Genomic DNA, 72089 nt, shown 5'->3' with positions numbered 1-72089 from the left:
AGTCTCCATTTTCTGAAGAAATCAATAAAACCATAGAGGAAACTTTCGCTGGTCTTTAGGGAAGAGGTTGCAGTTTTGACCTCTGAAGGTTGCCTTTCACCCGCAGACAGGATTTGTTTTGCCTTTGCAAAAGTGAAAATTGTTTTAAATGATTCCATTTTTGTAAAGCTTCAATAATTTTATTTTTAATTACTTTATTAAAATTTAAAGTTTTATTTTCTATCTTCTAATACTTACAATTCAATGGCTTTTAACACAGTCACAGATTCAGGGAAACTTCACCACAACTGAATTTAGAATATGGTCACTACCCCGCTGAAATATCCTCACACCTTTTAGCCATCACCTCCAATCTCTCCATCCACTTAGACCTGGGCTACCACTGTTATATTTTCTGTTCTTACAGATTTGTCTATTCTGGGTATTTTGTAAAAATGGAATTATACAATATATGGTCTTCTGTGACTAGTTCTTTCATAAAGCATAATGTTTTTAAGGTTCACCCATGTTTTAACATATATTGGTAAGCACTTCTTTTTATTTAAGTTTATACTTTTAAACCTTGTACCATTTCCCCTCAAGTTTTCCTGTGAATAGACACACATGCATGCGCACACACACACAGACACACATTTCAATTTTTCAATTATAAAAGACAATTTTTAGCTGAGTTATACAGTTATAAAATTAAACAATTAATCTTTAATATTCTTACATGTATTGTTAGGAAATAAGCAGAAAGCAGGGGAATATAAATATTTTACTACAAATAACAAGTGGTGCTGGTGACAGAATGAGACAATTCTATGTAAAAAAAAAAATATATATATATATATATATATGCAAAATGGAATGGAAAGAGGTAGGTACCAATGACTTCAGTTCTGTATGGATCCTTGTAATCCAAATGAGTTGTGTAGAGGTTTTGATTTGAGGAACAGAAAGAGACATGCTCTTCAATACCTGCATGAGCATCTCCCTACATTAAATCATAGGATGTCTTCTTTCTGACATCTCACATCTAGCTCAATGTTTTCAGTATGTTACAGAAAAGCAAACCACTTGCACAAAATAGCTTTGATGTTGTGGCGGATTAGGGAGATTTTTTAATTGCTATTTAAACCACTTTTAAGTAATTACTAACTAATACCTAGTTTTATTTGACTTAATTCAAAAGGCTGTTTGCAAAATAAATGAAGAAGTGATAAGCCACCATGTAAAGCCAAACTTTTTTTTTCCTAGAAACTGGAAACTGGTTTGAGGGTATAGATTAAAACAAAACAAAACACAAAACTTTATATCACCGCAGATATTTTGGACCCAGTAATATTTTTAAATAAATTATAAAAGAACAGGCAAAATTAACATAGTTTGCAAGACAAAAATTTTGCTCTGCAATACATTAAAGCAAAGCATATTCTTCTTTGTTATTTTAAGTTGAATGAATAATAAAAAAATATTAGTTCATATCCCTGGAGTCATGTTGCAAAGCATCTTCTTTCAAGTGTACATTCCATAATTTGAAGTCTGGCCACTTTTTGCTTCCCACAGATATCTGAGGCACAAAGCCTTCCAGGCGTGTCAATATGACATCCTCCTTACAGTTGGAGCTTGGCTTTTACTGCATTCCCCCCTGATATTACTGTAAGCAAACACTGGAGAGCTTGGATGTAGTCCAAGGAAAATCCTTTCCCCTGGTGGACTTTTGCCTTTGGAGACTAGGAAGATCTTTCATGAAGCCAGTGGAAAGCACAGCTCTGGTAAAGGGACCATGCAGGTTTCATATGAAATTATCTACATAAAACCCAGGAAGGCTAGCTACCTGCCAAACACATATAACAGAGGATTCTGAAACTAAAGACTGATTTTTGGTCCAGTCCTTAGATGTGGAAGATGGGAAAAAATTTTAGGTACCAGCGACTTGACAATAGTCAAACATCAACTTACTGAGTTAGGTGCAATTTCCCCCTTTATACAGATGTGAACACTAAGATGTAAAGTACTGGCCCACGGCTACACAGATGATAAGAGGTACAAGTGTATTTGAACTCTGTGATTTCAAAACAAGCCAAATTATCATGTTTTACCGCCTCTCGAGCTACAAAAGGAAAAGGCCCTATGGGTTCAACCTGGTTTCTTCCCAATTCCAATTCAATACTAAGTTTAAATTTAACTAAATATAACTAAATTTAAACTTAATAGTTTCTTAATAGTTTCTTCCTTACACGTACATATGAAGATCTTATAATCCAACTAATCCAAAATTTTACTTTGCCCTGGTTTCAGATGAAGAATCAAACCATTAAGTGGTAAAGACTTTTGACCACCTATTCAAACTTCTTCTTTTGGCATCAAACACATAACCCAGAGTAAGGTTGCCTCAGGCCCAGGAATAAAGCCAGATTAGTCTAAACCAAGTATTCTTCTGATAATTATTGATTGGTGACAGAGGTGGGAGGAGGATAATTTGTATCCTGAATTGACTCAGTTGGACTGCAATGAAATGCTGTGGACAATCATCTTGCAACCATGAGAAGAACCAGTCTTGGAATGAGGCCAGAGCCGACAAAAGCAGAACAGCCTGGATCCTTGATGGCATCATTAAGCCATGGTTGATGCCTTGCCTACAATCTATCTTACCTCTGAAATTCTTGTGGTTCTTTTGTTGTTGTTGTTGTTTTGTTTTTGTTTTTGTTTTGATAGAATAACATGCTCTACTGTTAGGTCAGTTTCAAGTCAATATGCTTTGCTATTTGCAGCCTTAGACATTCTATCTGATCCATGATATGTAGTCAATGATTATATTGGCCAAACTACTTGTTTTCATTTTCGGACTCTTACAAGAATATTTGGAACACACCACACAAAATTTAGCTAAGCAAGGAAACAGCCAAACTATCAAACAAACAAATTCCAAGTTTCTGATTCTCTTGGGGGGAATAAGGAATTAAAGAGCTCAAAGTGAAAGAGAATTGGTGACTCAGAGTCAGTACATAAAAAAAATGGCCCAGTGTGGCCCTCGAGGGAATCATCCACCTGAGGTAATATCTCCCAAGTAAAATATAAAACTGAAATTACTTGATTCCATAATATATTTTAGAATTAGATATTAGCTAAGGGCCCTTACCAAATTCTGGCTTGGGTATTCACAGGCTGTCTACCAGCAGTCCTGTCACATATTTTCTTTGGAAAGTGACAGCATGTTGTTGACAGAAAATTATTTTCTATAGACATTTTTTCTATTTAAATCAAGTTCTGTTGAATTGTGCAAAGCTACGGGCCAATGTGTTTCCACCCATGAATGATAAATCCAACAAAAATAAAGGAGACATGAGGGAAATGTAGCATGGAAATACTATTCCACTTTTTGTATCATGTGGCAGAATACTATTCCATTTTTTGTATATACCACATTTCTTTCTTCATTTATCAGTTGATGAGCAGGTGAGTTTTTTCCACTTTTTGGCTATTGTGAATAATGCTACTATAAACATTCGTGTACAAGTATTTGTACAGACATATTTTTTTATCTCTCATGACCCTATTTATATACTTAAGAGAGATAAAAAAAATGTCTGTACAAATACTTGTACACGAATGTTTAAGAGTTTATTGAGAAACTCTTAAATTGCAAGGTTTTTATTACAAGCAAACACATCAACCACCATCGAGGAGAGGAAAGACAAATGTCTCTGTTCCTCACCTCAGCCTCCAACCCTCTTCTGCATCTAAGTGGGGATCAATAATATCAGACTATAGGCTCTATAACGGTAAGGAACAGATGTGCGTTACTCACTGATATCCCAGAGACCAAAGCGATGGACACTTCTTGATCCTAACAAGTATATGCTAAATGTATAGGGCACTTATACCAAAGAAGTTCATAATGTTATGAAATACACTTACAATTGATGGCCATGCTGTCCATATTTGCAAATCTGCTTGGTTGCTTTGACTGAATTTATTAAGCATTAACTTAATTTTTTTAAATGTTTTATTTATTTATTCATGAGAGTCAGAGAGAAAGAGAGTGGCAGAGGCAGAGGGAGAAGCAGGCTCCCCGCCTAGCAGGGAGCCCGATGCGGGGCTCGATCCCAGGACCCCGGGATCATGACCCGAGCCGAAGGCAGACGCTTAACCATCTGAGCCACCCAGGCGCCCCAAGCATTAACTTAATTTTTATCAGCTTTAAGGATCAATTTGTTTTACTAAACATACTAAGGAATCAAATGGAGTAATATTTTGGAAATATTTATGACTTACTAGAATGACTGGTGTGACTTTAAGCATGACACTTCACCTTCTTGAACCTAACATTCAGCTATATTAAATAGTGGGTGTTGGGGGAAGTAAATAGATAAAACTGAAACAGTATCCAGTACAGGAAAGAGGACAGATGCATATTGGCATATTTTTTGTTTATTACATCTTTAAAAAAATATGAGATATAATTCACATACCATAAAACTCACCCTTTTAAGGTGTACAAACAACAACAAGAAAAAGAGAAATATAGAGACTCATAAATATAGAGACTCATAAATATAGAGAACAAACTGGGGTTGCCAACAGGGAGGGAACTGGGGGCTGGGTGAAATGGGTGAAAGGAATTAAGATATACAAACTTCTAGTTATAAAATAAATAAGTCATAGGGATGAAAACCAAAGCATAGGAAATGTAGTCAATAATATTGTAATACAATTATATTGTATATAATTGTTGAATTACTATGTTGAACACTTGAAACTAATTTAATATTATATGTCGACTATACTTTAAAAAATTTCAAGTAAAGTGTATAATTCAGTGGATTTTAGTATATTCACAAGATTGTGCAAGCAACGTCATTATCTAATTCCAGAACATTCTCTACCCCACAAATTCCATTTGGTTCCCCCCTACTCACTAGCAATCACTCCCCACATTGTCTCCCAGCCTCTGGCAAACACTAGTCTACTTTCTTTCTCCTTGGATTTTCATATTTTCTGGACATTTCATATAAAGGGAATCCACAATATATGGCCTTTTGTGTATGGCTTCTTTATGTAGCATAATATTTTCAAGATTCACCTGTGTTGTGCATGAATCAGTACTTCATTTTGTTTTAAAGATTTTATTTGACAGAAAGAGACACAATGAGAGAGGGAACACAAGCAGGGGGAGTGGGGAGGGAGAAGCAGGCTTCCTGCAGAGCAGGGAGCCCGATGTGGGGCTCGATCCCAGGACCCTGGGATCATGATCTGAGCTGAAGGCAGATGCTTAATGACTGAGCCATCGAGGCGCCCCCAGTACTTCATTTTTATGGCAGAATACTATTCCATTTTTTGTATATACCACACTTCTTTCTTCATTTATCAGTTGATGAACAGGTGAGTTTTTTCCACTTTCTGGCTATTGTGAATAATGCTACTATAAACATTCGTGTACAAGTATTTATACAGACATTTTTTTATCTCTCTTAAGTATAAAAATAGGGTCACGTGGAAACTCTATGTTTATCTTTATTGAGAAACTCTTAAACTCTTTTCCAAATCATCTGCCTCATTTTACATTCCTACTAGCAATGTATGAGGGTCTGATTTCCCCACCACCTCATCAATACTTACATTGTTTGTCTTTCTTATAATAGCCATCCTACTGGGTTAAAAATTGTATCTCATCCATTCATCTGTCGATGGACATCTTGGCTCTTTCCACAGTTTGGCTATTGTGGACATTGCTGCTATAAACATTGGGGTGCACGACTAACCCCTTTGTCTTTGTGTGGTAAATACCCAGGAGTGCAATTGCTGGATTGTATGGTAGCTCTATTTTCAACTGTTTGAGGAACCTCCATACTGTTTTCCAGAGTGGCTGCACCAGCGTGCATTCCCACCAACAGTGTAGGAGGGTTCCCCTTTCTCCACATCCCCGCCAACATCTGTCATTTCCTGACTTGTTAATGTTAGCCATTCTGACTGGTGTGAGGTGGTATCTCATTGAGGTTTTGATTTGGATTTCCCTGATGCCAAGCGATGTTGAGGACTTTTTCACATGTCTGTTGGCCATTTGGATGTCTTCTTTGGAAAAATGTCTGTTCCTGTCTTCTGCCCATTTCTTGATTGGATTATTTGTTCTTTGGGTGTTGAGTTTGATAAGTTCTTTATAGATTTTGGATGGATAAAGAAGATGGGGTATATATACACAATGGAGTATTATGCAGCCATCAAAAGGAATGAGATCTTGCCATTTGCAATGACGTGGATGGAACTGGAGGGTGTTATGCTGAGTGAAATAGGTCAATCAGAGAAAGACATGTATCATATGACCTCACTGATATGAGGAATTCTTCATCTCAGGAAAGAAACTGAGGGTTGCTGGAATGGTGGGGGGTGGGAGGGATGCGGTGGCTGGGTGATAGACATTGGGTAGGGTATGTGCTATGGTGAGCGCAGTGAATTGTGCAAGACTGTTGAATCACAGATCTGTACTTCTGAAACAAATAATGCAATATATGTTAAGGAAAAAAAAAAGATAGCAGGAGGGGAAGAACGAAGGGGGTAAATTGGAGGGAGAGACGAACCATGAGAGACAATGGACTCTGAAAAACAAACTGAGGGTTCTAGAGGGGAGGGGGGTGGGGGATGGATAAGCCTGGTGATGGGTATTAAAGAGGGCATGTTCTGCATAGAGCACTGGGTGTTATGAACAAACAATGAATCATGGAACACTACATCAAAAACTAATGATGTAATGTATGGTGATTAACATAACAATAAAAAATTTAAAGAGAAAAAAATTGTATCTCAGTATGGTTTGCTTTAGATTATTTACATTTTACTAATGTGATTTTGAGAATTTCTTCATGTGATTATTGGTCATTTGCACCTTCCTTGAAGGAATACCTATTCAAAAGCTTTATCCATTTTTTTCTTACTGGGCTATTTGTCTTTTAATTACTAAGTTGTAAGAGTTCTTTATATATTCTAGATACTAGACCTTTATCATATATATTACTTGCAAATATTTTCTTCCACTTTGTGGGGTATCTTTTCAATTTATTGAGTGTTCTTTGAAACTCAAAAGCTTTCATTTCCAAAAATTTTTTTTCACTTCTGAAGTTTAATTAATTTATTTTTCTTGTGTTTATCATGTTTTTGGTGTTATATCTAAAAAACATTGCCTAATCCAAGGTCATAAAGATTTATACCTCTGTTTTCTTTTAAGTGTTCTGTAGTCTTAACTCTTTAATTTAGGTCATTTTGAGTTAAATTTTTGTGAATGTTGTGAGAGAGAGGTCTAACTTCATCCTTTCCCATGTGGATATCCAGTTGTCCTAGCACCATTTGATGAGAAGATGAGTTATCTTAGCAATGTTCTTGAAATCAGTTGGACATACATATGAGCTTATCTTTATATTCGTTATTCTATTCAATTATCTATATGCCCAACCTACAGCAGTACCACAGTTTTGGTTATTGAAGCTTTGTAGTAAATTTTAAAAATGAGGAACAATGAGTCATCCAAATTTGTTTTTCTTTTTCCAAATTGTTTAGACTATTCTGGGCTCCTTGCATTTTCATATGACTTTAGAATCAGTCTCTTAATTTTTAAATAAAGAAGTTGGGATAAAGAAGATATATCTGGGGAGTGTTTCTATCTTAATGAGCTCAGATTTTTCAACCCATAAACATGGGATGTCTTTCTATTTAGTTAGGCCTTCTTTAATTTATTTCAGTGATGTATTTTTTTAGTGTGCAAGTCTTACACTTCCTTTGTTAAATTTGTTGGTGTTTTATTCTTTTCAATTGGATGTAAATGTAACTACTTTCCTAATTTCATTCTTGGATTGCTTATTGCTAGTGTATAAAATATAATTGATTTTAATATATTCACCATGTATCTTACAAACTTGTTTATTGGCTCTAATAGTTTTTAGTTGATTACTAATGATTTTCTATGTAATGTTATTTAAAAGTGTGTTTAATTTCCATACATTTGTGAATTTCCCAAATTCCTTTCTGTTGATTTCAAATTTCACTCTGGTTAAAGAACACAATTTGTGTGATTTCAATTCTTTTAAATTTATTTAGGCTTTTTTTCCTGCTCTACCATATGGTCTACTCTGGGGGATATTTCATATGCACTTGGAAAGCATGTGTATTATTTTGAGGTGTGTGTTCTACAGATTCTTTTTTCTCTATTAATTTTATAGTGTTCTTTAAGCCTTCTATTTCCTTGTTGATCTCCTTTCATCTTTCTCTATCCATTACTAAAAGGGAATTAGTGAAGTCTCTATTATTGTTGAATTGTATATTTATCCTCTAATTCTGTCAGTTTTTGCTTCATGTATTTTGGGTATCTCTTTTAGGTGCATATGTGCTGCTAGTTGTTATACTTTTCTGATGGATGGATTCTTTTATAAACTAAAGTGTCTCTCTTTGCCTCTAGCAACAGTTTTTTGTCCTTTATTTTATCTGATACTAATATAAATTATTACAAATAATATTTGTTATAATTATTGATCATATTTATTAGGTTAATTAGTTTAATATAGTTGATATTAGAGGATTACTATTTACTACAATAATTAATTGATAATTACTAGTTAATAATATGATAGTAACATAAATTAATGTCAGATAGTAATATATTGTTGCCATCACCCCAATAAGTTTTAAAAATGTCTCTGATTCATCAATTCATTGGCAGTTATAAAAACTAGCTTCTATACAGTAACACGGCCGTATTTTCCAAGTCTTTGGATGTTTTATTGCCTTCTCTGTATGCAAGGATTAACACAACCCTACACAAGTCATGATTTCCAAGATTCTTCTTTAAAGGAAACAAGATTGTTTAGTTTGGAAATATAGAAAATAATCTTAGCCCAGGAGAATTTATGTTTGTTTATCGTGTGTTTCATAGTCAGGTGAAGGCAAGAGAAAAAGAGAAGCTTGAAAGCTATATTTTATATATTAAAACCAACCTTTAAAAAAAGTAAAAAAATACAGTACAAAGAATCTGACAAATAATCTAGGGTCACAAATCTGGGCAATATCACTTGGAGAGTAAAGGGAAGCATACCCTGTATTCTGGGGGATATTTAGACACCATGTTGCTGAGTTTTTGTATGTGTGTGGCTATACATCTGCCTGTTTTCCTAATCTGCAGACTTTAAGAATCACTGCTTCTAAGATTTGACAGGCTAGGGGCACCTGGGTGGCTCAGTCGGTTAAATGTCTACCTTCGGCTCAGGTCATGATCCCAGGGTCCTGGATCGAGCCCCGCATGGGAATCCCTGCTCAGCGGGAACCCTGCTTCTCCCTCTCCCACTCCCCCTGCTTGTGTTCCTGCTTTTGCTATCTCTCTGTCAAATAAATAAATAAAATCTTAAAAAAAAAGATTTGACAGGCTAACCCATGGTACTATACTAAATACTTTTCTGCTTTTACTCATTTAATCTTTGCAGCAACCAATAAAAGTTAATGTTATTATGGGTGAGCGAACTGAGGCTCCATATATTTAAGTAACTTGATCAGAGAACACCTTCGATAATAGATGGAACTAATATTTGGATCCAAGTCTAGCTCAGTGTTCTCACAGAGCTTGCAGTGCTCAAGAAGTTCTAAATAGCAACCACAATTCTTCCTTTTGGATACGCTAGATTTCACTGACTTGAAAATTGTAAAGAACCTACTATTTGCATGGTAGTCATATTAGAACAATGAAAAGGCAGTTTACAATGCAGTTAGAGAGGTAGATATTAAACAACTCATTAAGCAAATAATGATGATAAGTATTATGTAGGAAAAATGAGACATAATTGAGAGACCATAACAGAACCCGATTTAGACTGTGGGATTAGTAGATGACTTGTTGAAAGCACCATGAGTGACAGGGAGAGCAGATCAAAAGGAAGTTGAAGAAACAGACAGAAGAAACAGAAAGTAAACAATGTTTACTTTCCTAAGAAATTAGGAAAACTTTAAAGGACCATAAGCAAGATAGTGACATGATAGTAGGCACTTCTAAAATATTACCTTGAATGGGTCCTTTCTGGAATTATTTTGCAATTTTTTGTGGGTCCTATAATTATTTCAAAATAAAAAGGTTTTCTCTTTCTTTTTCCTTTTTTCTTTCTTTTTCTTTCTTTCTTCTTTCTTTTCTTCTTCCTTCTTTCTTTCTTTTTTCTTTCTTTCTTTCTTTCTTTTTCTTCTTTCTTCTTTCTTTCTTTCTTTCTTTCTTTCTTTCTTTCTTTCTTTCTTTCTTTCTTTCTTCCTTCCTTCCTTCCTTCCTTCCTTCCTCTTTCTTTCTTTCTTTCTTTCTTTCTTTCTTTCTTTCTTTCTTTCTTTCTTTCTTTCTTTCTCTTTCTTTCTTTCTTTCTTTCTTTCTTTCTTTCTTTCTCTTCTTTCTTCTCTTTCTTTCTCTTTTCTTTCTTTCTTTCTTTCTTTCTTTCTTTCTTTCTTTCTTTCTTTCCTCTCTCTCTCTCTCTCTCTCTCTCTCTCTCTCCTCTCTCTCTCTCTCTCTCTCTTCTTTCTTTCTTTCTTTCTTTCTTTCTTTCTTTCTTTCTTTCTTTCTTTCTTTCTTTCTTTCTTTCTTTCTTTCTTTCTTTCTTTCTCCCTTTACTTTCTTCCCTTCCCTTCCCTTTCCTTTCCTTTTTTAATGAGATACAAAGGAACAGAAAATATTCCTCTTACTGAACTGAAAAATGATTTGGGGATGGGGATATAAAGTGGAATCAGGGGAAGCAGTTAAGGTGTTATCATTGTAGTCCAGGACAGGGATAATGGTGGCCTAGTGAAGGTGTTAGAGTAGAGGTGGAAAGAAGCAGGTGTAGTTGAGATATCTGCCAAAAGTAGAACCTTTGTGAGGAGGATAAATGAGAAGGATCTATCACAAGGGAATCCCATGCGTCTTGCATGAATATTTGAATAGTACCTTTTCTTGAGACGGAAAAAACTAGAAAAAGAAAGAATAATACTGGAGGACAACTAGAAAGTAGACTCCAGTTGTAGAATGTTTGAAATACTTCTAAGACATCCATATACTGATGTTAAGTAGACAATGGGATTTACGGGTTTCAAACTCAGAAGATGTAAATGTGTACATCTTTAAGGTGTCGGCAGTATTTAAAGCCATGGGGTATGTGAACTCAAGAAAGGTAAAAGATAGAGTGGGAAAAGAGGCATAAAGCCAAGTTCTAAGGAACAATACTGTGCAAAGATCAGATAGATCAGAAAAGGCCATCAAAAGAAGCTGAAAAAGTTTAGCTAGTGAAAGGTTTACATTCTAGGACAAAAGATTCACGAGCCGAGATCAAACACCAGCTATCTCTCAGGGTTAAGTTACCATGTTTTCCATATGAACTGAAACACCGAAAAAGGCTGCAAGCTTTACTAGTGGGTGTGCAAGATCCATCAGAAAGAGTTTTCACAGTGGCAAAGCAGAGCTCTTTGTCAGCTTCTGGCTTTGGCACACATTCCTCCTAAGTCCTGAATCACTGAAGGTCCAACTTCCCCTTAACTGCTAGAATCCTTTCCATTCAAACAGATCCCTGAGATTGGACGCTGGCAATTTCCTGCTTCCTGAGGCATCTTTGGACAGCTGAAACTGTTAGAAAACTCTTCCTTATACTCAACTAAAAATCTGTCATCCTATAGCTTCCATCCACCATCCTAGCTTTACTCCTTGGGGCCAAACAAAACTGGATTCTCTTTGTAACATGACAGTGCTTCAAGTATCTATACAAAACTCTTGTATCCCCCAAGACTTTTCTCCAGGCAAAATGTCACTGGTACCTTGTTGCATTCCTGATAGGACACAATTATGATCAAGTCAAGTATACCATGCTCTAACTTATAAAATGAATACCTGTTATGAGAGAAAGCTAACCCTATTAATATACTGAGTCACAGTGATTCAAACTATCTGTTATAAGGGTCAGACTTGTTTAGTAGTTTGATCAAAATCAGGTAATAACAATTTTTACACTAACGATATTCCACTTGAATTAAAATATGAAACTGGCTGGGTATACTAGTATTTTGCTATGGAAGGGGCAAAAATAGATAAGAATAAACAGATTTGAAAGATGTATTAACATTTCATCCCTAGAATACAAACATGAACACACACATCCTTATTTAAAGCAGAACTAAAAACATAACTTATATATACCTATCATTAAATAACTTCATTTTTTTAAATGAAGATGTCCTTTTCAAACATTGCCTCAAATTTGGTGGGGTGGATTATCTTTGGCTCCTCTTAATATTCCTGATCTCTGGTTTCACTATATTCACTTCAAATTTAGCATAGATAAAAAGTTCAAGTTGAGGTCACAATGTCCATAATTTTATTCCAACATCCTCTTGCAACTTGGCTTAAAAATGGTGTGAAGTAGTTCCTTTATATCATATTCAAGTCAGTAAATAAACTGTATGCTATTTTTTTCAGATCCTGTGAATGGTACTGGAAGAACACATTTGTTCTTCCATTCATGCTGTTTTATTTTTAGTTTCAAAGCAGGCATTATTGTTCCCATTTTACAGATGAGGGAACTGGAGTTCAGGGATGCAGAGTTCAAAATCCAATCAGCCTTTATCATGCAAAAGATGCTAACCTTAGCTCTGGAAATTTACATTTCAGGATGCAGTGTTAGGTATTAGGTGGTTAAAAACAATGGATTAAAAATCTAAGTATTCTGCTTTTGAAGTAAAGATCTATCACTTGGGGACTGTGCAATCTTTGTGAGGTTACTTAACCTCTCTGTGCCTCAGTGCCCTCATGTGTTAAACAGGAATACTAATATCCATGTCTTCATTTACAGTGAGGATATAATGAAATGTATATAATGGATTTTCAGATATTAAATCCTGCCACATAGTAAGTACACAATAAATGGTAACTAAAAAGAATAAAAATGAAAATGAAAAATTTTCCCTTTTCTACTAAGGAGTCGGTTGTGTGTGCAATTACATAGCAAAAGAATTTACCTTCGATTTCCTATTTCAGAAACAATCATCTTGGACAAAACTCTGTGTCCACTCTAATCCCAAGCCAATACCCTACCTTTTCATGTTTCTTACTTTAAAATATTTATGGGTCCCACTATGTTGGGAGACTTCATATAAATTCACCCAAACTCTTAAGTTTTCCTCTATAAATAGTGCATAGCTCAATGAACATAACTTGTTCTGACACATAAAGTAGGTAGGTCATGTTGAAGTGATGTTCAGCTCTCTCCCTGATTTTTACAATAAAATGCTAAGATGCCCAAATGGAAAGTGAAAAATGCAATCTTCCCTTTTGTTTGGTGTTCCTTGTTTTTACTCAATCATGTGACCAAACCTGTGGCTGCTTGATGCTCTGTGCATTCATCCAAATAAAGTGTTGGGAGAAATAACATTTAAACTGCATATTTTCAGTCTTTTAAGCAGAACAAAACAAAACAAAAAAGCTGGATTTTTCAAGTTACAGCCAATGTCTTTGATATTATTTAAATATATCCTGTCTAAATCTGTTGAGCTGTGGCCCTGTAAATGTAACAGGGCATTTTCTGGCAGGCACAGCCAGAGATTGCAACTGCAAACCATGTCCATTATCCCCTCCTTGGACTCCTCAGGAGGTTTTTGTATTTATTCATATCCACAAGAGACTTTTTTTTAAACTAAGGAAAGAGAGGGAAGTTTTAGGCTTAGGGCAGGAAAGAGAACAGGAGTAAATAGTTGAATAAGCTTAATGTCCATGAAGGCAGGGCACTGGAAAAATGTATTTGTTCTCTCTTTAAAGTGCATACATTTGACATATAACATTGTGTTCACTTCTATCTCCAGCACCACAGACAGCACCTATTTGCCCCTGCAAGTGCTCAACTTATGTGTTTGTTGAGTGTAAGGTCCTTGGACCGTGAAGCCATAAAACAGGGGAGTTAGAGAGACGGGGGAGTTAAAAGAAACAGCTTAAAAGGAACTCTGGGTTTGAACAATCAATCTCTCCACCTCTAGGTAGAACCCATCATTTTTCTGCTATCCATGAACTCGAGCTTAGGGACCCTCTGGAGATGGCATTCCTAGCAGAAATGTTGGTATTCTCATAGTGGCCAGTGCAAGTGATATGTTCTCTCTAAAAGACTTGGCAACATCAAGGCACCTGGGTGGCTCAGTCGGTTGAGCATCCATCTCTTGGTTTTGGCTCAGGTCATGATCTCAGGGTGGGATCGAGCCCTTCCTTGGGCTCCACACTAAGTAGGGGGTCTGCTTGGGATTCACTTTCTCCCTCTCCCTGAGCCCTCTCCCTGCCTCTAAAATAAGTAAATAAATCTCTAAAAAAGATAAAATAAAAGACTTGGCAACATGGAACATGGGGTAAAACATGAATCAAAATACAGGGAAGATGTGTTTGAACACACATAAGCATTCTTTGAGGTAATCACCCCCGAAATTATAAGGTACTCTCAGGGAGCTATTTTGGCAAACTTGTGGTAGTTAGGATGATCAGTGGCTCATGTCATAAACACTGGAGAATATGAAGAAATCATAACCAAGTTTGCAATCATATCTAGTATTTTCTGGGATTTGGGGGTTTCATAATGTTTGTTACTGGATTTCCAACAATCTGGGAAAGTAAACTTGTGCTTATTTTCAATTCTCAATTTGAAGCTCTGTGAACTTCTCAAAATTTCCAAGAGATAATGTTAACTGAACTGTTTAATGTTCCCCTTTAAAAACCTCATGTCAATTTAGTGCAGAATCCATGCCTCAGTTCTATAATTCAAAGAACACTGTTACAGAGACAGAAACATTTCCTCGATGTCAAATACTTTAAAAAGACTTTTTTTTTTTTTTTTTTGGTTAAAATGTGAAGCCATCTTTGAACTTTCAACTATAATGTGGCTGGTTCTAGAAAGTTAATGTAACAAACATATTCACTTTTGTAGGAAACTTTTCATGGCTCTGCACAGGAAGCATTACTTTCTGAGGTTCCTTAGTGACAGAGTTATCAGAAGTGATAACTGATACAGATTAGCTAGGCATTCAAGAAGACATTTGCCATTGGCAATCACTGATAATAGACTAGGAACCTTCACTTCTCCATCCAAAAGTGCTGTATATTGCCAAAAGCCACAAACTCTCCGCAGTTCCTCCCATCAAGCAGTGGATATTATTTCCCCACCATGTGTTCAATATGGTTTGGCCTTATGACTTTTTTGACTAACAGAATGAAGCAGAAGTGACTTTGTGTGAGCTCTGAACCTAAGCCTCACGATATCTTGAAGTTGCTGCTTTTGCTGACTTAGAACATTGCTGACATGTGAATAAGCCTGAGTTAGCTTCTTTGAAGATAAACACCATCTAGAGAGAGGCATAGCTGTCCCAGCTGAGGCCCCAAACATGAGAATATGCTCATCCCAAAGCACCCATCCCTAGCCTAGCCATTCCAAACCAAAAGAACTCCTGAAATAACCAAAAGAATTGTGAGAAATAATGAATGTTTTAAGCCACAAAGTTTTGGGTTAGTTTGTGATGCAGCAAAAGCTAACTCATATCAAAAGCATAAAGAAACCAGGGAAAATAAGTAGGTTAAAAAATTAGGACCTGTGCTTGGTGGCTGGACTCTATTTTCTTTGCTCCCCTTCCCCGTCCACTTCCCCTTTCCCTTCCCTTCCTTTTCCTTTCCTTGAGTCCCACAGTCTAAGGAAAATAGAAACTATATAGACAACTTTGTAAACTGTTATAACTACTTTTAAAAAATCTATTTATTTAAGAGAAGGAAGGAAGGAAGGAAGGAAGGAAGGAAGGAAAGAAAGGAAAGAAAGGAAAGAAAGAAAGGAAGGAAGGAAGGAAGGAAGGAAGGAAGGAAGGAAGGAAGGAAGGAAGGAAGGAAAGAAAGAAAGAAAGAAAGAAAGAAAGAAAGAAAGAAAGAAAAGAAAGAAAGAAAGAACGAAAGAAAGAAAGAAAGAAGAGGAGAAGGAAGGAAGGCAGAAGGAAGGAAGAAGACAGGAGGAAAAACAAAAGAAGGAACTCTGTTAATAAACTTTTTCTTCTACTTTTGTCACCTGTTTGGCTCTCCCTTTTTTCTAGATGATCTTACACAAATATCTAGATGTCCACTGCCCCCAACACCACCTGAACTGGCCTCCTCAAGATGCTTCAACTCCAGACCTCTTAACTTTATTTCTCATTGTCAAATTTTTGATGGGATCGATGCTCCGGAAGGATTTGATAAACTCATCTGGTACGAGATGTTAATTATTGATAAATCTCGCATCTTTATCTTATCAGCTAGACTTCAACTGATTAGGTTGAAAAAAATCCATGTGTTTATGAGCAAATGGGTTTTGATTGAAATCTTGACTCTCCACCACTACTGCTACTTCACCCTTCAGCTGAATGGCTTTGGGCAAGATGTTTAAACTCCACTCACCTTAATGTTCTTACTCCTTAAAATGGGGTTCTTTGCATTTCACCATGTTTGCAAAAATTAAGCGTGTTGAAGCATCTCAAGGGCCTGGAACCTAATAGGTGATCATGAAATATTATCAAATTGCCTTCCAAAATAGTTATAACAAGGGGCTCCTGGGTGCCTCAGTAGATTAAGCGTCCAACTCTTGATTTTGGCTCAGGTCATGATATCAGGGTCCTGGAATCCAGTCAGGTGTCTGGCTTCCTGCCAGCAGTCTTCTTCTTCCATTCTTTTTGAGCTTCCCCCTGCTCTCTGTCTTAAATAAATAAATAAGTAAATAAGTAAATAAGTAAATAAATCTTAAAAAAATAGTTATAACAATTTACAAAATTGTCTATATCATTTCTTTCTCTTTTTTTATTATGTTAGTCACCATACAGTACATTATTAGTTTTTGATGTAGTGTTCCATGATTCATTGTTTGCGTATAACACCCAGTGCTCCATGCAATACATGCCCTCTTTAATAGTTTCTATTTTCTTTAGTTAGACTGTGGGATCTTCCAGATACTGATCATATTCTCTATTTTTGGTGCTCAACATAGTGTTGGATAGTTAGTAAGTTCTAAATAAATGTTTGTTGACTGAACTTTTCTTAAATGGTAGAAATTTCAGTCATAGTCTTAAGATGCTTTGAGCCTGAATAGGTTGTTCTGCTTCCTCCTGGAATGGGGGTCTTAATATCACTGTCAACAAAAGTCACAATTATCACATCATAACTGACAGCATCCTAACTGAAAGACAAAGATCATCAATATCTATGCTTACACATCCCACTTACTACTCCATGTTTTTAGGGATTATAATAGTCTTCAATTTGATAAATATGGTCAGGACCAACAAATCATACTTCTTGGGTTTTGATCCCAGCTTTGCTATAGATTAGCTGTGTGACATTGCATATTTCTTACATATTTAAATTCTACTTTTCTAAAATGAGAACAGTAATGGAAATTGTTTTATATGGTTATGGATATTAATTGAGATAAATCAAATAAAAACATTTATCACACTGGTACTCAGTAAGTGAACAATAAAAACTATTTTTTCCAGAATAGGGACATGATTTTAGGGAAGAGCTGGCTAATTCCTCAGATAAGATCTCTCCAAATGTGCTAAATTAAGAAGGGGGTTGGTGATGGAGAGAAGAATTTGACTGACTACAAAGGAACGCATTTTTTTTTTCCAGGTCATTGAAGTTAGAAGCAATGTCAAACTCATAAAATATGGTTGATCAGAGTGAGAGAAGACAGACACTAAAAGGTTTTTCCATGTGTGGAATTGGACCGATCTATCTGTAGGATTTATACAGATTCTTGTCATAAAGTAATGATGCTGAAGAAACTCTTAGTCCTGAGTATTTTCAAATTTTAGGCAATTTGTTCTATAATAAATGAAGTTTGTGACACAGCCCATAGCTGACAACTCCTAGTGTCAACTCAGGATTATATTCAAGTTTAAATGGGAGCATAAGTCAGTTTCTAAATCCACACTTAACAAATAAGAGAGCATCTGTATAACAGGCATCTGTTTTTAATCTAAAATGTTCATATGGGCCCTCTAGTTTCTCTTAACTAATTCAATGATTTGGTCCATAAAATGAATAATCATTAATATAATAAATATAAATACTAACATCTACTGGCCTCAACAAAAGCCATTTTAATGATTTGGAAGCCCTAAATGAAGCAAAAATTACTGTAGAAAAATATATAAGCTTTCTCACAGGTGAGGGACATATTATCAGTGCTTGATTTTTACAAAGACAAAGCCACATACAGCAAGGCTAACGGAAATACAACTTGAAGTTCTGATCATTTTTGAAAGTTCTTGGCTCCCCTCTATCTGGCTAATTAGTAATGAAGCACACTGCTTATAATTATGTCTTTGGAGAGTGGATTCATTTTAAGAAAAAGTTACATAAGAATTAAAATTAATTGGTGGCTATTTATATATATATATTCACAGTGGGATTCATTTAAATGGTGAAATGTTTGTGCAATTATGATTTGATTTAACAAAATTATATCTACACACAACTTTTTCAGAAATATATTACTAAATTGTGTGGTGTGTATAAAAGAAAGAAACATTTGAGGCATCTGGGTGGCTTAGTTGGTTAAATATCCGACTCTTGATCTCAGCTCAGGTCTTGATCTCAGGGTCCTGAGTTCAAGCCCTGAGTTGGGCTCCATGCTGGGTCTGAAGCCTACTTAAAAAGAAAAAAGAAGAAAGGAAAGAAACATCAAACAAGGTCTTGGATACCCTAAAGTCTATTACAGATCAGTTAGAGGGTTCTGTCATACCTGTAGGAGCAGGAAGTGGTAACGTGCTTGCTGTGTATTTGCTGATTTCCTATGGCTCCTCAAAAGATTGCTGTAAATTTATACCTATTATGATGACTGACTTTAAAATCTCTAGATCCAACGAAGTATTTTTAGAAGAGCAACCAACAAAATAACAAACGAGAGAATTAGCATATGATTGAGATCTAAGGATGATGCTTCGGCTTCTATCTTTGATGCGTTTGGCAACCTAGGGCAGGGAGAGGTTTTGTTCCTCTGTTGCATTGTATCTAAGTAGAGAAATGATACATTCCTATTTGCCCAGGACTTCTTGTCCTGGCATTTGTCCAGAATTATTAATTTTATAGCAAAATAGTGTTATTTGAGTTGCATTAAAATAAAACCAAAGAACTTTGGTAGACCTCCACCTCATACTTCCAGTTTCTGCCAGGAATTGTCTAGTTAGTGTGTAAATAGAGGGGTGAGGGGAGTTCTCACCTTAACATGTGGTTAAATGTGACCTCTCTTATCAGTCCTGAACTTTTCTCATGCAACATCATTAATGCTTCCCTTTCAAGGGCAGCATGCATAGCACTTGAAAATGATTTATCAGACTAGCTTTTTATGGTTTGGGTGGTGCTGGAATAACATTTGGGACTGCTGCTCTGCTGACCACTGAATCACTAGTCAGATATGTTGTGGTCTATGCCATGGCCTGGTAGACACACAAAACACAATGTCACCAGTTGGCAGGGACAGTGGGAAGCATGGGAAATTACAGAAACAAGATACATGTAGGCAATAGCAAATCAGAAGTCCTGCTGCAGAGCATATGAAGAATAGTCTGACAAATGCATTGTTACATGAACCTCAAAAGCAGAAATGTTAATATCATCATAAACTTTTTTAGTATATGTGCTGCCGAAGCCAGCACCATCATAAACTTTTAAGATCCTGTCTGTTGTTCTCTCCTAACAAATCAAAATATAGTGCCTTTGTTGGTGAAATGTTCACTAAGGCACTAGAACACAGATGCAACAAGAAACTCTACGCCAAAGACACACAGTACTCCTATTATAAATGATATTATTTTATGTAAATGAACTTCTAGCTAACAATTTGAATACACAAGGGGACAGAGCCCAGAGATCCAAACAGACTAAAATAATTGAAAATTAATCTGTATTAAAAAGCATAACAAAGCACAAGGTTAGACTTAACCAACTGTTTCCAGCGTTTAAGTATTCCTAGGGATAAAACTAGGAAGTTCCACACTCACTAAAACTTATGGACCATTAAGCACGAAGCACAGCATCTATATAACCATATTCTAAGCTGAAGGCATATTGTGTTCATGCTACAAGTCATATTTTAGGAAAAAAATTGAAAAAAAGTAGAGCATTTCCAAAAATGGGAGACTGAAAGTATCTCATACAAGGAATTAAGTCTCACAACCTGGAGAAAAGACTAAAGAATCATCACAGTTAGCAAAAAATATTGACCCCAATTTAAAATCCAGCGAGCTACCCCAAAGTACAAAATAAAGAGCTCTATTCTTTCTCTTTAATCATTTATCCAGCAATTATTTAGTCAATATGTACCATATGCCAGATACTGTTTATAGCCCTGATTGTATAGCAGTGAACATGAAAAATGTGCTATAAACCTTTATGGAACTTAAAATTTAGTAAGAAAAAAATTAATGGATAAGACAGATCATTAAATAAACATCATTTATACCTAGTTAAGTGCTATAAATGATGTAAACAGCTAATCTAATACAGAAAGACTAGGTTTAGGGGAACCTGCTTTATATCAAGGTTATCAAGAGAGGTCTTGCTGAGGAGGTAACATTTGGGTTAACACCTGTTAGAGAAGACAGCCTGCCACACAAGAATATAAATGTGAGTGTAAAGCACTTCAGGTAGGGAAGTCCAGCTCGTCTAGTGTTATTGAAAAGGGTATGAGTTAGATAATTCAGGGGAAAAAAAATATTTGTTTAGGTAAATTTTGGATCCTTGGCTGTTAGGAAAGATGAACAAAGAGAAACATTATTAGTTTCCTTCCATGGTGGAGTTTCTGAGCTCCCAAAGATATTCAAGACAGAATGGGGCATCTGGGTGGCTTAGTCATTAAGCATCTGCCTTCGGCTCAGGTCATGATCCCATGGTCCTGGGATGAGCCCCACATTGGGCTCCCTGCTCAGCGGGAAGCCTGCTTCTCCTTCTCCTAACTCCCCCTGATGTGTTCCCTCTCTCGCTGTGTCTCTCTCTGTCAAATAAATAAATAAAATCTTTAAAAAAAAAAAAGATATTCAAGACAGAGTGTCAAGCCTATGCCTTCTGGCTTTTGCAGAAAGTACAGTGAATTGACACACAGGAGGCTAGAGCTTCATAAATTTTGACATCTCTATTGATATGCTCCTTCCTCTTACTATACTGTCTCCTCTAAACCCTTGAGGAGGTAGAATTCACCATGGCCACTCTAAGGGAGTGGTTGCTGAAGTAATTGATGCTGGAGGTGAAGAACATTGACCCCTTGCCTTTGGCTGGTGGCTTCAATGCAGATTCATACTGTGAAGCCTCCACTCCCCACCATGACCATAGTGCTCTTGCTGTCATAAAGTGCCTTGGCTGTAACACTGGCTTTATTCCATCACTAGGTGAGCACTCTTTTCAAACAAACAAAGGCTGTTATGTAGGGGAGTGAAAACAACTGTTCTATATTACTAATGAGAGCCGAACTTGGACTAAAGGGTAAAATTTTAAGTAGAGAGACTTCAGCTCAACCTTTCTAAAAAGGAGCATGGCACATTGAGAACAAATCATCTTATACGATAGTAAGCTTTCTGTCCCTGGAGACGTTGAAGCAACAGCTTTTGCACTTGTAGGTGATATTGCATAAGAGATTCTTCTTCTGTCAGAAATTATTTGAAATGTCTTCTGTGGCCCTTTCCACCTCTAAGAAGCTGAGAAAGAGTCTACCATTAAATAATGTATTGCTTGTCTGAGAGAAGAAATACATAGTTTCTCTGAGATGCCTGGGCTGCTACTACACCGTAAAATCAGTTTGTATTTATCAATGATAAAGAAAACAATATTGGTTAGTTTGGAGGTTTGTAAGATGTCTGTATCACTGAATTCAAGTCTTGGTTACATCTTTTTGGGTCCCGTTGGTTCTTCCCCAAAATGTGAGCATGATAGTCATGACTACGAGTCCTAATGGTTCTCAATCTTTTGGATTCAATGCTCCCCTTGGATAGTAAATTTCTTGTAATGTTCTTTCACTATCCTTAAATTAGATTCATAGATAATATATCTAAACTATATACATAATTTCAAAGCAATGCCATAGCTCTCCTCAAAGGAGAAAAATAACAATTTATAATAAAATACTGTACATTTCAATATGAAAATAGATGGACACAACTACACTAATGACACACGGAAGTAGTCAGAATTATGTTCTACGGGCGCCTGGGTGGCTCAGTTGGTTAAGCGACTGCCTTCGGCTCAGGTCATGATCCTGGAGTCCCAGGATTGAGTCCCGCATCGGGCTCCCTGCTCAGCAGGGAGTCTGCTTCTCCCTCTGACCCTCTTCCTTCTCGTGCTTTCTATCTCTCATTCTCTCTCTCAAATAAATAAATAAAATCTTTAAAAAAAAAAAAAGAATTATGTTCTACATGTAGGATCATCATGAATGTGACAACAGCAAATGCAGACTGATTCCAGAGTGTTATTTTAGTGATTCAAAATTCACAAACAACATTGCCGTTGGTCACATGGTTTTCTGTAACAATGAACTCTTGGTAAGGTTTCCAAGCAAAACAGAATATATACAATCTTACCTCAGTTGACATAGTTCATTCTCAGAAAATTCAGTGTATTTCGAAACCAGGCAAAATTACTGTGTGTGTGTGTGTGTGTGTGTGTGTGTGTGTGTGTGTGTGTGTCTGTATGCACAGACTTAGGTTCTGAGCTCAGATAAAGAGTAGTTCAGGTGATATTAAAAAGTCATTTGAGATAGAGGACAATTCTTTTTTTGTTCCTGGTTACTCTATCCATTTTAGGACATCTGACATCTCTGGCCTCCTTACATTAATGCTTCTTCACCCTGGTTATTGTGAAAACCAGGCAAAAAGCACCCACAAATTTCCAAAATAACAGTTGGGGAAGTCCTAAGTTATTTGAGACTACTGCCATCAGACTAGGACAAGCACGGTATCTCTACCTCCCTCCCCTTAGCTGTGGAAGGCTGTTAGAATCAAGGGATATCTTAAACAGGACTGACTTTCTGAATCAGTAAGAAGCCACCACAGCCAAGGCACCATGGGAACACCTAGTTCCCAGTGTGATCTAAGCAGGCCCTTCCATCCATAAACTGGCCCAGATGTGATAGTTGCAATGTCAGATAGCTGGAGATAGACCTCACAAATAAAGGACTCTTATTTTGAAGTTAGCAAATGAGGGCTCACATCCCTTCATGCAACTCTAGGATCAGGGCTACCTTGCAGGTGTTTGAGTGGCTGTTTTAGAGCTGAAATAGGCTGACCCAGGTTCCATTGTGTTAATCTGGTGAGATCTCTTCACATTAAACTTAACCAAGAGAACTCATTTACTCCCAATGAGAAGGTAGTGTTTACATGATTTATTAATTTCAAAATTACCAAATGCCATTTCCTCCATGTAAATCTGAATAGGAGACACGTTAAAGTTAGTGCTTGGAGGAATTGTGGGGAAGGTGAGATGTAGGGAAAATACGGGAAAAGAGTCATTTTGGCAACAGCTAATTCTCAAAAGAGCTCCAAAATTGATGGCCCATCTACTCCTTATTGCATCTCTCAACACAGATATATTGTTTCAAGCTGGTAACTCCTGAAACGGCTGGAGAAACTATTTTATTTTGCTCTAAATTTTGCCTGTTAGCAAAACCAAATTCTCCAGATTTGCACAGAAGGGATAAAACTTCTGTGAATACATGCCAATGTTCAGTCAGCTGTTCTCATTTTTCAACATCCCTATCCAGATTTTTTTCTCACTCCACCCACAGAGAAAGAGGAAATATGGTCAGAAGTTGCTTTTGCAGCAACGGACAAAACGTTTCTCCCAAAGCATCACGATGTCTGTGTGTGTGTGTGTGTGTGTGTGTGTATGTGTGTGTGTGAGAGAGAGAGAGAGAGAGAGAGACAGAAATAGGGATAGAGCTAGAAGGAGAGAGTTAGTCCATTCAGTTCTGGAAAACAAAACATCCATTGCTCCAAGACAAGGAAAACCTTATAAACTGATAAACTGGTGAGGTCTTTATCACAGAGTTCTTTTCACATCATTATGACTTGCAGTTTACAAAGCATTTCCACAAAAATGATTTCATTTTATCATCACTACAAACCCCTGGCATAGGTATTATTGTCTCCCAATTATGGATAAGGAAATAAAGGCCCAAAGATGTTCATAACTTCCCTTAAATCACACAGTGAGTAACTAGGAGACCAAAAGACCAGGTCACCTGACTCCAGGTTTAGCACCCCTTTTTATGTTACTTATCCATACAAATTGAGTTTTTTTAAAATCATCATACCGGCAAGCTAAGCAGAAATGCCCACATAGATGTAATATGTAAAGGTATCCAACCATTTTTCAGATGATTGTTTTATAAAAATATCTTGAAGATAGCTAATTTCTGTATCTCAGTATGTAAAACAATAAAGTTCTAAGAATAAGAGTGGAATTTTCTGAGGTACCAAACTGGATTGGCTTGGAAAAATTGAAGATTTCAAACTCTACCTTTAAGGAAAAGCATCAGTAAGATATCAAATAGCCTGTGATTTTAATTGACAGTTAATGTGAGGCTACTACATGGCTCAGTCTGTTAAGTGTCTGACTCTTGATTTCAGCTCAGGTCATGATCTCAGGGTCCTGGGATCTAGGACCGCATTGGGCTCCCTGCTCAGCAGGGAGTCTGCTTGTCCTGTTCCCTCTGCCCCTTGCCCTGCTTGTGCTTTTTCTCTCTCTCTCAAATAAATAAATAAAATCTTTTAAATAAACAAATAACATTTAATGATAATGGCTAGAATATAATAATTGTGAGAATATGTATGAAGCAAATAATTATAAAATGTTCAACATATTTTTCACATATAAATTCTTTTAAAATGTAATTTTATAACGTTTTGGCTTGTATTGAAAAAAAATGCAAATTCTTTCATTTGGCTTTCTGCTTTACACATAGATGTCTTTCAAAGTGTAGAACTCTCCTTAATCATATCTTCATTACAAAGATGGGTCAGTGGGCTATGTGTTATAGGGAGAGCTTGGCCTGTTGGGCACCCTGTACCTAGTATTATAGGATCATGAGGTTATCCTTCATGAAAGTTTATTTCAAACCAGATTGTCTAGACTCTAGGACATTTCTAAGTCAGGACTGAGGGACTCCCTAACAGGTATCTGCCACTTCCCTGGCATGAACTTCTCAAGCTTGGCATGGCATCTCAGAGTTGGAGAATTTAGTGCCTTCCCACGGGCTCAGTGTGCATTGTACGTCTGAGAACACGGTATTGATTATTCCTTACTATAGGTTAGCACTGTGTTAAGTGTTTTCATCCATTTTTCTATTCTATCCTCACATATTCCTGTGAGGTGGTATTTCATTTAGGGTAATGCTAGCAGCTCTCAAAAAAGAAATCTGTAATTTCAGAGCTTTGTACAATAGAGATTTATTTCTCAGAGCAAAATCGGGCAGATGTTTCCTAGTCTGCAGGCAGTCTTCCTCCATGTGGTGACTCAAAGGTCAAATCTCCTTTTACCATGAGAGGCTAAACTTTCCTAGAGCAGGGATCAGCAAACTCTGGCCTGTGGGCTGATTCTGGCTGCCAACTGATTTTCAATGATCCATGAGCGAAGACTATTTTTCAAAGTTTTAAATAGTAGCAACAACAACAACAAAAAAATATATAGTATTTTGTAACATAAAAATTTATATGAAATTCTTTTTGTTGTTTTTTTTGTTTTTTTTGTTTTTTAAAAAATTTTTTTATTGTTATGTTAATCACCATATATTACATCATTTGTTTTGGTGTACTGTTCCATGATTCATTGTTTGTTCATAACACCCAGTGCTCCACGCAGAATGTGCCCTCCTCAATACCCATCACCAGGCTGACCCATCCCCCTCCCTCTCCCCTCTAGAACCCTGTTTGTTATTCTGGTGTCCCTACATAAAGCCTCTCTGGAACATAGCTATGCTTATCTGTTTATATATTATCTGTGGCTGCTTTTGCAGTACAAAGGCAGAATTGAGGAGTTGCCACAGAGATTGTATGACACACAAAGCCAAAAAATATTTACTCTCTGGCTGTTGTGGATTGAACATGTACCCAAAAATTCATATGTTGAAGCCCTAACACCCAATATGATGACATTCATAGGTGGGGCCTTTGGGAGTAGAAGACATCAGGAAGGTGGGGCTCCCATGATGGGATCAGTGTCTTTATAAGTAAAAGAAAAGAACCAGAGCTCGCTCTCTCTCTCTCTTTCTCCCTCTCTCTCCACTGTGTGCAGACAGAGTATGAAGGGCGACCATCTGCAAGCCAGGAAGAGGGCCCTTACCCAGAACCCAGCCATGCTGACAACTTGAACTCAGACTTGGAGCTTATGAAGCATAAATGTTTCTCTGAGTCATCCAGCATACGGTATTTTGTAATGGCAAACCAAGCTAAGACACTGGCCATTGACATAAAAAGTTTGCTGACCCTGGCTCTAGAGTTTCCTCATAGACTGAGTTCTATCCACAGAAGAGTGGGGAACACATTCCAACCCAGAGCTTAGAGAGGTTAGTGGCTTGCCCAAGGCTTTATGATTCCATGGTGTATACCCAGGATCCAAACACAGGTCTCTTGATCTCACAGGCCAAAATCTTAACCTTGTTTCTTTACTATTAGACTCTTGAATCTCCCCACCAGTGCATTCATTCATGAATTCCCATACTGTACGCATCTTTGGGAAACCAAGGATGTCAGGCAAATACGCCTCATCACATTATTTTAAATTAATGTGCATTGAGCTCTAGTCATGCTCTAATAGTAACTTCAAGAAAATGAGAAGTGTTTAGTATGAAATATAAAAACCGAGTGTGGTTCTGCGTGTAATGACAATGTGCCAACCAGTTAATAAATCTTCAGAATAATAGCACTGCTTCCAATAATGTTTTATATTTCAAAATGATTAATTTTTAACAGTACTTTATATCCCTTGTGTAAAATGTCTCAGATCCCATGGGATAAGCAAACCAATCTCCATGTTACTATGAAACAGAAATAAAATATTATAGGATTTTCTGATGACTCTGAGGAGTTGAATGGCTCCTTTGGGACTGCAAAGTTAATTAAAATGAGCATAGAATTGCTATACTCTATTATGGCACAATTATGATCTCCCTTCCTTTTTTTTCTTTTGTTCTCTCCTTAAAGACTTTACAATGAAGGTCAAAGTGAGAAAAATAGATAGCTTTTTTTCCCCAACTTTGTTTTTGAATGAAATGAGTTCTACTCTTTTCTATGTATGTATTTAAAAGAAGCCAAGTTTTTAAAAAATAAAATTAAAAAAAATTTAATTAAAAAAAAGGGGGCACCTGGGTGGCTCAGTCATTAAGCATCTGCCTTCGGCTCGGGTCATGATCCCAGGGTCCTGGGATCGAGCCCCGCATCGGGCTCCCTGCTCAGCAGGAAGCCTGCTTCTCCCTCTCCTACTCCCCCTGCTTGTGTTCCCTCTCTCGCTGTGTCTCTCTCTGTCAAATAAATAAATAAAATCTTAAAAAAAAGGGCGCCTGGGTGGCTCAGTCGTTAAGCATCTGCCTTCGGCTCAGTCGTGATCCCAGGGTCCTGGGATCAAGCCCCGCATCGGGCTCCCTGCTCTGCGGGAAGCCTGCTTCTCCCTCTCCCACTCCCCCTGCTAGTGTTCCCTCTCTCACTGTGTCTCTCTCTGTCAAATAAATAAATAAAATATTTTAAAAAATAATAATAAAAAATAATAAAAGAAGCCAAGTTTTGCTAGCTTACAATTCCTTGGAGATCACCACCTAATGTATAGGGGGATAAAAGAATTCGAGAGAAAGGGTCATGAAACACTCATAATCACAATTGCCATAGGTTTTCTCTACCTTATATTTAGACCTGCAGAACAAGCTTAGACAAACTGGTCAATATTGACACAGTATCAGAAAAATTAGAGACAATATCTTGATTTTCATGTACTAGACTGGACACATAAATAGAACTCTTCCTTTAAAAATATTGTATTTAAACTATACTCCAGATGTCTTTCTGGCATTGGTAATTATCTACACACACACACACACACACACACACACACACACACACACACACACACACGTCATATCCCCAATAAATGAAAGAAGACTTTCATTTAGATGGGGCCACTGAGTCTAAGGTACAAAGAGTGTTCCACACTCTTCCTGACCCATATTCTGAGGTACAAATGATAAAGTCCCTCAATTCTGTGGGACTAGGAAAGGTCGAATAGGCTGGTTCCAAAAAAGAACCAAAAGCCTTTTGATGTTGACAGGAAGTACTATATAGTATTCATTAAGACTGGAAGAACCCCAAAGTTCATGAGTGAAAAGAATTTACCCTGCATACTTAAAACTTTATGTGTTATCTCATTTATTGCTTAGAGCAAATTATCACTATTTTACAGATGGGAAGCTGAGGCTCTTTGAGGCCAAAATACCTTTCCATGAACACAAGCTTGATTTTTAGTAGACAAAAGATTCTAACATACATCTTTCTGACACATCATGTTGCCTCTAATGTGATGACCACTCCTTCTCCACCCACATGTCACCCCACTGACCTGTCAGTTCTTCCTAGCAGCAATGATAGAACATAGCTTGGCTTTTGCAAGTCACTGGTGATGGTTATGCACCTTTCAAATCTATCATATGACAGGACAAACACTATCTGGGGAGCTCTTTTTAGTCCTAGATATCAGAAAAATGTGCTCTGAGTAGGATAAATAATAAAGATAATTTATTGGCACGCATAATTATTATAAGAATTAACATCTAATAAACCTCTACTTACTAGCTCTAAGATGACTCTAAGGACCTGTTTTCTTTGTCTTTCTTCTTCAACTTCTATAATGTCCATTTCATTCCAAAGCTTGCCTCTTCAATATTCAAGAAGGAAAACAGAAACACCCAGAAATACATGGTTCATCTTTCACATTGAATAGTAAAGGGAGTAGCTTCATCCCGACAATCTTTACAAATCTTAGATGTATTTTGATTAAATAATCTTATATGACATGCCCAACCCTGAACTGACTATTGTCTCTGGGAATGTAATCATTTGTTTCAGTCTCAATAATATGCTCCAGCCTTGAAGTATAGGAGAAGTCCATTTCGGGGAGGCTTCATGGACCCACAAATAAAGACCAGGGGCTACTAAAAAGAAAAAAGAGGGATGGATGTTTCAGAAGTCTTTTAGTCAGAATAGGGTAGATTATGTTATAGTAACAAATGACCCCAAGTCTTAGTAGTCTAAAACAACAAATGTTCACTTCTTGCTAACTTTTCACCTTTGCCAGCTGGGAATTCTGCTTTATGTCATCATTACTTTCACTGCAGGACCCAGGTTGACTGAACAGACACATTCTGGAACACTGTCAAATAGGCCGGATGAGGGAGAAGAGAACGTAAAGAGATATGTCCACTCTTAAAGACTCTTCACTTTTGATCAAAGGTCAAGAGCAAGTCACATGGTCACATGTAACTTCAAAGGATGAGGGGATCTTTAATGATACTGTGTTCATGGAAGGGAAAAGCTAGACTTTTTATGGGGAGCCTTCATAAGCATTCCTAGGAATAATCAACAAATAGCCATCATATCTACTCTGAGTTAGAGAGAGAGATGTTCTGAGTTTCAACACCACCAAAGGACTTAAGGAGGACAATGTTATAAACCTGAAGAATTCCAGGTCTCCCTAAATGGGAAGGAAGATGAATTGCTCTCGGGTATTCACTGAATTCTTATCTCCTTCACTGATATTTCCATTGCATACTAACAGTTGCATCACAAAGCTTATACCAGGACAATCAACGACAATGAATAAAATACATAGAGCTAGGATTAGATCATAAAAACACTCTATCTTCAGTTTTATGGCTAGGCAACAAATTCAAGTATCTGACTGATATTTCTTTAGAACTCATGAGCATCCCATTTATTCCAGTTAATGGAAGAGATATGATCAGAAAAGAGCAGGGGCTAATTTTAAATTTAACTTGAAAACACCACTGATACAAGATTTAAGAAACTTATCTGGGTGCTCTCAGAGTGCATTATCAAAGATCTCTTTTCTTCCATTCCAACAACAACAACAACAAATTTTGTGAAGCCCTGGCCAAAAGAATTTAAGCTCTGTAATTCTGATTTAAAAATCAATCTTGAAAAGCGATTGAGAGGATAAATAAAAATAAATGAGAAATAGAATGGCCTAATAGAAAAGAGGAATTCCTGGGCGCCTGGGTGGCTCAGTTGGTTAAGCGACTGCCTTCGGCTCAGGTCATGATCCTGGAGTCCCGGGATCGAGTCCCACATCGGGCTCCCGGCTTAGCGGGGAGTCTGTTTCTCCCTCTGACCCTCTTCCCTCTTGTGCTATCTCTCATTCTCTCTCTCTCAAATAAATAAATAAAATCTTAAAAAATAAAAATAAAAATGTTAAAAAAAAAAAAAAAAAGAAAAGAGGAATTCCAAGACATTGTCCAATGAAGAAGTCTGGAGGGTGGCCTCTGATGAAAAATGGGAGAGGAAAAAATCAAGTCTTGATCCATTCTTCCTTTGGAAAATAAACAATAATGCCAACAAAAGAAAATTTTATTTTCAATGTTATTGTTTCTTCTAGTAAATGAAAATGAGAAGCTTAATGACTTTGGGAAAACCCATCACTTGAATGATGTCATATGATTTTATGAAATGGGAAGTGAAATGAAGAGTTTTCTCATGTGTACACACCGCATTCTGGATCTTACGGAGTTTGATGATCTACTCTAAGATTTTCCTTTAGTGATACCCATCCAGTTAACTGTAATAGCTTCTCCTAGCCTAGGAAAAATACTCTTTCAATCTTAAATGCTTAAAAGTGTTTATTTCTTACTTCATTCAGTGAATATGTGTTACAGCCCAACTGTGCACTGTTGAGGAGATAGGAAGAGCGTGGTGAACAGTACACACAAGAGTTCATATTCTGAACTCCTTTCTTCTGTAAGCAACGATCTTAGGATTTTGACCTGGGCTCATGTCCCATGAGCTAGGGACTGGTATAAAAGTCGGTTGGTTCATGACTGTGGGGTTGAGACTCATGGAAATTTCCAAACTCAGCATTCAAGGTCAAAGGGAATGTAGTAACTTCAGAAAACCTTGAAATAGAAAAGGAAAAAAATCCCAAGGTTCTAGGTGGCATGATGTTCAGACAGAACAAGGAGTCAAAAGAATAACAACAGAAAATGATTATATCAGGCTAGTTAGGAGGCTGGCATAGTTCTAACTTTAACATAATAGCCCATTTAAACTTCACAAGATGGCTATGAAGGAAGTGATTTTATTATTCCTATTTTACAAGTGAAAAAACAGGCATAGAGTTCCAGAAACTAAGTATTTACTCAAGATCATATCCAACAGCCTAGCTCCAGAGTTTGTGCTCTTAACCACATAATGCCACGGATAAAAGTAAAATGGAACAAACAGATTCATTTCCTATATATAAGGGCTGGATAATATTAGACTTACATGGATTATCTAAGGTATTAGAACATTAACCAGATTTCCATTTACAGAGCATTGGTACCAACTTGCCTACATAGGAAGTAAACCATTTATTTCTGGAGAGACATTTGATCAGCCTAGAAGCACTGGAGGTTTACAAAAAGCAGATCCATATTAGACTAATTCTAGCAACTTTGAGGATGCAAGTTTTCCGAGACTAGAGGCCAAGTATCATATTTATCTTGATAATGCATGGAGTTAAAAGGAATAATGATTACAGAACAAATGAATACATATATGAATGAACTATGAATGGCCACAGTTTAATTTTTTTAATATTTTTTAATTTTTTATTTTTTTTAAGATTTTATTTATTTATTCATGAGAGACAGAGAGAGAGAGAGAGAGAGGCAGAGGAAGAAGCAGGCCCCCAAGGAGCAGGGAGCCCGATGCGGGACTCGATCCCAGGACTGCGGGATCATGACCTGAGCCGAAAGCAGACGCTTAACCATCTGAGCCACCCAGGCACCCAGTTTAATTTTTTTTTTAAACTTCTACTTTCTTAAGCGATTATTGATGTTTTTTATAAAGAGACATTTTTCAATGAAGCAAAATAAATAGCAATTACACAATTCCTAGAAGAGTTCAGAATGTTTTAAGAATGCACATAAGGATACACTGTACTGCTTGCTTCCTCCAGCCTTCTATGGGATTGGAGAATGGTGCATTCATGCAATGGTGATTCATTCATCGGATTCATCAGATGAACCCAATGTTATTAATTGAAAACATATCCCTCTGCACCCTTAATTAATTTTCCAACCTCTGCTCTATTTCAGGTGCTCAAGCTCTGGAACCAAAACAAAATAAAACAAAACAAACAAATAAACAACAAAAAAGTCTCACACACCTATCAAGAGAAATTTTGGGTTGGGAACATAGTCAGTGGTATATATTTATTCAAATGTTCCAATTAACTAAGAGCACAGGCTCCCACAGTCTCAGGATGTTTTGATAGATAAAATCCAGGCTGCTTAGTTTATCTAAATTTCAGATAAACAATAATTTTCTTAGGATAAGTATGTCCCAAGCATTGTATGTTTGTTTGTTCAATTTGCTTTGCCATATCTGACAAGCCTGTTACCAAGGTTTAAGAAGGGCTCCACTGGGAGAACACTGCAGCACCAAACACGCATGTCTGCCTCTATTGGTTCTGCTATCTTGAGGAAGTTGCCTTGCCCCACTGAACCTCAGTTCCTTTATTTGCAAAAGAAAAAGAGTTGGAACTAGTTGAATTCTGAGGACCCTTTCTTCTGTATATGTCTAGATTCTAGTAGTCTCTAAGAGAGTCTGGACTACATGCAAAGAAAAGAAGTATGATGTCATTGTTTCTAAAATGTCCTGTGAGGCGGAGAAATTGTGAAGCATTCACTTACTATCATTCTCCCCAAGGAGAGGAAAAAAAACAACAGCAAATTAGACAGAAGATGATGGCAGGACAAGGCTGTCTTCTGGAGAATGCCTAAGAGGTAAGAGAGTATGCCCTGGGATGTCCTCCTCTCTAAAGGCTCCTGCTGTTCTCTTTGGAGGTTACCATTTGTTCCACCCACAGGGTTCCAAAATTAAGAATTGGCCTCCAATGTGGGGAAAAATGATTTATAAGAAGCTAAAAAACACACAGACCTGTGGATTTTGGGGTGAGAGAAGTACCTCATAAGCAAATATAGGGTTAAGTGGAATGTTCCTCTGGGAACTATATTTTTTAATGAACGAGAACTCAGTCAAAGCATGAATGTGATTCTGCAACAAAGGCCCCACAATTGCTATGCCTTAATCACAGTAGAATAAAAAGTTAGACACAGGAGGTGGACAGGTTCACCTTCTTTTGGCCACTGAGGACTGAAGTGTTAAAGCACAGACTCTCCATCAAGCTTGTCCATTCAGAGGATTCCAATCCCATCTAATCTTGTAGGCTGCCCTGGGTACCTTCCAGAAGCTGTCAGCCCTGTTCATATTTCCTGAGTCATATACACAGGGCAGTGAGCAGGATGGAATCAGAAAATACAATTTGCAATCAGGGTTTTTCAGTCCTGACACTGTTGATGTTTGGGTAGAATACATCCTTGTTGTGGATGAGTGTTCTGTACATTGTAGCATGCTCAGCATCACACCTGACTGCTATTCAGGAGATGGCAGTGGTGCATCTCCTCTATCCCTAGTGGTGACCCCAAAAATGTCTCCAGACCCTTCTAAATGTCCTCAGGGAGAAGGGAAGGCAAATTCAATCAAATTAATCCAGGAAAGGAGCAACTTAGACTCTCAGGGAGGGAATTAGACTCTGGTAAGAGAAAGGCCACAAATAAATACGTAAAAGGTGTCCGTATTTCTTCTCACTGTGGTTGTATCTTTCTCATAGTGATAAAGACAACCTCATATAAATTTGTACAGTTTACTCAAGCACCATAAACATTTAAGGCATACAAAATGTGTTGACTATAAATGTTGTTTTGCTGTCTCTAGATGAACATTTTATTTGAATGTTGCCTTCCTGATTATCCACTCTCAATTTGATCATTAGCCCTCAAAATGCCACAGTGTTTTTTGCATACAACAGATTGCTTTCATTGGTCTATAAATTCCTTCAAGATCTAGCCCCTGCCTACTCCACTGAACCTCCTTTTCTCTTTCTACCACACAAACATTCTCAAAATGCATCTGTGCTATCACAATGGTCAGTCTCTCAGCCTGGAATGCACATCTCCTCAACAGACTGTGAGCTCACTGAAAACAGACCGAGTCCTCCTTTTATTTTCAACACCAAGCAAAGGCCTGGGGAAGTAATGTGTGCTATTTTTTATAAAGAATGAAATAAATTAATAAAAACTCTAGAGAACTCTTAGATGGCACCTCTACTTTCTCTCAGGAGACAAATCACCTCTAATTCTTCAATGAGTTCCTCCTTATGTGTCAAAGCTAGATACAGACTTGATTCCAAGAATAAGTGTTCTCCATTTTTTTTTCTCTGAAAATCTAAAATTCTGATGATTGGTTAGAAAATGAGAATGGGATTCTTGTGTATTTATGACCCTAATTAATTTTAGGTGTTCAGTAGAAGGGTCTGCTGTGTAATGAGTCAGAAATAAAAAGTGAAAAGAGAAAGTTGTGCCGAAGAGTCAGGTGCTTTCAAACTTTTCTGGATTTAGGTAGTTTGGATGGGGGCAGGGGGTGGGGGTTGTGGTGAAGAGAGTAGAGTGATGAGATGTTTACCTTAAAAAGATTAGGTCTAGTCATACAAAAATAAATTCCTTTGGAAATAAGCTGGAAAATCATCATGAAAGACTAAGACACCTCACTAATTCATTATAATAGAATTCTATGGGCTTTTTTAGTTTGTTTTGGGGTTTTTGTTTTGTTTGCTTTGTGTTTTTTGCCGAGGAGGGCTCCCCTCTCACCCACAGTGTTCCATTTCAAAATATGAATACTATACAGTGACCTTAGGGACCAATGAGGCCATTGCTTTTCTTTACCAAAAGAGGAAACTGGCAATACAAAGATTCTAGTTTTAGGAGTGAATTAAAATTTATTTTTCTTTTTTCATGCCACATTAACAATATTTTTGGTATAAGGGAGGATGGAAAATGTAGTGTCCTATCAATTCTCTATAGCTAATATGAGCCAAGAAAATAATCTAAATAATTTAAAGTCCAGTGGCAAAGAAAGCATGAATCATAAAGCAAAGAAATGCCAAACTAAGCCATGTTTCATCAGTCACCAAAATTAATCCTGCATTTCATCAACTCATGCAGCCTGTGTCCAAAGAATGTTCTGGGAGGCATATAGATTACAATGAAGGACTGAAATAAAACACTAAAGTTGCATAATTTATTTTCTAAACATGTGTATTTTCCACTGGTAATCAATGAGAATCTGAGAACAAACCTCTAGCTAAAAGAGTGTTTCACCTACGAACTACTACAAAATGCTATAGTGAGGTAGATAGCCTTTAATGCAGGAGTTTGCAAACTTTTTCCTTCAAGGATCAGATAGTAACTAGTTTAGGCTTCCAAGTGTATGGTGTCTGTTGCAACTACTCAACTCTGCTTTTATAATGAGAGAGCAACCACAGACAACACTAACAAATAGGTGTAGCTATGTGCCAATAAAACTTTATTTACAAAAAGAGGCAGTGGGCCCCATCTGATGGGAGGGCCACAGGTTGGTATCCACTGCTTCTTTAATGTATCAGCCCACCCGGAACTGAGAGCACTGATAAGAAATAATGTGGAGTTTGCTATTCTTTCCTAATTTCTCAATAGATACATGTTTGCAGTCAATACCTCACAGTCATTAATTTAAAATGGAACCTCCAGCGACTCTGAACTGGCAATTAGTTAAAACAAGGTAAACGTGTAAAATGCCTGACAGTTAGCTATCTGATCTGCATCAATCCACACGTATTAAGTCAGTGAAAGAGCAGAAATGTAATTTTCCAGAACACACAACCCTACCGCTCTGCACGCCTCTAATGAGGGAAAGCTAATTATTTTATTATCTTAACATAAACCTCCCCAAATTAAATATTTCCAGGGTTATAAACAGTTTGCCTCTGAGCTTCACAAAAAGCTTAAAACCAGCCATTTCACTTTGGCAGACAATACTCATGTTCTAAAGGTTCAAATAAAGAAGAGTCCAGAAATAGTGAAAGAAGCTGGAATAGCCTTCATCGTTCTTTCTTTAGATTCAGCTCTAATTTCATCAGTGTTAATTGATTTTATTTGCACCTATTATACATTTTCATTTTGCCTCTTTCATAAATCAAATAAGTAAATAAATAAATTTGTACCTATTACACGTTTTCATTTCATCTTCTTCATAGATTAAAAAATACATATATTTATTCCCCTTACAAAAGGGGATTGATTCAGTTATTTGATCATTAACCCTTTCTTAGTTCTCTTCTCCTCCAAGCTAAATAAATCAACTGTTTTTATTCTTCTTTCCAAAATCTATGTTGCTGGATCTGCCAAAATTTGTCATGACAAACCCATTTGGGTAAGAATTTTCTCTCAATTTATTTAATTCCATGGAATTAAATTTCAGGATAAGAGACAGAGTGATAGGCCGAATAACCAAGTTTGGCTCCTACACAGTCTACTGTTGAACCCGTAAAACCCTAGTGTTATCACATTTAACTCTTTGTTCTGTGGTCAACAAAAAGCCACACTTCTTTTAAGCCACCAAGTACAGATAAGTCATAAACTTCTGTTCCATGATCATTGGAGTTCATTCCTTTCCTATGTTTCTTCAGGGAGAGATATCAAGCCAATTTTTAATTTTCATTACCTGTTTCTGATAAGATGCACTCATATGTAAATGTTTTCATTTTCCCCCAAATGTAAAATACTTCTCATTCATAATGATTTTTTTTAAAAATTCCCTTATTTTTCACAATATTCAGTGCAAATGCATGGCCAATTACTACCCGTATTTCCTATTCTTAATTGAAGTTCAAAGCCTTCAATTGCCTAAAATAAATGAGTTCTCTTGGAACTTTGGTGGCAGAGGATACACCAATGATTGCTATCTTCAAGAGTGCCTGCCATCTCAAGTAGGCTAAAGTCAAAGAAGGGATGTGTTTCCCCCACTTGATTGTTCCCTCAGGGAGGAAACTGTGGCAAATGAAAATCCATTACCAATTCCTTTAGCATCTCTTAAAGATAAGCTCATGGCAAAGTCACAGAGCCCCAAAATCTCCCAGATAAGCCTATATGAAGGTATTCCATGCCTGCTCAAATCCTCACATTTATTATGTATCCTTATATGAAGTTCTTAAGAATTATTTATGGAAAGAAGGAAGGAGAAAAAAATCATTTATATTATTTATATGATAACAGTTCCCTTAGTACAACTGACCAGTGTTATGTTTTCTTATCAGTTGCTTTAAAATTTAAAATGCATGAGTAGCCATCTGGAATTTTTTTAAATAAAATTGGAAAAAAGGGCTGTGATAATCTACTTGTCACATTAACTAGATGAGTAAGAGTATTAGATTTGATGAAGGATGTAAGTGAACACTACTTTTTTTTAAGATTTTCTCAATATACTGTATTTTTATTTCCAAGTCTTTCAATTAAGTTTCTGAGCATCCAAATACCATATCTGAGTTTTTTGTTTGTTTCTACATTTGTTTGTTTCTTTTTTTATTGTCAGAAGACTCTAAGAATACATGAAGGTGTGGGCACAAGGAAATGTTTGGGAATGACTGTAATTTGCCTAGAGGTTTAGGAACAAAGTTAAAGGGTGCATGTCTTTTCTGAATGAGAGAAAATAGATCTCTGAGATCCAGGCTCAGTTCTTCTCAAAATGTCTATCTCATCGTGCTGTCTAGGTAAGCAGACTACGGAGTATTAAAATAAAGCAGAGTATTAAAAATTAAAAGGAATAAAAAGTTTTTAAAATGGTTTTTAAAAAGCAGAAAAGCTAAGGGAAATTTGGTTTCCAGTTTTCCGAAATTCAAAGGCCTTATCAGAATTCATAACACAATGTAACTTCCTAGTCTGCAAAGCTCACGTTCCTGAAGGCCCAGGGGGACTCAGCTTTTGAAGCTGCTGCCTACTCCTCTTGATAAGCTCAGTCTGCACTTTAACTGGAAAAAAGAAAAGCTAAGTAGAGAGAGAATCATTCTTTAAATGCTCAGGAAAGGGAAGAGACATTTGCTTTATCATTATGAATCCATCCTACCAGCTGTAGGTAGTGAAATTTAGCATTTGGTTGGACAACCCCTTAAAGAAGATCCAAGGAGGATCAGAAAGATACCCTGGGAAGAAACTGAAAATTATCAAATTCACAGAAGCATAGAATGGTGGTTGCCAGGGGCTGGAGGGAAGGGAAAATGGAGAGGTGATGGTCCAAGGGTACAAAGTTTCAGTTACACGAGATAAACAATTTCTGGAGATCTACTATACAACACAATGCCTATAGATAATAATACTGTGTTGTATACTTAAAATTTGCAAAATGGGTTGATCTTGTGGGAGGTGTTCCTGCACACGCATGCGCACACACACACACACACACACACACACACGATAATAAAGGAGGAAACTTTGGGAGTGATGAATATGCTTATGGCATTGATGGTAGGGATGGTTTCACAGGTGTATAGTTGGCCCCAAACTCATGGAGTTGTATAAATTAAATACATACACTTTTTTTTTTTTTTTTGCCTTTCAATGATACCTCAATAAAGTGGTTAAAAAATTTTTGGCTTGGAAATGACACTCAAACCTTGGTTTTTGCTTCCTGGTTCAAGTATGAGGGCAATTTTGCCTCCACAACAGGCAGAGGAGAAAATATGGTAACACACTGAATTTTCTGTGGGTAATGAGAGATCAGAAATTTCAGGGACCAAATTGATTTTTAGAATTATCCTTAATGGTCAAAATAATTAAACCAGTTCTTCATGAAGGTCAATATCACATTTAAGGATATAAGGCTGGTGTTTAGAAATTTGAAAAAAAATAAGATTATTTCCACCAAACCTAGTAAAAGTCAAAATGTAGTCAAGTAGTATTTATAGAGTAGCCCAGTGTTGGGAATAGGCACTGGGAGAGGACGGGCATGAAGAATGAAGTTAGAAATGCTAGGATGATAATAAATAATTATAGGACATGGTTCTTGTTCATAAAGGGTTTGCATTAAATATAGCAGAGGAAAACAACACCTCTGTATTGAAAAAATAATAACCACAGGGAAGGGAAATAACTTTAATTGACAACCATGTGTTGAACACTGCATTGGGCACTTGATACATATTATCATCTTTTGTTATCCATTCTGTGAGTGGATAAAATATTCCATTTTACCAATAACTAAAGTGACACTCAGAGTTATTTATGTTTTGCAAATATGTCTTGCAAGATGCCTTAAGTGTCAACTGAGTATTAAAAAACCTTTAAAAGACAAGAGATTGAACCCTGGAATATCCATATTTGTGTGTGTGATGTGTGTATGTGTGTGTTTATGCATGTATATATATATATATAAATAATATATATAGTATAAATTCTGTGAAATGTGCTTCTGTCAGTCTGTTTAGTCACCAAGGTTTTATGTGGGGCTTACAACATCTCTTTGCTATTTTCCAACTCCTGTTGTGAAGGCTGTAGCATGATGCTTACAGTACAAGCAGATTTTTAGTCTGAAATCCCAGCTTGACCACGTGTGAACTATATGTCCTTGTGCAAGTTACATAAGCTACTTTTAGCTTTTCTCAACCATAAATGAGAGCTAATGATATCTACTCCACAACATTTGTGAAGATTAACTATTTAAACCCGAGCACAGTGACTAGTGTATACAAAAGCACTCAATAAAACTTTGGTGTTAATTTTATCCATTTGCGACTCTGCCTCCAACACTTTGAATTGTAATCAGCACAGCACACAATCAATAAATATTTGTTGATTGATTGCTTAGATGTATTATTCTCGCCTAATTTTTTTTTTCTGTAAAGATAAATCCCCTCCATGCCAGACAAGTGTAAAAGGCATGGAAGGCTTAGCCTCTGTCCAAATTGACCTGCTTTGTGTGAGGAGGGGCTGGACCTTCACTTTGGCATGACAAAATGAGAATCAAACACATGTGAAGAAAGGCTAGACAGCCTGTCTGCTGAATGAATACAGCAGGCTTCTCTAGCAATGTGTTCTCCTTCAAAGAACCCAGATTCCATTAACTTGAGGTCAGCTTCCTTCATTGTACCTCTTGTTTGTCTCCCCTCCCCAGACATTTATTTTCCTGACATTGCAGGGATGAGTTGAGCAAACAAAGGAGAAATAGAGCTGTAACTAAATACTACCACTGAGTCAACAAGACCCCAGTGTGAAATGAGACTGCTCAAGTTATTATTTTACTTGCTTAAAGGAAACCCAGGGGCCTGGGTGAAAGAAGAGAACAGGAAGAAAGAAGGCCGTGAATGTGTGAACATGAACTACGCCCAAGTCTGGAGTCAATAATCCTCACTCTTTTTATAGAGATAGTAGCTACTTCCATTTGTTCTATTTCAAGAGCTACATGCCATTGCAAAGGATCCTATTAAAATGTCATCATTTCTACCGCAGGCAAAGCTAAAATTTATTGAGAAACTCCCATGGGCCAGTATTTGTGCACATCACTTTACATACATCACCACATTCAATCCTCATAATGGCCCTTGGAAGTGATAGGACCCCAATTTTCAGATGAGGAGACGGAGGCTCAGAACCTAACCACCAGCTGGAAAACTATGCTATTGTTGTACCAAGTCAGTCTGGCTCCAGAATGCTTATATCTTAATCTTAAAACTTGTAGCCATACAGGAATTCTTTGTGATGTTAATTACCTCTTGAAATGAGCAAACCTTCAGAGGATCTGACCATCTTTCTTGTTGCAATGGAATTTTTGCTCATGGCCATATTATAGCAAAGGGGTGTTCGTCTATACTTAACACAATCAACCTACATTCTGTTCATCAACAGATAGTTTCTTGAGTGCCTTTTAGGTACTTGTTTAAGCCTATCTGACTTTTTAAATGACTTGTCTATAAACGGATACATGAAAAGTTTACTGTAGACATTCCATTCGTTAAAGCAGTAGTGTACAGATCACAAATCTGTTTTCACATGCATTCATTCATTTAGTTCTCAAACCAAAGCCCTAGGGTAAATTGGTTTTCTCCTACCATTCTCCAGTTGAGAATAAGGATGTACATACCTTGTTTATAGTAGGGCCAGAACCAAAATCCTGTGCTCTTCTGACTCAAGCCAGTGCCTTTTTCCCTGAATCACAGCTATCTGCTATGATGACACTGCACTTGGAATCCATCTAGTACGAACCATCCCTCCATCAGATGCTCCCTATCAGCGGGACGAGCAAAGCATAGCGGCTGGGTTGGTTGGTTCACTGTAACTAAATATTCATCAAAAGTGTGCACATTAACAGCCACACACTGATAATTAAAACCCAAATTAATTTCCTCAGTTAATACATGCCACAGAATTTAAATTAAACCTCAACAGAAAACAGGGCAGACTGTAACTATTAACCTCCATAAGCAACAATAATTATTTTGCAACATTTATTTCATTGCATATTGATGTTATCACCGCAAATTTTCACATACCAGTGACAATTCCTCTCTGCTTTGCCAGACTGAGAATTAAGCAATATATTAGTTCACATAGTCCTGTCAGCAAAAAATTTTCACAGATCTAGTTTCAGGAGCAAACTGTTAACATTTGGGGCAGCCGAGTTCATTAATGTTAGTGCTATAATTCACAAGGGGACCTACTGATTGCAAATGTGTGTTTTAAAACATATACCCCATTCATGACTGAAGAATAATTTATGATATATGGAAAGTGCGTACAAGTTGCATATGAAATACTTCAAAAATTAATTTATCTATCATATGTAACTATTATGGAGATTAATCATGGTTTTCTCTGATTGGAAAATTATGTTTGTAAACTTCATTGATTTTAATTTTTCAGTACATTCTTACTGGAGATGTCTTATGTAGCAGAGCTATTGGTCGTGGGAATATAACAGTGCAAAAATAGCACAGCTCCTTTCCTCAAAAATCTTGCGTTTAGTGGGAGACAGACAAAGCTATGGCTAGAGACTAAATAGTACATGTTAAAGTGTATAAGGCCCCACTATAGGAAACAAAAAGTGCCTGAGAAATGAATATGAACCTGTTCTGGTTAGATTTGTGAAACTCATTTCACCTGTCAAAACTTTAGTTTCCTCATCTGTAAAAGCAGGCATGAGGTACAGATAAAAAAAATATTATGATGATAATATCTGCTGCATTCAGTGCAAGCTCTCATATACCGAGCATTGTATTAAATACTTTGCATGTGTTTTTTTTTTCCCCTTCAGCAATCCTATAAGGTGAAATTAACATTATTAGTATTGTCATCTTAGAGGGTTAGAGAGGTTAATTGGTCACACATCCAGTATGGATATGGCAGGTTTTGAATTTGGTTAAGGGAATTTTTAGAGGTACTCTTATTTACTATTAAGTCATTTTGCCAAGTATGGAATTCAGAGACAGACATTAGCAATACTTCTCATGCTACCTACATCAACAATCAGGACAGGGATTGCCTGGGTGGCTCAGTCAGTTAAGCATCTGCCTTCAGCTCAGGTCATGATCCCAGGGGTACTGGGATTGTGTTCTGCATCGGGCTCCCTTGCTCAGTGGGGAGCCTGCTTCTCCCTCTCCCTCTGCCTGCTGCTCCCCCTGCTTGTGGGCTCTCTCTCTTTCTCTCTGTGTCAAATCAATAAATAAAATCTTAAACAAACAAACAAAAACCCAACCAGGACATTCACCAAAGAGTAACCAGGCTTTTTCGTTCCCAACTATGAACATTTTATATTTTAACTGGTAGTTCAACCATGACGAAACAACAAAACAAAACAAAAAGACAAAACACAACACATACTGAAACTCTTAATAACAAAAATGTTGTCTCTAGTGGGTACAGTTCTGCAGTTTTCATACAAAGCATATGCAATTATTGAGAAGAAACATATGTGAACTCCAGCACAGAGCTGTTTATTGGCAACTGATTAATATTTCCTTGGCTATGAGTTTATTGGGGAGTTATGAGTCCTTTATAAATAGAATCTAGAAGATTGTCACCCTCTCACTGCTCAAGTACCACATTTTATTAAGGAAATGGCAAAAAAAAAACCACATTTTATTAAGGAAATGGAAAAAAAATCTGTGACTTTGGTCTAGGATAGCTACTAAGTAAATAAAAGAATTGGTTGTCTAACTGGAGTACTGCCAACTAATATTTTTCAAATATGCCTTAATACTTTATTAAATAGGCAAATAAATAAATAAAAGGACACAGAAAGAGAATAGTGTAAACAAACCTAGAGTCCTTTCATTGAGACTTTCACTGGGTTTGCAGCATATTGCAAAGATCGAGATCCCACAATTGCTCTAACGATAGTCTATTTGCAAATGCAAGGGATTCTGGTTTTATTTTCCCAAATGAGAAGGAATTCACCTTCTAGTCTTATGTATCAATTCAGCTTCCTTGACAGAATCTCTCTCCTTCCTTCCAGTGTTTGCCTCTCCCTCGAATATAAGAACCAGTCCTCCTTGTGATGGCTCCTGATTTCTGTGCGGGAATCAAGGTAGTTTAAGGGAAGGTTTGTTATTTTCCAGAGGGGGTATGACCTAGGCAAGATGTGCTTCTGATTCCACTGGACAGCAGGGGTTGGGTTATTGCTACTTGCCAAGCCTCTGAGCTAAAAGGGAGATTAGAATGGTATTGAAAGTGCCCACAAAACCCAAATATTCCTTGACATAGAATAAATAAATAAACTGTGGTATGAACATACAATGGAATATGAGATCAAACCCTATAAATCACAGAGAATGTATAAAACTGGTCAAAATGGTGAGCAGGCCTACTGTTGCAGCATCAAGCGAGATGGGAGGAGGGTATTTGAAAATGGGATTACAATGCTGCATGGGTCAATACACTTGGGGTTAACGCAAGATGCTACATTATGCGAGAATGATGTATGTGAAAGGCTTCCCAAGAACCTTCATAATGACAGGATGTTTTGCATCAAGAGAGCACTGGACCTGACCACGAGGCAGCAGATCTCACCTAAAGAGCAGTGGACAGAATATGAGGATACACTCTATCTTGAACCATATCTGAAAGAAATTATTTGGGAAAGAAAAGAGAGAGAAGAATGGGCGAAGAAATAATCATTGGAAGTTGAAATCTGTGGTTGCAGCTGCCCTCAAATATTTTTTTAAGAAGTTGGGTAAAGCCTGGGGTGCCTGGGTGGCACAGTCAGTTAAGTATCCGACTCTTGGTTTCAGCTCAGGTCATGATCTCAGGGTCTTGAGATAGAGCCCTGTGACAGGCTCCACACTCAGTGCAGAGTCTGCTTGAGACTCTCCCTCTTGCTCTGCCCCTCCCCCTGTGCACTCTCTCTCTAAAATAAATAAATATAAATCTTTAAAAAAAAAGAATTTTGGGTAAACATGAATGTACAATTTAGAATTATTTCAACTGCAAATGTATTACTTTAAATAAATGTGTATTGTAATTATTAAAAAAAAAAAAAGGACATACAACTACAACTGACCCTAACAGCATGGATGGATCTCACAAATGGGAAGCTAGCTCAGAAAAGACAGAAACAAAAGAGTACTAGTTGTATGACAGCACTGCACTTACATAAAGTTCAAAGCCAGGCAAAACCAATCATGTGCAGAAGTTCAGGATAGTGTCCTCCTAGAGGCAGTACTGCCTGGCAGGGGCATAAATGGAACTTCTGGGGGCTGGCAAGATTCTGCTTCCTAATCCAGGTTCTGCATGCTGGCATGCTTATTGTATGTAATGCATCAGGCTGTACATTTAAGATCATATGTTCTTGAGGTATGTTAGATGTCAAAGAAATATTTGCTTAAAAAATATCCTCTTTGCAAACACACACACTAGCAACAAATTGAGTCTTTCTCCAGATGTAATCTAAAGATTCACTACCACACCTTAAGAAACGCTGCCTCAAGCCAGAGAATAACAATAGTATACATAATAAGACCAACAGAGGGTCCCTATCTGTTGGATGACCATTTCCCCAAGGCTGAGTTGGTGACCTTCTGCTATACTTTCAGAGGACCACAGGGCTTCCTTGGATCACAGCAGGTATCTCTCTGTATTAAACATGATTATTTCCTAGCCTGCCTCCACTGGATTCGCTTCCTTGAGCCACGAACTGAATCTTTAACTATAGGACCTTAGCACCAAACAAGGTAACTGACAGATAGGGATGCTCCCTAACTATCTGTGGAATGAATGAATGGATTAAGATATGAATTCATCCCACAGACATGAACTGTATTGAGCTGGCAGGAAAGAGAGAAGAAGGACATGCATCTGCTATGGGAGCAATTGCACATAAATTCTGACACAAACATATTTACAAGTTTGAAGAGAAAGGAGAACTGGAGTACTAATAATCAGCCTGAAAGCCATTGGAGGACAGCTGCTATTACTTTGCTTTAAAAACAGCCTTGAGTGGAACTATACAGAGTCTGATACTTTTTTACTATTTAAAGTGCCCAAGGTGGTGCAAGAGCTGTAATATCAGTAATGAAAGCAAATGTGTGAGCTGCTTGGATCTATTAAAGATAAGTTATTTCAGGTGCATTCAGAATAAGTACACATGGAGAAGTAGAGCCATTTCTTTTTTATCCTTGCTGGAGATGAGTCAGAGAACTAAGGATGTCTGAATTCTCCAGACAAAGCTCCAAATGTCTTTCAGCTACTAATTTACAAATTTCTGTCCTATAGGCAGAACCAATATTTTGTGTGCATAAGAGTGCCATATTTAGTATGATCTAATGTTACAAATGTCCTAACATCCTTAGCAAAGTACCAGGTGTCCACTAGACAATCAATAAATGAAATGGATTCTATCAAGCCCAACCACAATCTGTGTGCCATTAAAAAATAAAAGAAGAAAGAAAAAGAAAGAAAGAAAGAAAGAGAAGAATGAAGGAAGAAAGAGAGAGAAAGAGAGTGTAGAAGGAAGGGGAGAAAGGAAGGAAGACGAGCATGCAAGAAAGAGAGAGAAGACAGAAGAGAGACAGAGACAGGGTGGTAGAAAGGTAAAGACAGAGGAAGGAAGAAGAGAAGAAAAAAAGAAAATAAGGGAAAGAGAAAGAGGGAGAGAGAAAATAAGAGAGGAAGCAAAGTGGGCATCAGAAAGATGGTAGATTCTAACAAAATATTTTGGAGGTTTTACAAAAGTGAAAATAAAAAAATTAACCAAAAAGGTGAATTCTAAATGTTCAATAAGAGATGGTGTTATTAATTAAAGCTAATGATGCTAACACAGATCGAAAAGGGAAGGACAAATGATGCGACGTAGTTATTTCATTGTCTGGTACTATGGAAGTTTCTGCTTAGATGTTCAGGTCTCTGAAATGATCTGAGCTACAGCAAGAATCAAAGGAGGGAATAGATTGTGGAGAAATGCACCAGACTGGAGTCATCACCAATGAAGGGAGTTCATCCAACACCCTGTTCTTCAGATTTGGGAAAATATGAAATCAAAAGAAAGGTTATTCATATTAAAAGACAAGCAAGAATGCCCATGTGTCTATATTTCATCAGAGGGCTGATATAAATATTATTTTCAGGCTATCAGAAATGATGTCATAATGCATAATTCTATAAATTCTTGTTATTCATCCATTGTAGACACCCTGCTGTTAACTTTTGAAAGGAACTTTCTTACTTTTACACATCATTTTGCACTATAGCTTGGTATAAAGGATAAAGGCAACCAAAGTGACTAAATAAAGGAGCTAGATGATATATGGTTATCTCTCAGCAGTAGACTGTATTACTATTTGTCCCAAATTCTCTCTTTAGCATGTTCTTCCCTAAGGGGGAATTATATGTTCCTACTCTGCTGAAGTCAAGATGTTTCATTTTGTTTAATCGGACGAAGGCAGAAGTGACATATATCTTTTCTAAGTAGAAGCTCGAGAGCCAGGATGTGAGTGCCATGTTTCTTTTCCTGCTGACACAACAATCAAAATGTTCCTGACAGAGACTGCTCCATCAATCTAGGCACTAGAGTGAATACAACATGAAGCAGAGCCACAGCTGATCCACAAACATACAGTGTCCTTTGATTTTATAAGCCATTGAGATTAGCTGGTATCACAGAATAATTTACTGTGTCCTGAATGATACAATACCAAAATAAGAGAAATAAAAATGAAGGCTAAATATATGAATGCATTAATTTGTCCTACAAATAGCTATCAAACACATTCTATGTGCGGTCCTGTGCTCAGTGCTGAGCAGAAAATTATGAACAAGTCTTATCTTCAAGGACAAACAGATTAGAGTTCTAGAATCTCACAAGTAAGGAAGTAACATGGGCTTGAGAATTCTGGAGAAGAACTGCATAGAGAGAGGGGCATCTTCAGCAGGACATCATCAGTGAGGCATCTTTGGAGGGGACATTCCTAATAGAGTAGGTAGCATCAGTCAAACAGAGGAGGAACTAAAAGGGAGACTTTGTATAGGGAAATAATGGGAGTTTAGAAATACCTAGAGTTAGGTCAGGGGAAGAAAATCTTTATAAACAAACAGACTTATAGAGGCAATGGGAAATTAATAGATTTTTAAAAACATAACGTAAGAATTTTTAGGTTACTGTGAAGAGATAAAGAGAGAAATAACTGGACTGGGGATTAAAGCCAAGTCTGTTTTTTTGTCTTAATATGATTTTATCAGGATTTTTGGTGTTATTAAAGTCAAACTGACACCTTGTCAAAATTATGTATTGAAGCCAATAATTTCAGTCTCATATTTCATAACCACTGACAATTTGTGGTTTATGAAACGAATGTCAGAGCACCCTGCCTACCATGAATACACAATGTTTGTTCAGTGATAGCCAAAAAAGAAGATCATATAGAAATTTAAAAAGATAGTAACTAATGTCTACACAAAACCTAGGAACTACAGATTGTTAAAAACTTAATCTTTTAATTGATCAGTTGCTGTGAGCTAAAACCTGACTCAGATCAGAATGACAAGTTAGGATATGGTGCAGGGCTTTTTTTTTTTTTTTTTTTTAAATGATGGGTGGAGGAGTGAAACAGTGGAACACTTCTCAGCTTCCTTTGCAGTTAGGCTAAAGTCATGATTACGGCATGTTTACTGGGAGCACGCCAGTATGTCTTTTTTAGTTTACTTGTTTGCTTTTGTTTACTTCCAGACCCACAGAGGAATCTATTCTCTTGACCAGCAATTCCCTAGACCTACTATTCACGAGTGTTAACTTTCAAAAACTTCAAAGAAAGACTAGATTAGCAAAAGGTACAAGGGTGTCAGGAGAGCTCAGCACTTTTAGAAGAACCAGATAAAGAAAGACATTCAAGCAAATGAAAAGAAAATACCTTTAGAGGAGCAACAGACACCAATCAAAAGAGTAAGGTTATTTTAATTTTAAATATCTAAGAGTATGGTCTAATTCAAAATTTATACAACTTTATGCTTATGAAATAGAAGAGAAGCAGCTTAATTTTAAGTGGCTATATTTCTGAGCTATAATGTAGTCTCTTGATGAAAAAGAAAATACGTTTGAGGATTCCTGAACCTTAGAAGTATGAGTATTTATTGAACTCTAAAGGCATTACATGGTTCACCTGTTTATCTTCAGAACAACCCTAGCTGATGTGTATATATTCCTGGCATTCCTTATTTACCTAAAAGGAAGTGGAATCTTGGAGAGATAAAGTAACTTATTAAAGCCCACACAATGGAGAAAAGGTAGAGATGAGATTCCAATCCAGGTCATCTGACTCCAGAGAGGACACTCTACAGTTTGTACCACCACCCTGTCCTCCTCCCGTGGGGGTTTGCTAAGCTTGAACACCCATTCCATTGAAACAGATGGTCCACTATCTCTCAGTTTAGTTTTATTTTCAGCATAGGCTAAATAAGTGCCCAGAATATGACTTAACCAGCAATTTTAGCTTCTAATACCCCAGGTACATTCTTTGAATTCTAAATCATCTCTTTGGTATAAAAAGTGTACCATGAAGTCACTCAGAGGAATTAAAAAATGTTGGCAAAATATTTTGATGTCCAGAAACTAGGTAAACACAGAAGTAAAAACAACTAAAGTTTTTTTAACTCCAAATGAGTCTGCCCCATTGGGATGTGGGGAAAAACACAAACAAAAAGAGAACTTTTTAGTCCTTTTGAACCTAGGATTCCCAAAATTCTTATTTCAGACCAAAGAGGAAAACAAAGGGACCATAAATCAGCTGCATATAACAAGTCTTCAAGAAGATACAATCACAATTTAAATAAATCCATTTAAATTTAAAGCAAATGCTAAGTGGTTTATGTAATTTTTTTTCCCTGAGCTCATTTTCTCCAGAAAGGTTTAGAATGTTACTCCCCAGTTCATGGTAGACAAAGTCTCAGTTCTCATTTCTTGGATAGATGGGAGAAAAATCTTGTGTTTGGAATTATCTGCCTTCATGGAAGTATCAAAATCAATTTAGACCCAGCTAGCTAACGAAGACGTGGCTCTTTAAAAAATTGCTGAATCCCATCCAGGAGGTGGAAGGTTATCGAGACATGCTTCACGAACACCGCTACAGGAATGACACGCACTGTGCCTTCTTTGCCCCTAGCCTACAAATGTTCTGTGTTAAACTTTATGCAAAACCTTTTTTTTAAATATAGTCAGTGATGGCATCTCTGTTAGAATTTTACTATAATGTGAAACCTAAAATGTGGAGCATAAATTGTGGCTGGATTTTTATGTGTTTGAAGACGTTTTGTTTTGTTTTGTTTTGTTCTGGATAAAAACATAAATACTCAAGGAGTACTCTCCTCCTGAATCCCACAGGATTTAATGAGTATTTATGCTGCAACAAACTTCCTTCTAATTTTATTCACTCTAAGTAAAACAAAGCAACAAAAAAATCCTATTTCCTTTTACAGATTCAGCCTTGAAAAGGTCTCTAGTTAAAAGGTCTCTATCAATTTTCTATTTGAAAATTAAGAAAAAAGGATATTGGCAACTTTGTTAATGCTTGTCCAGAGGAAGGCTAGGTTCTTTGAAAACTTTCAATGGCTACTCCATGAAAGGACATACTTAATATTAAAAATGCATATTTTTACTTTAATCGGAAGGGACTGCTATAATTTGTACTTTGTAGGCTTCATAAAGGGGAACTTGTAGTTATTGAAAAACCAGTTTCTGTGACAAATGTGAAAACGCTGGTTGACATGAGGGTGGAAAAAGTGGATAGAACTAGATATGAATGGAAGAAAATCGATAATGTGTTTACACCTGATCCTGAAGAAGACCACAGCAGCTTTTCATAGCATGAATCACTAGTGTGTCCGCATGTCACAATCAGTTGGAAAATGTGCTCTAAGTAATTTTCATGACAAATTTCTGAAGTGTGTGAGTGCTTTACTATCATTAGTAAATCAGAATAAATTCAAAGTTATTTCTGTGGTAACATGATCCTCACTCACTTGTACTCAAATACTCAAATAACCCTTTCTGAGTGGGAGATCAAAAAGTACATTGCGACCTTATGTACCAACATGGTATATCTCTTTACATATACAGACGTCAAAAAATAATATGTATTTTTTAGCATTAGATAAAATGCGATCAACGAGAAGATGCAGAGTTTGAAGTATGAAAGGCATCAGTCACTACCATTACTGTCACCACGGCCTAGGACAAGTCTATTGCCCATTCTTGGCCTTAGGAACATCCTTTATAAGATTATATATTTCAGGGTTGTCAAACTATGGCCAGTGGGCCAAATCTGGACTGCCACTGTTTTTGCAAATAAAGTTTTATTGGAATATGACTGCATCCATTCATTTTTATGTTGTCTATTGTTGCTTTCAAGCTATAGCAGCAGAGTAAGTAGTTATAACAGAGACCATACGGCCGGCAAAGTCTAAAATATTTACTATATGGCCCTTTACAGAAAAAGATTGCCAACCCCTGAATTAGACCGTGAGGGCTGTAGGGTTCTTAAATATTCCTATCTATAACCTGTCCCTCTAAAGTTATTCATATCTCTTTCTTAAATATGGGATAGTTACCCATGTCTTGGGATGTTGTAGAGTTTCAGTGAAAGAAAACAGGTAAAGGATTTAACATGATATATGACCAGAATAAGTGTTCATTAAATACTAGCTTCTATTTCTACTGTTAATAATGAGAAAGCCTACATTATTATCACAGGGAGCTGGATGCCCAGGTCAGAGCAATGATATGCTCCTTTATGCCTTCCTCTTTACGCCTAGTAGATGCTTTTTGATGGGAAAAGGGAAGGGAGAGCCATTTATGCAGAAGAGCATTAGCTATTCTCTTATTTCTGGATAATAACCTGTGTCTGATCCACACAGCTCCCTTTCTTGGTCTATCACATAGTCATAGCCAGAAAAATTCCTGCTCCTCTTTAGAAGTAAAACTGCATTTTCCTGCCTCAGTGACACCTAAATTTGCACACACGGTAAATTAGTGTGTCTAGAAACAGCCTAACAGTTCTTAATGGTCCACAGCAAAGCTACTAAGAAAAAAAAACATAGGTGAAGATATTCATTGAAATCAATAATCCCCAAATCACATTAATGCAATGTTACAGGTAATAATAGAAAACCTGCTGCCTAAGGTACTCAGTTATCAGACCCAGAGCAACCATAACTTGGTCCCAAGCATCAGACTCCTATTTTGTTTTGTGGTTCTCCGTACATGAGCTATAGAAACTGCTTCTGAGGAAACCCTAACTTCCAAATCTCTGACTTCTGAATGTATAAATCACATCAAACTACTATTCGCCGCTAACAGGAGTGAAAATGCAAAGAACAATGTCACTATGTATTGCTTTTAAGGCGGTGATTTCCACTACAAATGATCTGGAACAGTACTTCTCAGACTAACTGTGACAAAAGATCAGTGGAGTTTTTTCCTAATCTATTATGGACTGAGCCTTTGAAAAAATACACTAAACATAAACAACTAGCAAAAATGAAATAAGAAAGATGTACAAAATAAACACAAGTCTAGATTTTTCATTTATTAGATTCAAGAGTGGGATAAGGTGATTGTCCTACTTTATTTAAATTCACAAGTACAGACAGACACACTGTTATTCAAAGATTGGCTAAACCACCTTTTCTTCCCCCATGGATGGCCTCATCTGCCTGAATGAAGCATGTTAATAGGTCACCTCTGCAGCCACAAATTTTGCTTATGTGATTGAAAGGTAAGGGATTCAGGAATTCATTTCACACTGCATATAGATATGACAGATGCTTTTTTCAATTCCTTTTTTGAGTATGTGCTACCAGTTCTTGCTCTCATTTTTATGCATGCAATAATACCCCTGGGGGAAATGTAATTGGAAGTTCTTAATTATTAATAAGACAATTCATAAAAGTACTTCTATAGGGGCACCTGGGTGGCTCAGTTGGTTAAGCATCAATTCTTGGTTTGGCTCAGATCAAGATCTCATGGGTCCTGAGATTGAGCCCAGCCCACTTCAGGCTCTACGCTCAGTGGGGAGTTGGCTTGGAAGATTCTCTCCCTCTGCCCCTCCCTCACTCACATGCACAGACACGCGTGCTTGTGCTCTCACTTTCTCTCTAAAAAAAATAAAATAAGTCAATCCTTAAAAAAAAAACCCACTTCAATATTACAGGCTGGCAAAATCACACACAAACAGTCTGGCAATTTCCTTCCACCACTGTTTTATATACTACTTCCAGACAGGTCTTCCTAAACCCCATGTCTAATTGCATCAATATCTATCTCAGAAATAGATAGCTCCTCGGTATCTAAAATTAAATAGAACTATAAAATATTAGAATGCTGTACGGTATAATGGTGAAGAGTGTGGCCTTGATAGTCAAACTGCTTGCTTTTAAATCTAGACCTTGCCCTTCATTGCCTGTGACACTTAAGCAGGTTATTTTATTTCTCTGTTTTCAGTTTATTTGTCTATGTATTGTAGGAAATTATAAAAATTTTTTATATATAGAACATATATAAGCAAGATGTATATTATGTGTAATGTACATATGTTATATATAAATGTATTATATAATAAGTGAGATATATTTAATACATAATACATAATAAATATATTAGCAAATATATAAAAGCAGTATATAATATATAATGTACAGTATATCTTGCTTATTATAATGTATGATATATTTATATATGTGTGTTTATGTGTACATATGTGTGTATACATAAAAAGTATACATATATATCTTAATGTTCACTTAGAACATTATATTGCTCAGAACACTGTAAGCACACAGGGAATTTTAGCTGCTTTAATTTTATTACCTTCACATCTGGCATTCAGTGTGACCCAACCACCCCTTTCTGGCTTTATCTGTCATCCCTTCTTTCCATATAGCCTATATTCCATCCAGACTGCATAATCACTATTCATGCAGTTTTCCAAACTTTCCAGCAACCATATATTTATCCCTGCTGCCTGGACTGTTGAAACCAATGTACCCACAAATCCCACTCAGGATACTTCCGAAGTCATTCATCCTTAAGTTAAATGTAACTCTTCCAGGAAGGTGCTCCTAGTCCTCAACCTCCCTCCTTAGAGCATCTGCTGAAGACTAGCACGTGGCTAACTTTGATTCTTTGGCCATGGTTTCACAGAGACTTCACTGAGAAGAAACCAGAGATCAGACCTGACTGGAAGATCAAGAGCATCATGGTCCATTACTGATGTCTGCCATGGGGACTAGAATGGAAGATAGCATCGATTTACCATCTCTTTGCTTTGTAACATCACCCGGCACTTGAATGATTTAACTGCTATTTTACGTTTCATCTTTGACCTGTGTCAAATCTCTTTGAAGAGATCTCACTTTCCATGAAGGCACAGGCTCACCTGACTCAGGTTTGTATGCCTTTCAGTATCCAACAGAGAGTCTGGCATATCATATGTGCCCTAATTTTGTTTAATTAGTTTGGGTTGCCCAATCTCATGTTCTCTTTATTTAAATAAGTTCACCTTTTATGTCCCCTTGGGGCTGATTCATGTCTGAGCCAGTAAGGTTTTACTCAGGAGTTCTTGGCTGGGCCCATGTTATCTCTATCAGCAATCCTGTTCTGCTTAGACCTGGGCCTTCAAAGGTTGATGACCTAATTACATCTGACAGCTTCCTAAAACTAATATTCATTCCTCTTGCCTTTTTGTCCTTTACCTGCATCTTTTTCATCCTTCTGGTTTACTTGTGTATTACCTATGTTTCTTATTTTCTGTATTCCTGATGCTCTGGCATCTGGGTCTTTACTGACAGGGAAAAGACTGTCCCCCCAGGACTAGCCAATTCTTAGAAATCACAACTCACTCTGTGAATATGCCTTTCACACGTAAACAAACCAATCCAGGGTCCATGCCAAACCAAACAACCTCCTCCGTCTGGCTCTTATACTCCAGGAGGCAATAGTCTTCTGTTCTCATCATCCAGGACCAGGTACCAGACAACCAAGAGAAACCGTGTAGGCCAGAGCCAACTCTCAATGTGCTTACCCTACCTTGCCTTCTTTACCCATGAAAATGACAATAGAGGGTCTGGCTCATGAGTTCCTCTTGTCCCTGTTCCCTCTACCTTCTGATTGACCCTGGTGTTTTCCTGTGTGGCCTGTATGGTGTAATGTGCCCCCTCTTCTTGGGAACTGTGAATAACAAACTGTCCTTGTGATGGCAGCCATCTCCTGATCTGTCACCCTCACCATACCTGAATAATAACAGAACCTACATTTTAAGACAATCTACTGTTCTGTATCCATTGATTCCCATTTCCTCACCAAGTTTTCAATCTTGCTTTTCAGAACACATGAGAGAATCATTATGTGCCTTGAATTACCAATTTTTAAACCCTTTCCTCCATTAGTTTGAAAATAACCATACACATCTTCCTCTCTAAATTACCTTAAAGGACTCTCTCAGCAGGAGCCCTGCTCTGGTTTATTACCTCCTAGGATAATGCCATTAGAGATAATCACATTTTGTAGATACCATCTCCAAAGAACAATTGCCTTAAGAGTCTCTATTGAAGTATTTTTCATTTATAACAAGATCTTATGATAGTTAAAAATAAATACAGCATGGAAACCTAATTCTATGATTCTCTAATGCTGTGAACTGTCATGCAGATCAACACACTAGCATGTTTTGGAAAACCTCTCAGCAGAAGGAAAATTTCATGATATTCTCTCTCTCTCTCTCTTTCCCATTTTCCAAGAAGGTGGAGAGGGGAAGACTATGTGATGCTGCCGGTTAAAATATTTGTACATTTAAAAATTTTTATTTCCAATCATAGTAATATACAGTGTTTTGAAGAGTAAGAAATAATATCAGAAGTTACATTGGAAATAAGTATTTCCATTCATACACCCTCTATCACTCTTTTCATGCTAGTTAACCATGTTTAACCCTTCTGCTATTTATTGCCATAGATCATCACAGTATGTCCATATTGCTATTTCTGAATTTATCAATGATGTAGTATATAAGGCTTTACCTTCCTTAGGTCACTCTCCACCATCTCCATGAACATCTACTTGATATAGACCCATTCTTCTAATTTATTTACCTAATAATTACCAATTAAATAAATCATCAGAATTTGGTTATTGTCTTTATTAACACCATTCATATTTTTTAATGTAGCTCTGCTAGTTCTTCCTACAAAATACAAAAGCCTCTCTGTATGGTTTTCCACGAGGTCAAATATATCATTTCCATTTTTCCCCTTGGGGAACTCCCTTTGGAGCCTTCCACATTCCTATTCCAACTAGTTCTCTTTTTCCTCTAGACGTATTACAAAGCTTCTATCCTGGACTTCCCATCACTATCAAGTGGAACTTCCCCATGAGAATGCTCTGTCTCCGAAATTCCAAGTTTTCCTCTTTTTTGTTTATTTTCCTATTTTGGTAGAGCACATACCCAACAGCTTCCTGGGAAAGGTGCATGAAGCAAATATGCTTAAGAGAGCACTCCTACTGTTGGTGGGAATGCAAGCTGGTGCAGCTCTGGAAAACAGTATGGACGTTCCTCAAAAAGTTGAAAATAGAGCTACCCTATGACCCAGCAATTGCACTACTGGGTATTTACCACAAAGATACAAATGTAGTGATCCAAAGGAGTACATGCACTCAATGTTTATAGCAACAATGTCCACAATAGCCAAACTATGGAAAGAGCCAAGATGTCCATCGACAGATGAATGGATAAAGAAGATGTGGTATATATATACAATGGAATATTATGCAACCATCAAAAAAAAATGAAATCTTGCCATTTGCAATGATGTGGATGGAACTAGAGTGTATTATGCTAAGTGAAATCAGTCAATCAGAGAAAGATAAGTATCACATGATCTCACTGATATGAGGATTTTGAGAAACAAGACAGAGGATCATAGGGGAAGGGAGGGAAAAATGAAACAAGATGAAACCAGAGAGGGAGACAAACCATAAGAGACTCTTGATCTCAGGAAACAAACTGAGGGTTGTGGAGTGGAGGGGGATGCGAGGGCTGGGGTGGCTGGGTGATAGACATTGGGGAGGGTTTGTACTATGGTGAGTGCTGTGAATTGTGTAAGACTGATGAATCACAAAACTGTACCCCTGAACCAAATAATACATCATATGTTAATAAAAAAGTTTTTTAAAAAGTGTCCCTATTAAACATAGTTTCTTACATCAGAGTTTAATATTCTCCTTCAGTATAAGGTGAGTATTTCTCTGTATTTTTTTTTAATTTTTTTATGTTATGTTAATCAGCATATATCACATCATTAGTTTCTGATGTAGTGTTCCATGATTCATTGTTTGTGCATAACCCAGTGCTCCATGCAGAATGTGCCCTATTTAATACCCATCACCAGGCTAACCCATCCCCCTACCCTCCTCCCCTCTAGAACCCTCAGTTTGTTTTTCAGAGTCCATCATCTCTCATGATTCGTCTCCCCCTCTGACTTACTCCCCTTCATTCTTCCCCTCCTGCTATCTTCTCCTTTTACTTTTTTCTTACCATATGCTGCATTATTTGTTTCAGAAGTACAGATCTGTGATTCAACAGTCTTGCACAATTCATAGCACTCACCATAGCACATACCCTACCCAATGTCTATCAGCCAGCCACCCCATCCCTCCCACCCACCACCACTCCAGCAACACTCAGTTTCATTCCTGAGATTAAGAATTCCTCATATCAGTGAGGTCATATGACACATGTCTTTCTCTGATTGACTTATTTCACTCAGCATAACACCCTCCAGTTCCATCCACGTCGTTGTAAATGGCAAGATCTCATTCCTTTTGATGGCTGCATAATATTCCATTGTGTATATATACCACCTCTTCTTTATCCATTCATCTGTCGATGGACATCTTGGCTCTTTCCACAGTTTGGCTATTGTGGACATTGCTGCTATAAACATTGGGGTGCACATACCCCTTCGGATCCCTACATTTGTATCTTTGTGGTAAATACCCAGTAGTGCAATTGCTGGATCATATGTTAGCTCTATTTTCAACTGTTTGAGGAACCTCCATACTCTTTTCCAGAGTGACTGCACCAGCTTGCATTGCCACCAACAGTGTAGGAGGGTTCCCCATTCTCCACATCCTGGCCAACATCTGTCGTTTCATGACTTGTGAATTTTAGCCATTCTGACTGGTGTGAGGTGGTATCTCATTGAAGTTTTGATTTGGATTTCCCTGATGCCAAGCGATGTTGAGCACTTTTTCATCTGTCTGTTGGCCATTTGGATGTCTTCTTTGGAAAAAGAAGAAAAAAAAATGTCTGTTCCTGTCTTCTGCCCATTTCTTGATTGGATTATTTGTTCTTGGGGGGTTGAGTTTAAGAAGTTCTTTATAGATTTTGGATACTAGCCCTTTATCTGATGTGTCATTTGCAAATATTTTCTCCCATTCTGTCGGTTGTATTTTGGTTTTGTGGACTGTTTCTTTTGCTGTGCAAAAGCTTTTTATCTTGATGAAATCCCAATAGTTCATTTTTGCCCTTGCTTCCCTTCCCTTTGGCGAAGTTTCTAGTAAGAAGTGGCTGCGGCTGAGGTCGAAAGGTTGCTACCTGTGTTCTCCTTTAGGATTTTGATGGACTCCTGTCTCATGTTTAGGTCTTTCAACCATTTGGAGTCTATTTTTGTGTGTGGTGTAAGGAAATGGTCCAGTTTCATTCTTCTGCATGTGGCTGTCCAATTTTCCCAACACCATTTGTTGAAGAGACTGCCTTTTTGCCAATGGACATTCTTTCCTGCTTTGTCAAAGATAAGTTGACCATAGAGTTGAGGGTCCATTTCTGGGCTCTCGATTCTGTTCCATTGATCTATGTGTCTGTTTTTGTGCCAGTACCAAACTGTCTTGATGATGACAGCTTTGTAATAGAGCTGGAAGTCCGGAATTGTGATGCCGCCAGCATTGCTTTCCTTTTTCAATATTCCTCTGGCTATTCGAGGTCTCTTATGGTTCCATTCAAATTTTAGGATTCTTTGTTCCATTTCTTTGAAAAAAGTGGATGGTATTTTGATGGGGATTGCATTGAATGTGTAGATTGCTCTAGGTAGCATTGATATCTTCACAATGTTGGTTCTCCCAATCCATGAGCATGGAACGTTTTTACATTTCTTTGTATCTTCTTCAATTTCTTTCATGAGTATTTTATAGTTTTCTGAGTACAGATCCTTTGCCTCTTTGGTTAAATTTATTCCTAGGTATTTTATGGTTTTGGGTGCAATTGTAAATGGGATCGACTCCTTGAATTGTCTCTCTTCTGTCTTGTTGGTATATAGGAATGCCACTGATTTCTGTGCATTGATTTTATATCCTGCTACTTTACTGAATTCCTGTATGAGTTCTAGCAGTTTTGGGGTGCAGTCTTTTGGGTTTTCCACATACAGTATCATATCAACTGCAAAGAGTGAGAGTTTGACTTCCTCTTTGCCCATTTGGATGCCTTTGATTTCTTTTTGTTGTCTGATTGCTGTGGCTAGGACTTCTAATACTATGTTGAATAGCAGTGGTGATAGTGGACATCCCGGCCGTGTTCCTGACCTTAGGGGAAAAGCTCTCAGCTTTTCCCCATTGAGAATGATATTCGCTGTAGGTTTTTCAGAGATGGCTTTTATGAAATTGAGGTATGTACCCTCTATCCCTATACTCTGAAAAGTTTTGATCAAGAAAGGATGCTGTACTTTGTCAAATGCTTTTTCTGCATCTGTTGAGAGGATCATATGATTCTTGTTCTTTCTTTTGTTAATGTATTGTATCACGTTGATTGATTTGTGGATGTTGAACCAGCCTTGCAGCCCAGGGATAAATCCCACTTGGTCATGGTGAATAATCCTCTTAATGTACCGTTGGATCCTATTGGCTAGTATTTTGGTGAGAATTTTTGCATCCATGTTCATCAAGGATATTGGTCTGTAATTCTCCTTTTTGATGGGGTCTTTGTCTGGTTTTGGGATCAAGGTAATGCTGGCCTCATAAAATGAGTTTGGAAGTTTTCCTTCCATTTCCATTTTTTGGAACAGTTTCAGGAGAATAGGTATTAATTCTTCTTTAAATGTCTGATAGAATTCCCCTGGGAAGCCATCTGGCACTGGGCTTTTGTTTCTTGGGAGATTTTTGATGACTGCTTCAATTTCCTTAGTGGCTATAGGTCTGTTCAGGTTTTCTATTTCTTCCTGGTTCAGTTTTGGTAGTTGATACATCTCTAGGAATGCACCCATTTCTTCCAGGTTATCTAATTTGCTGGCATAGAGTTACTCATAATACGTTCTTATAATTGTTTGTATTTTTTGGTGTTGGTTGTGATCTCTCCTCTTTCATTCATGATTTTGTTGATTTGGGTCCTTTCTCTTTTCTTTTTGATAAGTCTGGCCAGGGGGTTTATCAATCTTGTGAATTCTTTGAAAGAACCAGCTCCTAGTTTCGTTGATCTGTTCTACTGTTCTTTTGGTTTCTATTTCATTGATTTCTGCTCTGATCTTTATGATTTCTCTTCTCCTGCTGGGTTTAGGCTTTATGTGCTGTTCTTTCTCCAGCTCCTTTAGGTGTAGGGTTAGGTTGTGTATTTGAGACCTTTCTTGTTTCTTGAGAAAGGCTTGTATTGCTATATACTTTCCTCTCAGGACTGCCTTTGCTGTATCCCAAAGATTTTGAACAGTTGTGTTTTCATTTTCATTGGTTTCCATGAATTTTTTTAATTCTTCTTTAATATCCTGGTTGACCCATTCATTCTTTAGTAGGATGCTCTTTAGCCTCCATGTATTTGAGTTCTTTCCGACTTTCCTCTTGTGATTGAGTTCTAGGTTCAAAGCATTGTGGTCTGAAAATATGCAGGGAATAATCCCAATCTTTTGGTACTGGTTGAGACCTGATTTGTGACCGAGGATGTGATCAATTCTGGAGAATGTTCCATAGGCACTAGAGAAGAGTGTGTATTCCATTGCTTTGGGATGGAATGTTCTGAATATGTCTGTGAAGTCCATTTGGTCCAGTGTGTCTTTTAAAGTCTTTAATTCCTTGTTGACCTTTTGCTTAGATGATCTGTCCATTTCAGTCAGGGGGGTGTTAAAGTCCCCCACTATTATTGTATTGTTGTCAATGTGTTTCTTCGCTTTTGTTATTAATTGCCTTATATAATTGGCTTCTCCCATGTTAGGGGCATAGATATTTACAATTGTTAGATCTTCTTGTTGGATAGACCCTTTAAGTAGCATTAGTGTCCTTCCTCATCTCTTATTACAGTCTTTGTTTTAAAATCTAATTTGTCTGATATAAGGATTGCCACCCCAGCTTTCTTTTGGTGTCCATCACATGGTAAATGGTTTTCCACCCCCTCACTTTCAATCTGGGGGTGTCTTTGGGTGTAAAATGAGTTTCTTGCAGACAGCAAATTGATGGGTCTTGTTTTTGAATCCAATCTGATAGCCTGTGCCTTTTGATTGGGGCATTTGGCCCATTTACATTCAGGGTAACTATTAAAGGTATGAATTTAAGTGCCATTGTATTGCCTGTAAGGTGACTGTTACTGTATATTGTCTGTGTTCCTTTCTCATCAATGCTGCTTTTAGGCTCTCTCTTTGCTTAGAGGACCCCTTTCAATATTTCCTGGAGGGCTGGTTTCGTGTTTGCAAATTCCTTTAGTGTTTGTTTGTCCTGAAAGCTTTTTATCTCTCCTTCTATTTTCAATGACAGCCTAGCTGGATATAGTATTCTTGGCTGCATATTTTTCTCGTTTAGTGCTCTGAAGATATCTTGCCAGTCCTTTCTGGCCTGCCAGGTCTCTGTGGATAGGTCTGTTGCCAATCTAATATTTCTACCATTGTAGGTTACATATCTCTTCTCCCGAGCTGCTTTCAGGATTTTCTCTTTGTCTCTGAGACTCGTAGATTTTACTATTAGATGTCGGGTTGTTGACCTATTTTTATTGATTTTGAGAGGGGTTCTCTGTGCCTCCTGGATTTTGATGCCTGTTTCCTTCCTCACATTAGGGAAGTTCTCTGCTATCATTTGCTCCAAAATACCTTCTGCCCCTCTCTCTCTCTCTCTTCTTCTTCTGGGATCCCAATTATTCTAATGTTGTTTCTTCTTATCGTATCACTTATCTCGCGAATTCTGCCCTCGTGATCCAGTCATTGTTTATCTCTCTTTTTCTCAGCTTCTTTTTTTTCCATCATTTGATCTTGTATATTGCTAATTCTCTCTTCTGCCTCATTTATCCTAGCAGTTAGTGCCCCCATTTTTTATTGCACCTCATTAATAGCCTTTTTGATTTCGACTTGGTTAGATTTTAGTTCTTTTATTTCTCCAGAAAGGGTTTCTCGAATAACTTCCACACTTTTTTCAAGCCCAGCTAGTATCTTTAAAGTCATGATTCTGAACTCTAGGTCCGACATCGTACTAATGTCCGTATTGAGTAGGTCCCTGGCTCACGGTACTACCTCTTGTTCTTTTTGCTGAGGTGATTTTCTCGTCTTGTCATTTTGTCCAGAGGAGAATAGATGAATGAGAGAACAAAATGCTAACAGGTTAACAACGTCCCCAGCAAATATACTGTATACAAATCAGAAAAGACCTGAAACCAGGGGAAAAGAAAGGGAAGGAAAGAAAAAAGAAGGAGAAAAAAAAAAGAAAAAAAAAGATAAAAACAAAAACAGAACAATACAAAAAAAGCAGAATATGATCAAATATGATCAGGCTAGTGGATAGATCAGTGCCACACACTAGATTTTGGGTGTATTTTGGTCTGTTAGAAAAAAGTGCCTCCTAAAATTCTAAAGGAAGAAAGACATATATGTACAAAATAAGGGTTGATACAATGAAGGGATGGAAGATGACTGTAAAGATGAAAATTATAAAAGATTTTATAAGAGGAATTGATAAGTTGTTTGAAAAATGAAAGAAGATTTAAAAAAAAAAAAAGAAAAAAGGGAGAGAATGTGATCAGGCAGGAGACTAGAACAAAGCCATACACTAGTGATTTAGGGTATATTTTGATCTGTTAGAAGAAACTGTATCTCAAAATTTTAAAGAGAGAACAACTTATATATATAAATGCCAAAAATAAGGGTAACTACTATGAAGGGATAAAATATGAGTTTAAAAATGAAAAATAACAAATGTGTTTTTTTTAAAAAGGGATTGATAAGATGTTGGTTGAAAAAGGGGAAAAGAAAAATTAAAAAAAATAACAGTTAAAAAAATTAACTTTGATGAACTAATGAATCATGGTAAAAAAAAAAGCCATGAATTCTATGTGCAGTATTCCCCTAGCGCTGGAGTTCTCCCGTTCTCCTTGATCGGTAAACTTGGTCTTGGCTTGCTAGCTGTTCGTGCTGATCTTCTGGGGGAGGGGCCTGTTGCCGTGGTTTCCAAATGTCTTTGCCAGAGGCTGAATTGCCCGCCTTTGTAGGTCTGGGCTAAGCAAGCTGCTCGGGTTTGCTCTCAGGAGCTTTTGTTCCCTGTAAGCTCTCGGTACAGCTTTGGAGGACCAGGGTGAGAGTGGTGGCCTCCCAATCTCCACCCAGAGGAGCTGAGAACTCAGGGCCCCGCTCCTCAGTGCACCCCCAGAGAAAAGCAGTCACTCCCGTCTCCCTGGTCTCCGGCCGCACTCCGTGCTCACCCGGCCTGTGACCCAGCGTTTGTATCTCTGGCACCTGACCCCGTGTGGAGTCTCCAAACCCAGCAGATCCCTGCAGTGCATTCCCGCGCCATTCCTCCCGGGGGGAGAAAGGGGAGTCTCCCCGGCTCCGCCGCTTGTTGGGTCCCTGCTTCCAGTAAGTGGTCGCTTCTCTGTTCAGAGAGTTGTTGCTACACTCCTCCTCGATCTCCTGTTGAGTTCGTAGGTGTTCAGAATGGTTTGATCCCTATTCAGCTGAATTCCTGAGACCAGATGAAATCTAGGTCTCCTACTCCTCCGCCATCTTGCCTATTTCTCTGTATTTTTTTTAAAGATTTTTATTTATTTATTGAGAGAGAGAGAGAGAATGGTAGAGAGAGTACATGAGAGGGAAGAAGTTCAGAGGGAGAAGCAGACTCCCTGCTGAGCAAGGAGCTCGATGCGGGACTCGATCCTGGGACTCCAGGATCATGACCTGAGCGAAGGCAGTTGCTTAACCAACTGAGCCACCCAGCACCCTTTCTCTGTATTTTTTATCTTTCAGTGTTTGTTGAATGTAATCCTGATACTCAATCTGTTGTATATAATCTGCTGCATTGTCCTTCTTTCCTCTGTGATGTAGGATCTTCTCTTTATCCTTGTTGGTCTCAGATCTGAGAGATTTTTCTTGAGTTCTTTCTTTGACACGTCCCCATGATGTTTTCTCTATTCTCCTTTTCTGTAACACTATTAGGTAAATGTTGGAGCTCCCAGATTAACACTCTGATGGTCTCACCTTTTCTCTGCTGCAGTCCTATTGTACATTTTTGACATTATCTTCTAATCCTCTTACTTTCTTAAATTTCAGTTACTAAAATTATCATTACCAAGTGTTCTTCTGTTCTCAATAGGTCTTTTTCTTTCTTCTCTCTCTTGTTTTAAATGTAATTAATTTTGTTTCCTATATTCTTCTTTTTCTTTTCATGCTTATTTCTTTGTGTGCTTTAATACAGAAGACTTACTATGCATATTTGGAGGTCTGATGATGTCTACCTAATTTTAATAGGAAGGTATTAGCTACTTGGATGCCCACTGCACATGGGCAAAACTATGGACTAGTATATTATGATGTAGAGTGATCTGGTAATGTGAGTGCTTCTATTGGAGGGGATAGAGGTATCTCTAGAGAATATGAGTCCAGCCATACATTTAGGGAAAGACTGCTAGAACAACTCAGAGCTCTGGATATATGCTTAATTACTCTTTAATCAGACTGGTGCCTCAGTCATGTTGCCTGCTGTGTCTGGTGTGCCAAGCTTCTCTGGGAGAGAAGAGAAAGGCAGTCAGTTAACATCAAGAAGTGTGTGGGGGGTGCCTTGGTATTTAATATTTCCTTATACTGATTTCCAATTGCTGAGTCTTTCCGAATTTCTTAAAACTGATCTGTCCACTCTCCATCAGGATCCCCCACTGTAAGCATTTACTCTCCTGGCTTTCTCTCCTCAGTTTCATTCTCATCAGAGTCCCCTCTTTCATCTCTGCTCCATCTTCCAATATATGCTGACAGCTCTCTCTGCTATTGTCTCTTCTCCTTCCTCATCCTGCTAGGTCTATATTTATTTAATGCTTTTACTCTCATTTTATTGGGTTATCAGCAGTAACTAGAGGAGATAAATGCATGTGTTCTTGTACCATATTCAATCCAAACCACAGCCTTGTATAGTTTAATGACTAGATTGTTAAAGAAATGAACTACGACTGTGTTCACACATGGGAAATCAATGAGCTAAAATGGAGAAGTATCCATTCCAACACATAGATCAGGGAATCCCAAAAGCAAGATATGAACTGTTACATAATATAATTTAGGCAATTTGTTAGAAATAGTGGTCCAAATTTCTGCAGCTTTGAATTCAGAACATCTCGGTGATGTCCAAAGATTGGTATATTTAACAAATTCCTGAGTTATTTTTGTGTTCAGCCACTGATTTAGGCCATCTTGTCATTTAAAACAAGAGAAAATTCCCGGCTGAATTTAGTCATGCAATTTACAAAGTAAGAATGTGTTTCACTGCACTTAAAAAATTATTTTCACTAAGTTTTAGACAAAAAAGTGTTTTAGACAAAAAGATAAATTAGCATTTATCAAGCATTTAAGCCTTCTGCTAAGTACGTTTTTATAGAGCACTACAGTGATATAAATACGTTTCCCATTCTATAGATGACTAAGTAATTATGAGAGATATTAGGTCATTTACCTAAAGTAATATGACAAATTAGTACTAAAGTTTGATTTAAATTCCAAAGTTAGGGTCATTCTTAACGTACCTCTCTTCAATCAATAAGATGCTTCATGCTTTTAATTTCAGTTATAATCAACTGATTGCATGCTGCATTTAATCAGTGAACTAACCACTGTTAGAGAACAGAAGAGAAATACAATGTTTCTCTTACCCTTACTAAACTTGGGAACTGAACTGAGAAACAAAACAAATATCCATGAAATAATCAGAGTTTCTGTATGATTAACATTCCCCAAATTGCATTCCAAGGATGCTAAAATGTCTACTGAATGGAGAAGAAAGGATAGGATTCCATAATCAATAAACTGTGGGTAATTCCAAAGATACAAATATAGGGATCCGAAGGGGTATGGTGCACCCCAACGTTTATAGCAACAATGTCCACAATAGCCAAACAATGGAAAGAGCCAAGATGTCCATCAACAGATGAATGGATAAAGATGCGGTATATATATATATACAATGGAATATTATGCAGCCATCCAAAAAAAACCCAAAATCTTGCCATTTGCAACAACGTGGATGGAACTAGAAGGTATTATGCTAAGCGAAATAATTCAATCAGAGAAAGACAAGTATCATATGATCTCACTGATATGAGGAATTCTTAATCTCAGGAAACAAACTGAGGGTTGCTGGAGTGGTGGGGGGTGGGAGGGATGTGGTGGCTGGGTGATGGACATTGGGGAGGGTATGTGCTATGGTGAGCACTATGAATTATGTAAGACTGATGAATCACAGACCTTACCTCTGAAACAAATTATACATTATATGTTTAAAAAAAAAAGATAGTAGGAAGGGAAAAATGAAGGGGGGGAATTCGGAGGGGGAGATGAACCATAAGAGACTATGGACTCTGAGAAACAAACTGAGGGTTTTAGAGGGGAGGGGGTTGGGGGGATGGGTTAGCATGGTGATGGGTATTAAGGAGGGCATGTATTGCATGGAGCACAATGAATCATGGAACACTACATCAAAAACTAATGATGTAATGTATGGTGATTAACATAACATAATAAAATAAAATTTAAAAAAATACTGTGGGTAATTGAGTTAAACAACCTTAAAGAGGTATGCCTTTGTTTATTACAAAGCATCTAAGAATCTTTAATGAAAATGTGTATCATGAATTTCCAAGTAGAGCACTATCTACACATATTTGGCCTATTAACCCCTATTCAAATCTAAGATAAAATCCCATGGAAAATGATTTGGAAAATACTAATAGAGCATGGCAATGTGTTGACTGTTCAGAGTAGAGAGTTAATCAGGACAAGAAGCTCAGGGTGTCTCTGAGATGAGTAAGTACCTAATCTAGCCTTTGAATAACGTGGATAGCCTAAAGGTTGTCTAATGCCACAGAGGTGGTAGTGAGGAAGCTAGGATATGGCTGACCTGCTTCAGAAGGAAGCCTCATACTACCTTAGTGAGAGCTAATGCTAGTGCCAACTGAAAGCAGATCCTGATTGGTATTGGGGGTGGGAGCTGGTTTGGGTATGAAAACTAACATAAAATGACTTAGAACAGTAAGGAAGATAGTCTGCCAGGCCATCCGTAACTGTGATATCCTGAAGTTGAAAAGAAAATAGACACCAAGTCTTGGAAGATAGAAAGATGAATCTCTTCACTTACCAGGCAGCCACTCATGTGACCCTCTATATATTTTCAAAAAGCATAACTTAAATGTGTTTATTCATATTACAGTTAAATAATAGGTAAATAACAGAGTCAACAAATGTTATCGTTATGACTGGTAATGATAGTATATTTTTATTTTATTTTCATTTTTTTAAAGACTTATTTATAAGTGTGCACTTACTTATAAGTGTGCACACAAGCGAGTGGCAGGGAGGGGCAGAGGAAGAGAATCTTCAAGCAGACTCCCCTGCTGAGTGCAGAGCCTGATGAAGAGCTCGATCTCACAACCCATGAAATCATGACCTAAGACGAAACCAAGAGTCTGACACTTAACCAACTGAGTCACCCAGGTGCTCTGATACTATATTTTTAAAATAAATGACACAGTCATTCATTGTATTGCAATTTCTTATCCAATCTTTGCACAAACTGGAGATATATAGGGCAGTCTTTATCATCCTTGACATGCCATAATTGAGGAAAGATATGCATGTCAGGATTCTTTTGGTTACAAATGACAGTATCCAACTTAAACTAGCTTGATAGAATTTATTAGCTGTATTAACACAGAAGGATATTAGGTCAGCTTAAAAGATCAGAGGAAATAATACATTTGTGTATATCTTGTCTTCTTCTCCCCAGGAGGGTAGAGAACTTGTCCATCTTACTCATGTCATGTCCCTAGCACTTCGGACAGTATGATACTATTAAGGCAGTAATTAAATATCCACTGAAGACATAAATACCATAAATATATTCTGAGTAAAATAGCAGTGACCATCTGTACAGACACATATATTAACCATAAATAATAAGTTCTTAAATACAAAGTATTCTAAAAATAAACTGTAATAACTTTTTCAGATGAAAAATTGATAATGGAAAGGAATATGGGTTTTCTAGAAATACTGAGTTGAAACTTTCCATCAAAGTTAGTACAAAGAAATTGATAAAGCTAACTGGGAAGATCAGTAAAAATTATAAAATGGAATAAATGCCAATTTTATAACTTTGGAAATGATTGTTTACAGACTGTAGACTATCTTCAGTCCAAGAATTTTCCTTTCAGGAGAATCTGATTACACTAACAAGAAGATATTTTGGATTAAACTGTGCTTGTCCTTTGCATTAAGGGGAAATTTAAAGTGAGCATTAATAAGAGAAATTATATTTGAGGGGTAAATAAGAGTAACCAGGGGGAAATGAAGACAGGAAAGCTTAAATTACATTTGGATCTCAATAGGTAGCTCAGTTTCAGAGGAGGATGGGGTTGCTGAGCAAAATAAGTGTAGAAAGTTAATAGAATCATATTCTGGAGGTCCCTGAATACAAGGGTGACAAGACTGTGCTTAGTTTCATAGTCAGTGAAGGATTTTCAAGGAGGAAATTGCTATTTAGAAAGAACAATGGCAGCAGTGCTTCCAAAGAATTACTGTGAAAAAAGCCTTGTCTACTTAACTAGAGACTAGACCCTGGGGAAAATAATTGAAGTCTGAATGAGGGACATGGAAGTAGGAAAGAGAAAAAAGAAATGATGGTTTGAAAAAACCCTGAGAGGATGGGCAAGGATGAAAAGGACATGGCAGTAGGTGTGAGGTCAGACAAGGATCTCAGTTATGCCTTCACCACAACTCATATACCAGTCAGCTGGACTGGGCACTCGGCAGTTTTCCCTATTCCCAGCCATTTTATATCTCACTTCTAATGGCTCCAGATCTCCAATCCTGACCACACAGGAAGCACATGACTCAGGCCTGGCCAATCACAGGACCGTATCTACTTGGCATCAGTGCTCATGTGACCCAAGCAGGGTCAGTCAGCACCCTTCCCAGAGATATATACATTGTGCTGGAAGAATTTCTCTCCACGTGGAAAAGTTCCTTCTGTAGTAAGGAGAGTCACAGAGGCAGGAAAGAGTCTGAAATGAATTGAGTTCTCAATTCCAGTCCTTAAGGCACTCATGCCTATAGCTCGTCCCTGATTTTAGAGTTGCCTCAAAATCATTCTTAGCTACATAACCAATAAATTTCCTTATGGAGCCTTGAGTTTCATTTTCGTCACTTGAAACCAAAAGAGTTCCATTAATGCATAAGCTCTCTGATGCCAGTTTCCTCAATTATGATATGGCAGCATTGACAATGAGTGCCCCACATATCCTCCAAAGTTGTAGCGAGGCTTGCGATAGAAATTATGCTCTAAATGATTAAATACTGTAAAAATTAAAGCTCTCACTCTTAATAGATGTTATTTTACCATAATTACTTCAATATATTTTAAACACACCGTTATTTTGCTTTAAGACATTTATGTATTTGATCTAAAACGATGATAATAATTTATAATACCAGCTTTTATTTACATAGTGTTTTATAGGGCCAGTCAGCTAAAAAAAAAAAAAAAAAGATACAGCTATGGTAAAAACTCAGAACATCAGAGTAGAAAATTCACTCTTAAACAGCATCTATCTAAACCATCCTCAGATACAAGATTTTTCAAAGGCAAGGACATAATTTTACCTTTAACATACATCCTGACCACAGCAGATGGTGTGAGGCTCTATGGTTTTAGTGATTTAAACATTAATACAATTGTTTTATCCAGAATAAAGTTTTAAAAATTTAAAGTAAGTTATGACAACGGTCCCCTATAATTTTTGCAACATGTTCTTGGTATTGTTCTCTTAGTAAGATTAGTTAGAATCATCACTCAGCTACTTTAGATTCTATCAACTTTTTCTTTCCATTTAATTCCACCCTAAGCCCCTTTAAGAACAAGAGATGAAGCCATGGAAGATTGACGCTAAAAAGGAAATTAATTAAGATCTAATATTGTGTGAAAGATTATATTTTGAAGTACAAGGAATTCATCTTTTACACTTATGTTGCCTAAATTTAGAAAAGACAACTTTTCCCATTTGGTGTGTCCACAAAAAAGGCAGTGGGAAAAATAAATTAAATAAATAACTTTTATTGTTAGTTATTGGATTACTTTGAGATGAAAAATAAAGTTTTTGGTCAAACAGTTACCATTAAATAATAAAAGTATAGTCCAAATCCATTAAAAGTGTATTTTTTCTATATCAAGCATTAAACCTCTTCTCTCTTTTGTTAATTTCATACGCTTGCACAGGCAAAGAAATTATGAAATATTATTTGAATTGCTAATACAGGCCAACTAATTGTGCTAAAAAGAACAAATCCAGCCTGATGGCAATTATCCATGTGAAAAATTAGTTTTCTTAGGAGGTGGCATTGTGCAATTTGGCTTCTAATTGGTGTATGGCACCAATTAATGTCTAACAATGCAGCTAGCAAAAAAAAAAAATATTGAAAAAAACTGAGTAAAATGTCATGCTTTGATACTACAGAATAATCACAATGTTTGTCTCTTGCTCCTTCATTATTTTATTTTTTTGTCTGGCTGTTTAGGACTTGTATTTCCCTCTGGTCCTGTCTTATCCAGTAGCCTCTGCTCAGTTTCTAACTTTGGTCTATTCACAATTGATAGGCACTCAACCCCCCTTTTGTTGTGTGCTATGCTCTGTGTTAGGCACTGGGACAACCACAGATGCAATCCACATTCATTCTTGCTGTGATGTTTCCAGGTCTCAGCATTCATGTCTCTTTTTCCATAAGCTTTCCCTCACACTCTAAAATTGTCCAGCCTCAGTATTTCCATAGCAATTTGTAGTTATTTCTGTTTTGTGATTATGATGATAATGAGGACTAAATTTATAAAGGGTTTATTATGAGCCAAGTATATTTAAACAACTCTATATACCTTAACTCATTTAATCCTTATAAACCTGTGAGGTAACTATGCCTAATATCATTTCCTTATTTTATGGAAGAGAAACTGCATATAGAACGATTACATAACTTTCCCAAGGTCTCACAGCTAATAAGTGAGAGAGAGTCACACTTCAAACACAGACTGTCTCCAGTGTCTGCTCCTGGCCACTTCTCCATATTGTCTTTTCTAACACTTCTCTCTTAGCCAACCTCTACCTAACTGACTCAAAGGATAAACTGAAACAAACAAACAGAAAACAAAGCACACACACACACACATACAATATGTAAAGAAAAATGCCAAATTCTTAATAATATAACAGGAATGCTGAAAACATGTTTTAAAGTTATGTAAGAGTGAGACAACTAGAAATGATGTAGAATCCTAATAGACTCATATTCAAAAAATAAATGATTGCACATGCTTATTTTAACATGTTAAAATGCTTTGTGTATATATATATGCATTTTATATATACATATATATGCACGTGTGTATATACATATAATTTTTATTAATCCATTCTCTAAACAAAATTTACTTAAATGACTAAGCATCCATCCTAATCAGGTTGGTTGTTGGCTATCAATGTTTCTACATTTCTCAAATTTATCTGCTTACTTGTATCCGTCTCCCATGAAACTCTAAGCTGCTCATGTAATACTGTGATTAGCAAGGTTTTTACGCATATGCAATGCTGACAAAATAGTCTTTGGATGGAGGAGTGTATGGGTGGACAAGGTAGGAATGGTATAATGGAAAAATGGGAAATCTGGTGAAGTTAGGCATAGAATGTGTAAAGGAGAAGATGGTAAAGAAAGCTTACACCAGATTGCAGGTTTGTGTTTGTTGTGTTGGAAAGTCTGAAGATTATTGTCAAAGTAATTGGGAGCCACTCAGTAATTTGAGGAAAGGAATAACATGATCGTACATGGGTACTGAAAAGAAACCAGGTGAGGAAGACATAAGACACAGTGGCATTGAGGGTATTGCAGCCAGAGGATTGTTCTTGGCACACCTCCAAGAACAGGAAGCTGAATTGGTAAGGACCCAGATCCCTATGAAATCCTTCCTAGCATTTG

General features: G+C 37.2%; 1 pseudogene; it reads left to right on the top strand.

Moving 5' to 3' along the window:
* The first annotated feature begins 43961 nt into the window (after positions 1 to 43961).
* On the top strand, positions 43962 to 44284 carry LOC113918945 (annotated as a pseudogene).
* The last annotated feature ends 27805 nt before the right edge of the window (positions 44285 to 72089 follow it).

The sequence above is a fragment of the Zalophus californianus genome, chromosome 1 (genome assembly GCF_009762305.2).
Source record: "Zalophus californianus isolate mZalCal1 chromosome 1, mZalCal1.pri.v2, whole genome shotgun sequence".
NCBI lineage: Eukaryota > Metazoa > Chordata > Mammalia > Carnivora > Otariidae > Zalophus > Zalophus californianus.
The sequence above is the reverse complement of the archived record's forward strand: the minus strand, read 5'-3'. Positions and strand labels throughout refer to the sequence as shown.